Below are 72,089 nucleotides of genomic sequence, written 5' to 3' on the forward strand. Positions count from 1 at the left end.
TTTGGTTAACTTTGGTTAATGTGTACTAACTAAATAAAATTTACTTAATCTGTCGTCTAACCAGTCTAACCAATTTCAGTAAATGCATTATATTAGGGAGGTGTTAGAGGTGTGGTTTGCACTCTGAATTGGAAACTATAAAGGTTAGCAAAACAATGCCAACGTAAAAATAATAAGGCTTTCTAAATGTGAGGATACAATCAAATGATTTATTACATAGATAATACATGTGGGGCACGCAGAGACAAATGATTACATAGTAACTTATTTATATCCTTTTAACTCTAATAAAAATATCTGTTATAAATTGCTGACTGTTTTAACTTTATGTTTCCTAGAAAAAGTAACCAAAAACTTATTTTCTTTCACTTGATAGGAATGAACTGCATTAACAATCCAATGATATTAAGAATACAATGATTACATTTTTGGCTGGAAAACTCATTGTAAACTGATCCCCTCCATCTGTAAACTGTTTTACAAATAATTAATAATCTCTTATGTATTTTTCTCACATTTTCCATTTATTTTAAAAGGATGTACACATTTTATTAACTTTATTGTTTTTACCTACATGTAATTACTGTAGATAAAGGTATAAATTCTGTGACATTTCAGTAAAAATTTGCCTGATTATATGTTGAAAGGGCCATTTATTTAGCTTTAATCTAAATGTGAAATGTTAGAAACTTGACAAGGTGTAGGCATCTTGTAGAGCGAAAGGGCGGAGCTATCAGTGATTTAGAGAAATGCCTTGTTTTTGTGAAAAAAAAAATAATGTTGATCATTAAATAGGTTAATGTTTAATAATATGCATTAACAAAAATAATTGGTCGCCTGCCTGCGGCAGGCTTGACCAATTATTTTTGTTAATACATATTATTAAACACTAACCTATACTTAATTACGAATATCTGTTACATTTTCTGTATTCATAAGAGAAATAAGTTTAAAATTACTAGGGTGATTCCAATAATATCTCTTGATATATTTTTTACGAAGTTCTTTAAACATATTACATACAAGTACAAAATGGTATTCATCTTCTAATGTATTACATATATGACAAATTCGTTCATTAAAAGGAACACATTCTGGTTTTCTCCGCCTTCCAGATTCTACAGCTAATCTATGAGATGACATGCGTAAACGTGCTAGAGCTATTCTGTACCACGGATTTATATTACAATATAAATCCGTGTCTGTACTTACGTATATTTATAACATCTAGATATTTACTAAAATTAAAACTAACTATTGTTCTAAAAAACAGTGCTCTTGTCGAGTCTTCTAATCTATTATTAAAATCAATCAGCCATATATATTTTATCCTTTGTTTTAATATCAATAAAAATAGTTCTTTATTATATATCTCATATCTTAAAGGAACTCCACTGAGGTCCAATGACCAAGAGTCTTTCTATTTCTATTTGAAAGACCCTGAACAGCCTTAAACATAAATTTGAATTTTTTTACATAAATCAGCTGGACTACTTAAAACAGAAAGATATCCAACAGTTATTCAGAAAAATACTCAGAAATAGAATGAACATCATGTTTGTGATCTTCTTAGCCCGGATTGAGTGAAAAACTATTTGGGTGTATTTTTCGCAGTAAGACTATAATTATTCTGGAAAAAACGGAGAGAGCGAACGGTCCCCTCCGAAAGTGCATTGTTTTAAAAAGCCATAGCAATATCAATATATATTTTCTTGCATATTGTTCTGGGTGTAATATCTGCTCATACCTGGACTATTCAGTATTGAGGTTTGAGCCATTTGAACCAGGGCTATTCTATATGAAAGGTATTGGTCAAAGATAATGTTTATAAATTCTCTATATTAAGACTTGGGTTGGAAAATGTTTCTCAACAGTTCATAATTTATTATGCATAGTTATTTAGATCCCCCACGCACCCACCCCTACCCAGGATCTACATGATTGTATATGTCAAACTCTTCCAAATCTACATGTGTTTTACAAGGTGTACATGACAAGAATGAATGGGAATTTTAAAAATTAAACACCCCGGGAATTTTGTCCAAACTTGTACGGACGTCCGTGCAAATGTCACTCGATATTATCTTGAACCAATATATATATTTAAATAAATGAATTGATCCAGCCTATAGATCTGTCTGATTTTAACTCGATCTAGATCTGTAATTAGGCCAAATATTCCAGATATATAAGATCTAGATGGCTAGATTTATATCAGATGATCTGATAAATCAGCAACGTTTATCATACCCTGGATAAATGCGGTGCTCAATTTGACGTATGCAAAGAAATCGTGCACGTGTTTTCAATATTATCATACTTGTAATTATCGATTACCGCCCTTACAAGGATTTACACAATGCGAATCGAACTGTAGGCCAACAGTGTGTTATCTTTTATCAGGCAGACTCGCTTAATACTGTAGAGTACTATTAAACTGTAAAACCCATCAGCTGCAATCGGGTGTGTAAATAAATAGTGTACCACATTCTTCTGTGTGTAATCATTGTAATGGAATGATTTTAGAATGTGTAGGTAAGATTATTTTTAAAATTTGCAAAAATTATTGTCATATCAATAATCATTTGATTGCATTCTTTTGCAGCATGCCTATAATCATGATAATTGTACACGAGCAACAAATTTTTACCCTTACTGTTAAAGGGGGTTTTTCGTAATTGTGTTACAAATACAGTGTAAATAATAATTTAATTATAACGTACTGTATATATGTCATATTTCTACAGTGTTCTATAAGTTAAAATAATTTGAAATTTGTTATAGTTAGCTGTCACTTAGCCATTGTTCACTTATTTGAAGTGTCTTCTATATATCACGTGACATCCGTGAAGGATATTGTGAAAATGAGGGGGGTGGCAGGGTGAGGGCCGGACGGAGGTGCAAGACAGGGAAGTGAATAGTCAAAATATAGTGAGTTGCCAAAGCTATCACTACTGTACTACAGTACTACTACAATAAGTTTGTTCTGGGTCAGAATATTGCTGTACTGTAGACCTGATACATAAAATATGACAATACCTCATCGCATAGTACTAGGAATTGACTGCAGATGTGCATAATATGTATACCAGTTAAACTTTACTGAATTGTTGAGTGTTGATTTATTTTCACAAGATCTGTACTGTACCAATGCTGGCTATAATAACTCTAGATCTATGAAAAAAAATATTCATGCCCATGCCATTAAATATGGGAAGGTGTATATAATTTTAAAATATTGCAGTTGTTAAATTTGATATGGATAGAATTAGAATTCTATATGTTAAGTCTTTCGCATTTTCTTTTTTTTAAAGGTTTATGTTTACAGCAAAAGCGGATTTGACCATTGTAAAAAATAGCTTCAAATCTGTGGTTTTCGTCTAAATATTTGAACTAGTAAGTCTTCTTTTAATTGTGACTGAAATTTTTAATCTTAATAATAATTAAAGTAGGAAGTAAATATTTTTAGCTATACTGCAAGTGTTATGTGATAATGTAAAGGTATCAAATTTAAAAAGATATTTTAAGCATTATAGATCTTGTAGTGTAATGTGTCTGTATTGATTTTAAGTGTATAGAGTTTATACTCAATGAGGTGCACTATTACAGCAAATATCTGATATAAGATAGACTTGATAAAGAGTCTTTTATGAACTAAATGTCCTATAATCTAAATAAATCACATGAATATTTTGTACACAATGTCACAATGATCAACTTCATATACCCATAATGATATGGTTAAGTCTATTAAACTTGAATAATAGGAGAATTGAGGGAGAGCTATATTATGTACTCACCCAAGCATCAGTGTCACACTTTTGGTTAAGTTTAGAATGCAAGTTGGTATTTCTAAAACTAACTGAAGAAAATGTGTCACCCTTTTTTGAGTGGATAATAGGAGGTTACTGTCCAAGGCCAATAACTCAACCTAAATTTTGACAGAATTATCTCCCTTTTCAACTTAGAAAATTCTAAATTATCCAGGCTCTTGTTTTTACTATAGAGCACTGAGAAAAGTCAACCACACTGTCGTACTGACAGCTCTTGTTCAAAAGACTCATAATTTATAAAAATAATAAAACACATACGTGAATATGTATTACATAACAAAATGAATTACCTTTAATATATTTTATTTATTATACCGTGCAGTTAAATTGAACCACAAAAGGTAAAAATTCACTCTCTACAAGGTATCTCTACCTGCCACCCATTCCCCACCCCTCCAGAATACAGTCTATGATTCTCCCCAACTACCCCCCCCCCCCATTTTAATTATGCCATTAGAGCCTACTAGTACATGTACACATTTTACAAAGTGTGCATATATTGCTTTCTGAAAGTTACTTTTATGAGGAAGAAAACTTATTTTTGTGTCAAGGTATACAGTCAAAACTGATAAGTTTTCAACAAAAAGAAAAATAAATAAATAAATATATAGGTCATGTAAATGATTGTACAGTTATGCAAAAATCATAATATTTCCTCACAGTTGCTTTCTTTTTTTCTGAAAGCAGTGCGCCAGTGAGACTTTTACTTTTTTATATTCTATTATAATGAAACAGATAGCATTGTTTCACAAAAGACAATACTTAAAATGTAGATACTTAAAATGAAAATTATATAATCTGTGTGTAAAACATAAAGTATCAGCCCATCTGTACTGCTGTAATTTGACAGTACAATTACTAGTGTTCATTATTTTAATCACATTGTTCCCATTGTATAAAACCCCACATTGATCAGCTTACACATTTGTTTTGATTATAACTCGGTTCACCAAAAGCATGAAAGTTGGTGTGATGTGTTCCAGATGGACAACAAGATAACATTTTCTTAATATTCATTGCCATAGAAACAGGCAGTCCATAATGAATAATATGCACTGTAACTATTTCCTAGTAACTGACCTTCTTTGTAACAAGTTCTTCCTGTAGTATAAACCCACCGTTACTAAAAATAAACACTGCTGATAAGCTGGCCATAATGCTAGGCGCCAATGTGAACAAAGGACCTGAGTTTTTCTGTTTTAGAAAATAATTAACTTCATTTAATTTTAGAATGTGATAGGTTCTATAGTTTGTCATGGATTTATTTTATGGGAAAAAATAAGCAACTTTTTCTGCAGAGTGATATTAAATGCCATGTGCCTGAATTATTCAGGTTTAATGAACTGCTGCACATTCATCCAGAGTGATCTTAAGTTAAATTGTCATTAATGCATAGTGTTTAAGTGAAAATTATTCAAATTTAATGAAGTATAGAGGAGCAATGGATATAGGTATAATCATTTTTACTTTTTTTCTAATTAATTTAATTATCTATCTTATTAAAACATTACCACTTTGATAATTTCACTGTTTTGAATTTAAGCCCCTTACGTTGTTTCAGTGAAATACCAGCGTGCACTAGTACAGTACTGGGTACCAACTTAATGATGTGACGTCGTAAATGACGTCACGTTGTATTATTATTTGGCGCGCTTTTCATTCAGTATTAGGTTAAATGTCTTTTTAAAACGTTCCTTTGCATGTAATAAAAAGAAAATTTGTTTAGTTTAGTGTAAGATTGAAATATATTTCACCTTGTGAACACCAAAAGTTCATATTTCACTCGTGGCTGCGCCACTCGTGAAATATACCTTTTGGTGCTCACTCAGTGAAATATATTCCGATCTTACACTGAACTAAACAAATATCCTCTATATCAATTTGAGTCTAAAAAAGATTGTTTCTGTTCTTTAAGGAAAATTTTGATGCAGTTATTGGGGAAAAGTATGGGATTTTCTTTTAAAATTTGGAAAGCCATCCATAGTTAATATTAAAATAAAATGGTATTAATTAGGGTAAGTGAAAAAAGGCCCTAACTGAAGTATAGTACAATTAATTAGTTAGCTATTATCTGGGTTTGTCTGTCTAGCTGTCCGTTTATACATTTATAATTTCCCTAGAAGTGTTTACCAGTGATCTGTTTCAGGGTGAAAAATAAAAAGTACATTATTAAAATTACAGGCAGTTGGTGCATGGCTTGGATATTATATTGTGCATGACCATTCCCACTTTTTAAAAAAATAAAATAATTTTTTATTAAAAATGTTTTTAAAACATCATATTTTCAGTAAAACAACTAAAAATGTTGATCCATATAAATACTGAAAATAAATTTTATAAATACTTTAAATACTTTAATTATTTATAGTAACTACATGAATATAATTTTAGCCACACACCAACAATTCAAATGATACATATACATTACATATCTGTGCATATTCTAGTACATAATGATATACAATACCACATCATGTACATTGTATTTTGTAATACAGTGGCAGTAACCAGAGTGAGACTACATAATTGTAAGATATTAAAAAGTCAAATTATTATCCTTGCTAAATAACGACTCAAACCAAAGTAATAATTAAATTTTTAATGAATGAATGTGCGTCACTGTAAGACTATTACATTAACAAATAAATATACAAGCAATACAAGAAATACATGTAAGACTAATCAATTATCAGATAAGTAAGCAAACATGCAACACAAGAAGACAATTCAATTATCAGATAATTAAACAAACATGCAATACAGACAATGTAGAACATAAATGCAACAAGCATAAATACCCGCCTATAACACTGAACTTAAATGACATTGATTCATGACAGTAAACAAATTATGCAAAGCATAGGATGCACAACAATTGATTTTTAAACTATTAACAATAAATTAAATAAGGAAATAACTATTAAAACAAAATATGAAATGAAATAAAGATGAAAGACAAATAAACAACATGAACATATGAATGTAAAAACAAAACGAAAAAAAAAAATAAAATAAATAAATAATAATAATAATAAAACTACATAAATGGGCTTGTTGAAGGGCGGGCGGGCAAAAATGTTGTTCAAACAGTGACGCTTATAAACAAAAAATCAAGAAGTGGCGCGAATAACTGGCAGCGTCGTTAAATAAACTACTACGACCAATCAAAAAAACGAGATATGAATATCCAATAAGAAAGCTTGTTAAATATTAGGCTAGAAGAAAATACTGACGAATACATAACAGGGAAGCTGTCGTCAATAATTAAATATTTTAAAAATATTTAAAATAGTCCCAGTGACATTATGCACCTTTTTTAATTGTTAAGTTAAGCTGAATTAACTGTGTATATCAAAAAATATTTGAAATAATAATTGTCACTGTTATATAATGTTGATTGACCAACATTTAATATTGGAAAATGTTGAGGTTAAATACTGTTAATCTGTTTAAGATATAAAAATGGGAAGTAAATCATAAAATTGAAAGGAATTATGGCAAAATGTTAACATGATTTGACTTTTATATACCTAAGTGTTCACTATCTATATATAACTTAATGTCACTTTAATTTGTCATAAACTCACTTTGATAGGTATTATGAATTTATTTGTCTTTGACAGGTATTCAGAATTTATTCTTCTTAGAAATTTATATGCATGTAAAAGAACCAGCTATGGTCAGTCATATGATCATAATTATATACTTCTGTAATTTACATGTGTGTATATGTGTTTAGGTTTGTAAGACCCCGGGTCTTAACAAGAGTATACGGTATATACAATAGGCTCATTCCATATTTCATAATTTGTAGTATTATTACTATATAAAAAGGTCAAGGTCAAGTTCAGTGAAGACATGCTGTTTTTCGAGCTCCGTATAAAATGTTAAAATTTTATTGTTTACAAGAGGAATTAGTAGATATGAAGTGTTTTAAAACGTGTATAAACTGGAATACTAATGTCTGCGCAGAAAAATCCGCCATATTCAAAGGCAGAAACTAAGAAAAAGAAGAAAAATAAAAGGCAGGCGACTTCGCCATTGGAAAAAACTGACGCGCCATTACTCACTCAACGCTTGGGTGGAGATAGCCATGTGACTGATTTATCAAAAAAATATAAAACGGATTACACATCAGGTATCACAGGGGAGGAAGTGTTACACGAAGGATGGAGTTCTTATGATAACTTGTTTGGAGTTCTTATGATAACTGTTACGGAGTTCCTGGAAAACGTTACGGATTTCTGTGGAAAACTTTTCTATATACTTGGAGAACTCGCGTAAAAAATGGTTATTTTTAACTTTAAATGGGGAGTTTGAGGTGCTAAATTAAACTTTGATAATTAAGCTTGCCCTACATATTGTATTATGTTTCAGAAAAAATCTTTTAGTCCATATTTTGTCGCCGTTTAAAAAAAATCTGGTAGTTTTGAGAAAAATTACCAAATTACTTGCTAATTCGTACATATTGACCTTTTCATTTGTGATCTTCTTCGTTGCTATACATAATCACCTAATTATAGTGGAGTGTTGCAAACATAAAGCCCGGGCTAATAAATGTATACCGGATTTTTCAAATGTTACTGAGTTCTTGTGATAACTCAAAATATGTCCTGGAGTTCTTATGATAACTTTTGTTACTGCCAGTGTGTTTCTTGCGCTTAATTACGGCACGTTTAAGCGTAATTTATTAGTCAATAAGTGTGTAAATCATTATGAAGCACAGTACGCTTATCATTTGCACAAAAATTTGGTTATATAACGTTGGTTTTGATCGTGTTTTAGTTCCTAATTAAAGTTGTGCGAAATCATATTGACATTACAAAACCCAACGAATGCACTTAATGTTTCTGTGTATACTGTTCGTCAACAAAAGTTTTATGTCATAAGTTTCCGCAAATGCAACATTGAGGCCATGTGGCAAAATTAAAACACGATCATTCAATATATCTGGAGAAGACATGAAACTGCTTTGGTGTACAGTCTACATAGGATAAACAGGTGCTAAGCTATCTTCAGGAAGGACCGCCTCCGTGGTCGAGGGGTTTGAGTCGATGACTTCTAATCCAGTTACCTCTCTGGCGTGGTTTCGATCCCCGGGAGATGCTTTGGTAGTTTAGCACGGACGAAGGTAGTCTAGTACTGGTGTAACTCTCCAGGAACGATGGTTAGGAAACTACCCGCCTATATGACTGAAATACTGTTGGGAAAAGGCGTAAAATGAAACAAACAAGCAAACAAAAATCTTCAGGAAAACCTGAATCAGCGGACACCTGTATTCAGCAGTAACATGGCTTAAACCGCCAAGGAAAAATTGTTTAAAACTTACACTTTTTTCTCAGTTACATGGTTAAGCAACCGCCTTTCTAAAGCAGACAATAAGTAGTTGGGCTTCCCTCAAGAAGCGGCTAAGTAAATTTTATCATTATATACCATGTATCGTATATAACCGGGATACCCTTCACACCCATGCACCCGAAATGTATGATCTTTTTATGCATAAAAAAATCAACCGATTACTACCGATCTCTTCGACAGATTTGCACGTGCCCTACGGGTTCGAGCGAAAGAAGTTCGACAATATATTTTTGTAGTCTATTACAGCAAAAGTTGTTGCAAAATTTCCACAACTAGGATAAGAAAAATGTATGCAGTAATTTTCCGAAATATGGAGATTGCTGTACGTCACGTGATGCTACATTGGATTTAATAGAGAAAGAAACAAGGTCGATAAACGGCATGAACCTTACGGTGACTCACATATCTTATTGAAGACTTACTTTCTATCGTCATATCATTGTCATAGAACTTTATACGTTTCTATGACAAAAACTGATACCTTTTAGAATTGAAATACCCGTTGAATACATAAAGACGACACCCACCTCATTAAATTTAGATAAAGGTAGTGCATACTACCTCCTATTTTGCTGAAAACCATTTACATGCATACCGATAGCATAGTTACTTAATGTTCTCTAAAACTGCCAGGAATAATGTATATATGACGAAATCATGCTTGAGTATTAAATTCAAAGCGTATTTTTATCCTGTAAGTAAATGTTCTACATCAAGTATGTTTACAGCCATTCCAATAAAATAAAACAAAACGCACACACACAGACCAAAACAAACACAAAAAAAACACAAGAAACGGAGGTAAGAAAAATATCTCTTGAACTGAAAAACCAACGTTATATAACCAAATGTTTGTGCAAATGATAAGCGTACTATGCTTCATAATGATTTACACACTTATTGACTAATAAAATACGCTTAAACGTGCCGTGATTAGGCACAAAAAACACACTGGCAGTAACAAAAGTTATCATAAGAACTCCAGGACATATTTTGAGTTATCGCAAGAACTCCGTAACATTTGAAAAGTCGAGTATAAATTTATTAGCCCGGGCTTTATGTTTGCAACTCTCTATAATAATTAGGTAATTAAGTATAGCAACGAAGAAGATCACAAATGAAAAGGTCAATATGTACGAATTAGCAAGTAATTTGGTAATTTTTCTCAAAACTACCAGATTTTTTTTAAACGGCGACAAAATATGGACTAAAAGATTTTTTCTGAAACATAATACAATATGTAGGGCAAGCTTAATTATCAAAGTTTAATTTAGCACATCAAACTCCCCATTTAAAGTTAAAAATAACCATTTTGTACGCGAGTTCTCCAAGTATATAGAAAAGTTTTCCACAGAAATCCGTAACGTTTTCCAGGAACTCCGTAACAGTTATCATAAGAACTCCAAACAAGTTATCATAAGAACTCCATCCTTCGTGTAACACTTCCTCCCCCGTGGGTATTGTGCTAACAAATAGTGGACAGTGTAATTATTTATACTCAGATATGGCGTTTCCTGGACAATATGGGCAACCAGGTGGTTTTATACAACAATTGCAAGGTTCGCCCACGCAACAGACTTTTGGTCCTAGTTTTGGGTTTCCGTCGGCGGCCCCACCATGGGCAGTGGAATTAATGGACGAGGTTAAACAGATTAAACTCCAGTTGGAATCCATAAAAAACATTGAAAAACAGGTAACTTCTATTAATCAAAAATTGTCAGAAGTTGAAAGAAAGATGAAATCCATGGATTCCCGACTAGAGGAAAACGAGAAATCGTGTGATTTTATGTCGTCAGAATTGGATAAATCGAAATTAGATATGAAAAGAACAAAAGACGATTTGAAAAAAAAACAACACAAATCTATTAAAGGTTAAGACAAAAACTCGTGTAAGTTATTTGTTAAAACGGAGAAATTAGACGAAGAGTTAGTGGACCTAGAATCGCGATAAATGCGTAACAATTTATTATTCTGCGGAATACCAGAGGAGGGAACCGAAGAAAACCGTAAGCAGCTAGCAAAAGACTTCTGCAAAAATATATTGAAAATCTATTCCGCCAATGACTTTGTGTTCGACAACGCACATAGAATTGGGGAAAAAAAGGTTCGAAACCCAGACCCGTGGTGGTCAGATTTCATTACTTAGAGGAACGTGAAGCTGTCCGGAAATCGTCCTTTGAACGGGATATCGCCGACGCTATGAAATCAGCAAAAAGGGGCGTCGGGGCCCAACTACCTAGAAGTGTCAGGGAGGCACGAAAGCCACTGTATCCAGTCATGAAAACGCGCCAGGGATGAACACAAAAACGTAAAATTCATTGGGAAAAAAACTTTTCATTGAGGGAGAAGAGTACATACCAGACATTCCGATGGAATAGGGAAGTCGAGAAGAGTCTTCTTTGAATATCTTGTGTTGGAACATAAACGGTTTAAGAAGGAAATTATGTGATTCGGACTTTTTTAGAGTTCATTCAAATATATGATCTAGTGTTTTAAATGAAACGTGGTTTTTCAAAAAATGAAAATATTAACTTGGAAATAAATAATTATAGTTGTGAACATTTATTTGGAAATAAATCAGTGAATACAAAAAAAGGACGCTATAGTGGAGGTATTAGTTTTTTATTATAAGACTTATCTTAAACAATATATTAAGATTGTTGATAAAAATCAATATGGAATATTATGGATTAAGGTATCAGAACAGTTATTTCCCTTTAATGAAGATGTATATCTCTGTCATGTATATATATACCACCTGTTTTATTCTAAAGTATTGCCTTCTGTAGATTTTGATATTTTTGATCAATTAGAGTTAGATATTATTAAGTATAATAATTTAGGAAAAATATATGTTACTGGAGACTTAAATAGTCGAACGTCCGATTATTTAGACTATTTTTTCCTTTGATAGATATATTGATAATGATTTGTCTATGGTAAATACATGTGACATACCACCGCGTGTAAACAAAGATCACGTGCTCGATTTCAACGGTAGGCGATTATTAGATATATGTCAAATTACAGGACTACTTCTTGCAAATGGTCGTTTGTTAAATGATTATGGAAAAGGCGAATATACCTTTTGTTCAAAAAATGGTCAAAGTACTGTTGATTATTTATTACTTAATTTCAATGACTTCGATACTTTGTCGAATTTTGAGATTTTAGAACAAAATGAACATTCCGATCATAATCCGCTTTTGTTTAGCCTGTATAGGAAATCACATGATTGTAGGCAGACGCCCACTGCGCAAGAATACGATGATAGTTACACGAAGATAGTCTGGGACGACAGTAAACTGGACGAGTTTCGCGCACGGCTCATTAATATTCATGACGACTTAAATCGGTTAGCCAATCAGGCGTCGAGCGAGTCAGTCCAGCGTGTAGTTGACGAGTTTACCGATATAATGTATAGAACTACTTTCGATATCTTTGGAAGGGTCGTTGTAAACAAAACGCCAAACCATAATTATAAAGAAAATAAAAAATGGTTTGATCAAAGTTGTTATAATTCAAAAAGGAATTTAAAACAGCGCGAAATTTATTCAATAGAAGTAGAGATAATGAATCTCGGTGCAATTTCGTGCGTTGTAGGACACGATATAATAAAATTAAGAGAAGGGCTAAATATAATTTCAGGGTAAGGGAAGGTAAAAAATTAACGATTTAGCAAAAAAGGAACCTAGAAAATTCTGGAAAAAGATAAAAAAGAGTGTAAAGAAAATATCTCCACAGGCGGACACATTAACTACAGACAATCTGTATGATCATTTCAAGACTCTGTTTGGTGAAAGTCATTTAAATAATAACGATCAACCAGATTTCTCGCAAAATATATTATGTCATGATTTGGACAAGGACTTTTCCGAAAGTGAAATTCGGTCAGCTGTTTTCTCTCAAATAATAATAAAACCCCGGGAATTGATAACTTGCCCGGTGAGGTTTTTAAGGCGTCATATGAATATATTTCACCGTTTTTACTTGCACTTTACAACAGAATTTATAGTAGTGGTGAGTACCCTACATCTTGGGTGATGGAATAATAACACCCATTTTTAAAAAAGGTGATGCTAACGATGCATCAAATTATCGTGCTATAAATTTGATAAATATTGTAGCTAAAATCTATTCACAGTTATTACTTAATCGTATAACAGACTGGAGCAATAAGTATGATAAATTAGTACCAAATCAATTTGGGTTTCAAAAACAGAAATCTATAACTGATTGTATGTTTATTCTTCAATCTGTCATATCAAAGACGCTTAACGCTGGTCAAAAATTGTACACTATATTTATCGATTATGAGAAGGCTTTCGATAAAATTGATAGGTCCTATCTAATGCACAAACTTTTGGCTGAAAATGTTAGTTGTAAAATGGTTAAAGCAATTGAAGCGATGTACACCGTAGTGAGATCATGTGTAAGGTATAACTTTCAACTTTCGGGCTTTTTCGACTCGAACATAGGTCTGAAACAAGGTGACCCGAGTTCGCCTCTTTTGTTCATGCTCTTCGTAAACGATGTAGTCGAAAATATAAATGCAAATCTTGAAGGAATTTTTACTGTAAATGAACTTAAATTATTTATACTACTGTATGCTGATGACCAGGCCATTTTTGCGACGTCGCCGGAAACAATTCAATCCATTTTAAACGATATAGAAAATTATTGCACAACGTGGGGGTTAAAAATAAACACATCTAAAACAAAGGCTATGATATTTGAAAAGGGGAGACATACTACTTATAATTTTTATGTAAATAATGAAGTTATAGAAATAGTTAATTCTTTTAAATATCTTGGCTTAACTTTTTTTAAAAATGGAAATTGGTATCGATCACAGAAAAATATTGCGCAGCATGCTGGCTATGCGCTACACAATCTTTTTACAATATTAAATAACGTAGAACTGCCAATATATCAGAAATGTAAGCTATTTGATTCATTGGTATCGCCCATCTTAAATTTTGGATCGGAAATATGGGGTATGCACCCTGCTAACGATATTGAGCATGTTCACACGAAATTCCTGCGCCGTATGTTAAGTGTAAAAAAATCTACAAACTTAAATGCACTCTATGGAGAATTAGCTAGAATACCTATGTCCGTAATTCGTAAGATTAATATGATTAAATACTGGGTGAAAATATTAAATCAAGATGAGTCGTCACTTCAGAAAAAGGTTTACATTATGTTGAAAAACTGATTGCGAGCTAGGTAATGTTAACGACGGTAACTGGGCGTTTCAAATAAAGAGTATTTTGCAAGAACACGGGTTTCTCTATGTGTGGTTGCAACAATCCGATATATACACACAAATACCCTTTTTGGAGATTAAACAACGAATAATTGATAATTTTCTCCAAAGATGGTATTCAGAGGTGGTTAATTCTAGACGTTTAGAAACATATAGTTTATTTAAACACGCTTTCGAAAGAGAACGGTATTTGGAAGTTATAACTGACCAAAGGTTTAAGAACGCTTTAGCCCGCTTCAGAACCTCTTCTCATAAACTTAATATAGAAATCGGAAGATATAACAATGTGCCGCGAGATCAGAGGGTATGTTTATCATGCAACATGAATACATTAGAGAATGAATACCATTTTCTGTTAGTTTGCCCCAAATATAGAGAACTAAGGCGTAAATATTTGAAGAACTATTATTGTCACTGGCCTACGTTAACGAAATTTAAAAATCTTATGTCTTCTACATCAAACGCAACTATTATAAGTTTATCGAAATTTATATATTTTGCAACAAAATTACGTGTCTCCTAATCATAACTTTATGTATATGAAATGCTTTTTTTTAGGTAAACAGAGATATACATCAATACACATCATTATACTGTATAGTTTAAATTTTACACAGTGTCACCGTATAGTATTGTATTTGTTTATGTTATCACATAAAATCGTACTTCGTAAAATGTTTAGAAAAAATATTATGTATTTGTCTTTACAGTACTCTTCTGTAAATGATATAACATGCATGTCTTTCTATTGTCACTGAACTGGTTATATTTTGTATGGCTATAAACTTGTTATTTGTTTTATTGCAATAAAAATTTTTTGAGTTTATTTAAAAAAAAAATGGAAAAAACATAGGGGTTGTGTAGGGGGATTGGGTGTTTTTTCACCTTTCCAAAAGTTACACTTCAAAAAATTAGATGGGTATGTTTTTATTAACCTTAAAGTTGTATATTTGTCTGAGTTTTATAATATGCACACCATAATTATCCCATATAGCAAGGTAGGGCTGTCATTGAAAATCAAGACATTGATTTTTCCTTTATATGTTCAACAATTGATACAATATTGATTCACAATTTAGAATATGAATACAATTTAAAAGTAAATTCATGTCTTGTGAAAATATCATTGTTTGATAGTACCATTTTATAGCTTAATGAGATGCTAAATAGTTTAAACTTTACAGTAACAATTATTCTGAACTTGTTTGTTTAACTGGACCTGAGATTAGATTCTTTATATGTTACATGCTAAATAAATATTCATTATTTCTTTCCAATAATGGTACTCTCTTCTATTCGCGACACACAGTCTTAGTTAAAGGAGGACAACTCCAAAGCCTATATTACAGATATGTACTGCATGTTTATCTCCCCTATTTACATCCAGGTAGTAAACCTTATGTGGGCTCAAAATGTTTACCAAATTGAAAGTATTGAATTTATTTCAGTTTCATCTACATGTACTTAATAAAAATAGAATAATGCTGTATATGGGAGAGGGGGGGGGTGGTCATGTTAATGATAGTGGCAAGTATTGGTGAATTTATTAAGTAATAAATACAAGAAGGCTTAATATTTCCTATTAACCTTTTATAGTGAACTTTTTTTTCTTAATTCTAAGAATCCTTAGGAGCATATAAATAAAGATTTTATCAGCTGAAAGGAAAATTTAATAAAGTTCATAATTAAGAGAGATCAAATCAAATTAAAAATATGCAGAAATTGTTATAAGAATTCAGTTAAAATTAAATCAACATGCACAATTTAGAAGTCTGTAATACATGTAGCTATAATGAAACTAATTGGTACATGTATTCAAAATTTACATAGATGAATTTGATAATTTAAGAAAGATATACATGTATTTAAAACCACCATCTTTAACTCCTAAGTTATTTACCTGCTGCAACCAAAAATAAGCCTTTGCCACCTAAGTAGAGAGCCAGGGACATCATGGACTTCAAACCACTTGCCCCTTACCGTTTTGTGTTTAAATCTTGACAGGCACTTTGGATTATTTCATGTAAGATGCCATTTAGCTAGCTTGTAGGATGTCGGTAGTTGCACTCAGGTGCTAAATGTTTATGCCTGAAAGAATGCACTGAAGGGCACCTGAGGTCCTCCTCCACCAGTAAGGTCGGAAAGTCGACATGTTCTGTGTTGCTCTAATTTTAAAAAAAAAAAATGGCCAGTCTACATATTTGTCAACTTAAGATCTTGATATCCCCTAAATTGATGTGGGACAGTACCAAAAATAGAAGCTGAACAAGTCCATTTAAGAAGCTGAGGAGATTAAGGGGTAAAATTCACATTATTATGATTCATAACTGCAAGCTTGTGTTACAAAATTTATCTCTCATGATCATGAATATCATGGATCTTTTTTCTTTATTCAGGAGATGATTCTCACTGCTGTCTGGCAAATAGAAACAATTATCTACTACTGAAACACCAACATCATAGACATGGCGGGGAAGAGACATTGTTCATTGTTTTGTTCACCACAACCTATAGCTAGGCTGGTACAGATATTCCCAAAACTTGCGATAATTTTCTTTGTGATTCATTTCACTGTGATAATCTACTCATGTAAGTTCACTTTTTAATTTCTGTAACATTATGAATCATAGTTTTCTCTTATTCAAACAATCATGTTGTTTAACATGAAGACTGTCCTGTTTCACTGAATTTTCGTATTTTGAGCAGTAAGCACTGAATTAGATACATGATTCTGTATAAAACATTGGCATTGGCAATCCAAAATTGCAATGCCAATCCTTACTAAATTCTTTGTTTTTGTCATTTTTTGTGAAGCTGACTGGTTTAAGAATCACTGCTTTCATATGTTCTATTATTTACAGCTAATTATGTTTATATTTTGTCCAGTTTTGAGCCCCTCACCACATGCAATGAAGTCCAACGACGTCCCACCTGGAGTTGTTGATGATAAGATGCAGTCAGTTGGAAATCATATTAGAATTAATGCAAATATAAGTAAGTACATTTTATCACATAAGCCATGGCGCAGGAGTGTAATAAACCCATTTAATAATCAAAGCACAGAAGGCGCTGAATTTGTTTGGGTCTCAGAATGTCAGAAAGGTGAAGGTTGTGAGATTATGAAACCAATTTGTTTTTGTATAGTGCCACCAATGCTGTGTCCAGTGTTATAACTGTAGTAAATTAGCTATAAGGCTAATTGCAACACAGATATTCGATTCAATGTTTATTTGGCTTAAACAAATAAAAAAAAAAGTTACCTTAACTGGGATTAAAAAATTGGACTCCAGACTTCTCGCTTACTAACCGAGTGTGTAACCCCTTGACCACCGTGAAATTCTAAGATAAGAAAACCACATTATTCTAAATTAGGGTAACCCTTATTAATTTCACGGTAAACCTGTTGTTTAACACTGATGTAAATAATCAAGGAGCTTAATATAAACATGTTTATCTGTAAAGAATAACACAATATTAGAAATCTTCAACCAATCAGGAACTATTTTTTCTTCCCCGAGAATTAATGCAATCTTTATGCAGTGATTTCCCTTTAATTTTTCGGCTCTAGTGTACTTATAAAGGGAAGTAACCGCTTCGAGGAGTTTGGACTACATGTACTTTAACCAAGCAAGCTGAAGCAGCACATTGGAATGTGGTTCTGATGTCACTGTCATGCCACTAACTTAGATTTTATGAAAACATTGCTGACCAAATTAGCCTGGAAAATGTTATTCTTATAGCTACTGAGCCGCAAGCTTTTATGATCAGTTTTAAAGTGATAAAAATGTAGCTACTAAAATAAAGTTGGATATATATGTAGTTTATGTTTCTAAATATCTCATGCCTTTTTAATATATGAACTAATGCTATAAATAAGTCTGACAATTGAATTCTGGTTATTTTGCAGTACCATTGCCTTCTTGAAAATAAGATACAGGCACGCAATTTTTGCCACGAAAAATTGGCTCAAAGAAAAAATCTGCCAGTGCTAGCCCTGCATCAGGGTCTGAAATTTTGCTTAATAATATTAAAGCATGCTAATGTTACTTTTTAGCTCACCTGAGCTAGCTAAGGGTCAGATTTTAGGATCGTTAAATGTCCGTTGTCCGTCCACACATGTTCATTAACACTCTAGCGGTCAAATTTTTGACACGATCATCATCAAACTTTGCCAGGATGCTTTTCTTGGTATTAGCTTAGATGAGTTCAAACATGGGTCATGTCGGATGAAAAACTAGGTCACAGGAGCTAAAAATAGAAAAACCTTGTTAACACTCAAGTGGTAACATTTTTAATCATCATCAAACTTTGTCAGGATGCTTGTCTATGTAATAGCTCAGATGACTTAGAACATGGGTCATGTCGGATGAAAAACTAGGTCACAGAAGCTAAAAATAGAAAAACCTTGTTAACACTCTACTGGTCACATTTATGACTCAATCATCATCAAACTTGGTCAGGATGCTTGTCTAGGTAATTGCTCGGATGAGTTTGGTTATAGTCATCTTGAATGAAAAACTAGGTCACAGGAGCTAAAAATAGAAAAATATTGTTAACACTCTAGTGGCTACTGTTTTCATCCAAATATCCTGGAAATTGATCTGAAAGTTTGTTTTGATGATTTCTAAGTCAATTTTGAATATGGTTCACCTGAGGTCAAAAACTTAGTCACACTGCTCAAATATAGAAAATCCTTGGTACACTGTAGTGGTCACAATTTTGACTCACCTGTCATGAAACTTGGTCAGAATGCTTGTCTAGGTAATTGCTTGGATGAGTTTGATGGGTCAGGTGAGCGATCTAGGGCCATCTTGGCCCTCTTGTTACCATAGTCTTGTAAATGAAAAATTATTCTCTTTTGCCATAAACCACTTTAATTTTATATATGTAATAAACTGAATATTATGTTCATGTAGATTCAATATTGTATTTATTAAACTTATTGAATAAATTTCAATAAAACAATATTTATAATTATGTTGCAGGAGGCCCATATAATATGATATAAGTCAACTTGTTCAATAAATTTACAATGTAGTAATAAATATACAATATTCAATATCGTTTTCTTATTATATGATTCATGAATTTAAAATCAACAATTGCATTCTGAGAAAACTACTTTGTATTAACCTGACTTTAAACTGTTGGTAGATCAACTTTTATATTTTGATAATTTTTTAAAGAAAATCCCTTCTACTTTGATAAAAAAGTTTGATTTTTTTCAGATGCTAGTGATAATAATATATTGCATCAAAGACATAATGATGTCTCTTCAAGCAACAAGACCAAGTCTTTGTTACTTCAGAAACTCATCCCCAATGGTATCCATGGTAACAAAGGTAGAAAAGATTCCAACATAGAAGTTAATGTTCACAAGAGGAGTATAGAAAGATGAGAAGGATTACTACTAGTATGATTTATAGTTTATATGCATGCTGGATTTTTTTGTGATGTTACTATGGCAACAATTTCTGGTAACAATGAAATACAAAGAGCAAACACAAAGAGCAAATAGTGTTAGACCGGTGATAAAGATATGTACATACAAATGCATGATTAAAAGAAGATTTTGTATCAGAGCAACATTTTTGAAAGGAAGCTTCTTCAAGATGGTACATGTGATAAATACACATTATATATTGTTTAATTGAAATGTATTTGATGTGATGCTTTACTCCAAAATTATGTTTGTAGCTAGACTTATATTTTACAATTTTGATACATTCATGTTAGATAGATTATCAATATCATTACTATGCAAAGCATTAGTGCCATATTCGTATTTAGGCAACACTATGCCCATTTTCATTCTTGTTAAACTGAATTAAGTATTTTTAAAACAATGTCTTTTATAATGATGGTTTGTTTACCAAAAATTGATAATTACAAATATTTAAATAACTTCTTAAAAGACTGTACCACATATTTTACTGATCCATTCCAAGGAAATATACAGATCATGTTGGATATTGATAGTTAAAACAGAGCAATAAAACTGAAAACAATCAAAGTTAAATTTTGCAGATAATAACTGATTGATAGCTGGATGGGCATTATTTCATTTCGAGATCTCACTTCTTTACATTAATTAATCTTAAAATTTGATATTTGTTGTTATAAGAACAATTTGCCAGTTAGTCAAGTAAGATGATGTAACCTAATGTTAACCTTTTTTCTTGCAACTACAACATATGATGTAGCATCTAGACTTAGTCCGGCTGGTGTTCATCCTAAAAGAATGTATTGCATTATAATAACAATTAACTCTTACCATGCTAAATATCTGAACTGGACTTGTCCATCTTTCAACCAGGACAAAATCATTCATCATTTTGGGTGGAAATTTTCAAAAGACTTAATAACGAGTAGTGCAGACCATGATTGGAAGGCATGCACATCTCGGTCTGCACTGGTTACATTAAAGAATTTTTTGCTGATAGCAAGGTAAGAGTTAAAGAATCATAAAAAATGGCATTTTCAGAAGATATCAAATATACCAATGATTATAGTGATATGAATTTTGCATTTAAGTATTTTTTTATGAAAAAAAACAAAAAACAAAAACAAACAACAACAGCAAGTGTTAAAGAATTATAACTGGAGCAGTGCGGCTTGCCTTCCAAAACTAACCAGTCTTCTCAAGATTTGTGATTCTTCTGATGTAATCAGAGGAGGATACAAGTATAGTTAGGTACTTTCCATAGAAGGTGAACACAATGAGTATACTAATGATGGTGTTCAATTTGCCTTTTCTCAATCAAGTTTTGGGTTTTATATAGTGTAGTTATGTTTTTAGCTCACCTGAGCTTGCTCAGGGTGGGCTTTTAGGATCATTGAATGTCCGTCATCCATTGTCTGCCACATTTGTTCTTTAACACTCTAGTGGTCACATCTTTGCCTCAATCATCATCAAACTTTGTCAGGATGCTTGTCTAGGTAATTGCTCGGATGAGTTAGAACATGGGTCATCTCGGATGAAAAACTAGGTCACAGTAGCTAAAAATAGAAAAATCTTGTTAACACTCTAGTGGCTACTGTTTTCATCCAGATATCCTGGAAATTGGTCTGAAAGTTTGTTTTGATGATTTCTAGGTCAAGTTTAAAAATGGGTCATCTGGAGTCAAAAACCAGATCACACTGCTCAAATATAGAAAAACCTTGTTAACACTCTAGAGGCCACATGTTTTACTAAACTGTCATGAAACTTGGTCAGGATGCTTATCAGGGTTATTGCTCAGATGAGTTTGATGGGTCAGGTGAGTGATTTAGGGCCATCTTGGCCCTCTTGTTTCTTTGTATGTGTCATTTGACAGCTCATTTAATGAGTTAACAATCAGTGAAGTTATAATAGTTGAAATAATAGATAAGTTACCATGATTAACATGATCTGTTTTATTTGCTTGTCATGTAGTTTCCAAATCAATTACATTCCAATAAGATTATATCAGTTTTATTGTATCTTTTTACTACCATCTTACTTGTGTAGGAAAATGCTGATTAATAGGGCTTATTAACCTTTTGTGCACTTCTTATATTACATTTTAAGCATTTTATACATTGCTCTCTATTGTTTGTGGATGGTATTATGAGTAGATGAACTCTCAATTGTTTAGAGAGGATAAAATTGCAAGTTATGCCTACTTAATATTGTTACTGTTGAACACCCAGTTCACATAATTTCTGTTTTATGTGATTGGTAATGTTATGTAATTTCATAGTTAATTACACTCATTACGATTATATTATTCTTTAAATTACTGCCTAACTTGCATTGGACTATGATGATTCTTACTGCTAAGTAACCGTTCGTACACTTCTCTGATTAAGCGAGACTTACCTGTAAGTTGAAGGTTGATCATAATTTCATCCAGCACAAATCTCTCTTAGGGCTTACACAGATTACCGATGCAGCATCAACACCCAAGCTTGGTCATACTTAAGAATGATTTCTAGCGTGCAAGAAATCTTAAGGTATTTAAGCAGGGTGGGTGGGCGTGTGAGCCCTAAGGGAAATTTATGACCAACCTTCAACATAAGGTCAGTCTCGTAGATCAATCAATTTCATACAACACTTTATCTCTCTTAAGGGCCCCCAGATTTGTTTAGAAACAGATTCCTATTTTAATATAATTGAAGTTGTACAATAAAACTATAATTCTTCTTTATGCATAATATATTTTAATTTAATTTGTATGTTTTTAATCTGACAAAACAATAGAAATTTATGAATTATTAACATTTTTTGCGTAAATAAAAGGCATCAATTGACGTCTTGGTTCTGGAAAATTTCCATGGGCTCACAGATTGCAGCTCTGGTGCCGCCCTTTTCAAATTAGCCACATCCTGCTGATTTTGATTAATGCTGGTCAAAAGGGCATAAAAGGGTTGGTCAAACTTTGATTTACAACATTACATGACATGGTAGCTTGGTTTCCCATACGAGCAATCGTCTCGAAAATATTTGAGACATGCGTATCACTACTTTCTTCCCTTCCGCCCTGGCTTGATGTCAAACGGGCTTGTCAAACATAAGCGTCGTTACTTTTTGTAACTTTTAAAAAAAATCATTATCTTAATAACGCTGTTGCCAAGAAACCTGGCATGTGCCTTTTGACAATGAAATCTAGTCAGTATTATTTGTTAAGGCATATACTTCGTTGGCATGAAATCTGCCTGATCGATGTATATTTGTACGTATATTTCCTGTATAGGTCGTGAAATATTACTGATTACTTGAGTGTCTTAGAATTTGCATTATCAGTATCAATAAGTGAAGATTTATGCACATGACTTAATGTCAGTATTAAAATTTCATGTAATTTGGTCGTTTCGTCATTCTTGTTTCTTTAAATTTTTACCAGCTCAGGATTTTTAAAGTTGAAGGCATGGAAATTGCCTTCATAGTCTCTTGAATTCCAATTCAAGTATTGATACATATGACAACTTTTACCATTGATATGATTTATGAATTTCTTTCCCTCAATTTTCCCTCAAAATTGGCCCCGCCCCGGGGGGTCATTGATTTTCCCTATATGCATATAGTAAAAACTTAAAAAATATTCGTTTAAAGAACTCGAAGAGCTATGGCTAAGATATTTAGCATCAAACATGTTCTAATAGGTGTCTACCAAGTTTGTTCAAATAAAAGCCCTGGGGTCAAAATAAGCACCGCCCCGGGGGTCATTGATTTTCCTTATATGTGTATAGCAAAATTTAAAAAAAATCTTCTTTGAGAAAACCCAAATAGCTAGAGTTAAGATATTAAGCATGAAACATCTTTTAGTGAGTGTCTACAAAGTTTGTTCAAATAAAAGACCTGGGGTCAAAATTGGCCCCGCCCACAGGGGTCATTGATTTTCTTTATATGTGTATAGCAAAAACTTAAAATCTTCTTTGAAAAAACCCAAATAGCTAGAGTTTAGATATTAAGCGTGAAACATCTTCTAGTAAGTGTCTACAAAGTTTGTTCAAATAAAAGCCCTGGGGTCAAAACTGGCCCGGCCCCTGGGGTGTCATTGTTTTTAACTATATGTGTATCGTAAAAACTTTAAAAAAATCTTCTTTTAAAAAGCCCAGTGAGCTAGGGCTTAGATGTTTAGCATGAAACATCTTCTTATGGGTGTCTACCAAGTTTGTGCAAATAAAAGCCCTTGGGTTAAATTGGCCCTGCAACGTTGGGGGGGGGGTTGGGGGGCCTATATACAGGTGAGCGACCTCAGGGCCATCATGGCCCTCTTGTTATTGTTTTGACTTCTTCTCTTTTCCTTTTGTGAAAAAGTAAAAAAAATTCTATGACATAAGTAAAAATTAAGCTAGAGATAACATTCACTAAAACAAATTATGATATGATTTGATATTATTATGTAAATTTGTGAAATGAATGTATGTGAAATTTATGTACATGTATGTCATAAAGGTATAATAAATAAAAAAAAATATTTGGCATGAAACATCATCTAGTCAGTGTCTACCAAGTTTATACAAATAAATGCCCTGGGGTCAAAATTGGCTCCGCCCGAGGGGTCATTGATTTTACTTATTTGTATATAGTAAAACTTAAAAAGTCTTCTTTTAAAAAACACAAATAGCTAGACCTTAGATATTAAGCATGAACATTTTCTAGTGGGTGTCTACCAAGTTTGCTCAAATAAAAGTCATAGGGTAAAATTTAGCCCGCCCCAGGGGGTCATTGATTTTCCTTATTTGTATATAGTAAACACTTTAAAAACTTCTTTCAAAACCCAAAATAGCTGAAGTTTAGATATAAAGCATGAAACATCTTCTAGTTTGTGTCTACCAAGTGTGTTCAAATAAAAGCCCTGGGGTAAAAATTGGCCCCGCCCAGGGGTGGGGTCATTGTTTTTCCCCTTATGTGTATAGTAAAACCTTTAAAAAAACCCAAAGAGCTAAGATATTTAGCATGAAACATCTGCTAATGGGTGTCTACCAAATTAGTTCAAATAAGGGCCCTTGGGTTAAAATTGTCCCTGCCCCAGGGGGGTCATTGTTTTTCCCTATATGTATATAGAAAAAGACTTGAAAAATCTTCTTATAAAAACCCCAAAGAGCTAGAGCTTAGATACTTATCATGAAACATTTTCTAATGGATGTCTACCAAGTTTGTTCAAATAAAAGCCCCTGGTTTAAACATCGGCCTTGGCCCAGGGGCCTATATACAGGTGAGCGATTTCAGGAGTATCATGGCCCTCTTGTTTATCCTTCCTGTTGTACTTGTTGAAGAAGGGTTTTATAACAATAACAACAACAATAATAATAATAAAGACTTTATTTATCGAAACAACTCATTTGATCAAGATATCAATCTTCCATGAGGCCCTCGACAAGGAACAATGTAAAAGTTTTCACTTTTAATATTTCTAGATCCTTTACATAATTCCCTATAAGGACGTCAGTTGCTGGGCGTCCGGTAATGATAACGAGCAGCACCTCCTCTCCCTCCAACTCAGCCAGTTCTAGTTCGTGCCGGGCTGACTAAAGGTCGAGCTCCCAGCGAACCTGCTCACTTCTTAGTAATGCTGCTTGCTTTTCTTTTAACTGGCGGAATGGGCAGCTTCACTAAGTTTTTGGGCAAACAGAAAGATGTAACATACGCGCTATATTTCCAATTTTATTCCAGAATCATATCTATTTTACAACACAAAGCCATAGGAGTATAGTATAAAGCGTATAGCGGTTATTTGAAATTTAAACATTTATACTTTCAATAATAACATAAATACAAACAACATACAAACAATTCATACATACTTACAAATTAACAAATTACAATAGAAATCATCTTTAACAATTACTGTGGGAATCCTGCTGCTAGTAATATTAAAAATATTAATTGATAGAAATACAGATTATCAACTTTTACAGAAAAATCTTAACATAAAATTGTAAATGTATTTTACCTTAACAATAATAAATGTAATAATTTAGAACAAAATTATTAGAACAATTATTTTTCTGAATGAAGACCAAAACAAAAATAAAGTTACTGAACAATGGTGTCTGTGCCCATAACGTAGTAAATTGAAGCACACACGATTCGTACTTTACATTCCGAAAGCGTAACTTCAACTGCGCTTTGGGAAGCCAAATTGCAGGAAGCGCCCTCCATTTTTTCAATCTTTTACAGATTGTTTCCAAACACTTTGGCTGTAAACTGTACCGGCAATCTGGACACCATCCAACAAATCAACAGATCATCTGATCTTTCTTCTTTTGTACCAAACAATTTTTCAAGATTGTTCTGGAACAATGCTACTTCTTTCTTAAGATCTTCCCCCTTTTAATGCAGACTTTTGCTTTATAAGTCCATGTATGTATGTCACCTTGAAATGTTGTACATACTTCATCAACAAGCTTCTTCTTATGGCAGGCTGAAATGATATGTGACATGATACAGTAGTTGGAAAATTGCAGTAAAGAACAAAGATCTCTACTTTGAAGTAGCTTTAAATACTTCTCATAAACATTACTGTAATAAGACTATCAAACAATTCTTTAATAAGTACTTCTATAATCTGAATATTAAAGAACTATAACTATAATAGACATGAGAACACACTTAACTATGTGATATCACACGTCTACTACGAACATTGAGAAGAAAAGGTTTTGAAGGAAGATAATTTTGTTTAAGTATAGTGTTTCAAAGGACTTGATCTTAATTATACATAATCTTACTTATATATATATAATCATTATTAACATTAACTTCATTGGAACATGCATCATAATTATGATGTCACTTGATATATGCTATTTAAGACCAATGTCTTGACGGCCTTTTTATATGCCCGAAAGAATTCCGGGCATATTATATTATACCCGTCCGTCTGTCTGTCCGTCCGGACCAACGATAGGGGGTTAAAGAGGTAACCAGTTTATGAGCTTCTTTTACATGGACTTTATGGGGAAATCAAAAAATATCCAACATACGGTGTTTAAGTTGTTAGCTAAATTTTCGATTCTTTAGGGGCTTAAATGTCAGAAGTGTTATTCTGTTGTCCGATTTAAGGGACTGGCATTTCAGCGCGAAACCATCATCTTGAGTAAATCTAAATGATCTTTCATTTGGGTTAAATTCACATATTATTCAATAATTTATTTTTAGTTATGGCTTATTTTCATTAGCAAACAGTTCATTTCATCGAACAGTCCTTTCTGAAATCATCTATCTCCTTCTTACAGCAAGCTGTTTGTTTCCATTAACAACCAGGACCGGGTTGTTCAAAACATTGGTTAAAATTAGCCAATGGATAGCTTATCCACTGGTTAAATCCTTAACCAGCGGCCAGTTATCCAGTGGATAAAATTTCATTGTTCGACAGTTGGATAGTACACTGGCTACCTAACCAGTGGATAGCGTGTTTATCCACTGGTTAAGTACCACAATGCAACAGGGTTGGTTAGTGATTCTGGAAACAAAATGGCTGATTTTTTGATGAATAATAAATTTATTAGAATCAAAAAGCTCCCAAAAAATAATTTTGCATGTTTTGTGCTTTCTTGTTTTTGGAATTAAACAAAAAGTATATCAGAGGCCTTAAAGTATTGATAGATTTATTTTTAGCTCACCTGTCACAAAGTGACAGGGCGAGCTTTTGTGATCGCTTTTCGTCCGGCGTCCGTCCGTCCGTCCGTCGTCCGTCCGTCCGTAAACTTTTGCTTTAAATGACATCTCCTTATAAACCACTGAGCCAATTTCATCCAAACTTCACAGGAATGTTCCTTTGGTGGTCACCTTTAAAAATTGTTCAAAGAATTTAATTCCATGCAGAACTCTGGTTGCCATGGCAACCGAAAGAAAAATCTTTAAATATCTTCTTTTAAACAACCCTAAGAGCTAGAGCTTAGATATTTGGCATGAAACATCTTCTAGTGAGTGTCTACCAAGTTTGTTCAAATAAAAGCCCTGGGGTCAAAATTGGCCCCGCCCCAGGGGGTCATTGATTTTCCCTATATGCATATAGTAAAAACTTAAAAAATCTTCTTTTAAAGAACCCAAAGAGCTAGAGCTAAGATATTTAACATGAAACATCTTCTAGTGAGTGTCTACCAAGTTTGTTCAAATAAAAGCCCTGGGGTCAAAATTGGCCCCGCCCCGGGGGGTCATTGATTTTCCCTATATGCATATAGTAAAAACTTAAAAAATCTTCTTTTAAAGAACCGTAAAAGCTAGAGCTTAGATATTAAGCATGAAACATCTTCTAGTGAATGTCTACCAAGTTTGTTCAAATATAAGCCATGGGGTCAAAATTGGCCCCGCCCCAGGGGGTCATTGATTTTCCCTTTATGCATATAGTAAAAACTTAAAAAATCTTCTTTTAAAGAACCCAAAGAGCTAGAGCTAAGATATTTAACATGAAACATCTTCTAGTGAGTGTCTACCAAGTTTGTTCAAATTAAAGCCCTGGGGTCAAAATTGGCCCCGCCCCGGGGGGTCATTGATTTTCCCTATATGCATATAGTAAAAACTTAAAAAATCTTCTTTTAAAGAACCGTAAGAGCTAGAGCTTAGATATTTAGCATGAAACATCTTCTAGTGAATGTCTACCAAGTTTGTTCAAATAAAAGCCCTGGGGTCAAAATTGGCCCCGCCCCAGGGGGTCATTGATTTTCCCTATATGCATATAGTAAAAACTTGAAAAAATCTTCTTTTAAAGAACACAAAGAGCTAGAGCTAAGATATTAAGCATGAAACATCTTCGAGTGAGTGTCTACCAAGTTTGTTCAAATTAAAGCCCTGGGGTCAAAATTGGCCCCGCCCCGGGGGGTCATTGATTTTCCCTATATGCATATAGTAAAAACTTAAAAAATCTTCTTTTAAAAAACCATAAGAGCTAGAGCTTAGATATTTGGCATGAAACATCTTCTAGTGAATGTCTACCAAGTTTGTTCAAATAAAAGCCCTGGGGTCATAATTGACCCGCCCCAGGGGGTCATAGATTTTCCCTATATGCATATAGTAAAAACTTAAAAATTCTTCTTTTAAAGAACCCAAAGAGCTAGAGTTAAGATATTTAGCATGAAACATCTTCTAATGAGTGTTTACTAAGTTTGTTCAAATAAAAGCCCTGGGGTCAAAATTGGCCCCGCCCCAGGGGGTCATTGATTTTCCCTATATGCATATAGTAAAAACTTAAAAAATCTTCTTTTAAAGAACTCAAAGAGCTAGAGCTAAGATATTTAGCATGAAATATGTTCTAATGGGTGTCTACCAAGTATGTTAAAATAAAAGCTCTGGGGTCAAAACTGGCCCCGCCCGGGGGGTCATTGATTTTCCTTATATGTGTATAGCAAAAACTTAAAAATCTTCTTTGAAAAAACCCAAATAGCTAGAGTTTAGATATTAAGCATGAAACATCTTTAAGTAAATATCTACAAAGTTTGTTCAAATAAAAGCCCGGGGGTCAAAACTGGCCCTGCCCCAGGGGTGTCATTGTTTTTAACTATATGTGTATAGTAAAAACCTTAAAAAATCTTTTTTTAAAAAATCCAATGAGCTAGAACTTAGATGTTTAGCATGAAACATCTTCTTATGGGTGTCTACCAAGTCTGTTCAAATAAACAAATAAAAGCCCTTGGGTAAAAATTGGCCCGGGGTGGGGGGGCTATATACAGGTGAGCGACCTCAGGGCCATCATGGCCCTCTTGTTCCCTTAGACACACAAAAGAAAAAAAATCAAAAACAATTTTTTTTCAAATTTTGAATTGAAATTACTTCCATTAGATGAGAAAATGAGTACCGACACTTGAATGTTTTATTAAAGAATAAGAAAGTTATGACTGTTTAACTGAATTTTCTGAACTACAACAACAACAAATTTAGTCTGAAAAAGGGTTCTAAAAGCACTTTTTTCAGAAATGTTTCAATTTAATCCTATGCATTTTATATGAAATGTTCTAGTTAAGAAAAATAAACATATATTTTTAAGAAAAATCTGGTTTTAAACAAGTTTTAATGATTTTTACTGTTTTAATGATGATGACTAACCACTGGTTAAGGGCATTATCCGGTGGTCATAGGACTGGTTAAAGTTAACCGCTGGATAACGCATTTTATCCGTTGGATAAGTTTTGAGCAACAGAATTTATCCAACAGACAAAATTTAATCAGCGGATAATGAATTTAACCACTGGTTAACACTAACCAATGTTTTGAACAACCAGATTCAGATAGTTACCTGCAACTGCCCTCCTCTTTCATCACGCTGCTTTCCCAAAAACTTCTTATTTGTGTGTTAATTTAACAGTGACTGGTTTGTGAGGTAATGTTTGTGTACGTGGTTAAACTGAGAACAGTATTAGACATTCCATACTTTTATCCAAGTTCGTCTGAAACATTTTCAGAATGTCATTGTATAAGTTTCTACTGATAATTAAATTATGAATATTTTGTATGACCTAATTTCTTTATAAGGCAGCTCCCTTCTCTATTACAGCAAACTGTATACCTGTATGCCCACTAATGGTCAGTTGTATGCCCACTTAAAGTCACCTGTATGATCACATGAATTAACAATATATTGCATTGACCTTTCCAGCAACAGTCATATCTCTAAAACAACCTTAGTTCCGTCCTACAAATGTTGTACTGTAACAAAAACATATTTCCGCTGATTCACATATCTACATTTAATTTCTCGATCACATATTAACAAAGACATAAGACAGACAAAAGACGCGAAACATCACTTCTATGATACATTTTTGTGCCCCCACTTTAGCGGCGGGCATTCATATTTATCCTTGTCCGTCCTTCCGTCCGTCCGTTCTCTTTTGTGTCGCACGTAACTCAAAAAGTATTTGACCTAGAGTCATGAAACTTTACAGGAATGTTGATCAGCATGTGTAGTTGTGCACCTGGGTATTTTCGTCTGGATATTTTTAGTATTTTTAGAGTTTTTTCCCTTGACTTAGTAAAATTTTGCAATTTTCAACTTGTGTCGCATGTAACTCAAAAAGGATTTGACATAGAGTCCTGAAACTTTATAGGAATGATGTTGATCAGCATGTGTAGTTGTGCACCTGGGTATTTTCGTCTGGATTTATTTAGTATTTTTAGAGTTATTGCCCTTAACTTAGAAATTTTTTGCAATTTTCAACTTGTGTCGCATGTAACTCAAAAAGGATTTGACATAGAGTCATTAAACCTTACGGGAAGGTTGCTCAGCATATTTAGTTTTGCACCTTGGGTTTCGCTTGTGGATTTATCCGGTATTTGTAGAGTTATTGCCCTTGACTTAGTAAAAACTGTTTCATTATGTTGTTATTTGTTCCTTGAGTGCTCGAGTTAGAATCAACCAACTTTACAGGAATAATGATCAACATCACTAAATTACAGGAATAATGATTCACATCACTGTGAAGCTATGCACCTGGGACTTTGCATGTGGATTTTTTATTCAATTTTGTTACAGTTATTGCCCTTGACTTACAGTAGTTTAAATTTGCAATTTTCAATTTGTTCATGCATAGCTTAAAAAGTATTTCACTTGTAGACCTGAAAGTTTACAAGAATGTTGGTCAGCATGTGTACTTATGCACCTTGGGGTTTGCTCGTGGATTTATTCAGTATTTGTAAAGTTCTTACCCTTTACTTAGTAAAAGATATTTGACCTAGAGTCATAAGATTGGCAGAACAGTGGCGCGGTGGGGGCACCTGTGTCCTATGGACACATTTCTAGTTATTTAAAAAAAATCCTTTAAAGACAGTCATATGCAAAAATGTGTTAATTAGCTGCATGATGCAGAGTTATTTCACTTTTTTGTGGTAATTCAACAGTGACTTGTTTTTCAGGTAATATTTGTTTATGTGGTTAACAATCTTGGTAGAGGTCCACTATGCAATGTTTCATGCCAAATCTAACCTCTAGCCTTAGTCAATTCAGAGAAGATTTTTTTCAGTTTTTATTATATCCATAAAAGGAAATGCTCTAACCTCCAGGGTGGAGCCAATTTTGACACTAGGGGCAAAATTTCAAAAACTTTGGTAGAGGACCTATAGATGATATTATATACCAAATATCAAAGGCCAATTTTGACGCAAGGGCTATAATTTGAACATTCTTGGTAGAGGTCCAATAGAAAATGCCTTATGCAAAATATCTAAGCACTAGGTCTTGTGGGTCTTTAGAACAAGACTTTTAAAAAAATTCCTACAATTCATTTTGTTTACCGTGGCAACCAGATTTCTGCATGGAATCAAATTCTTTGAGCAACTATGGAAGCCCTTCACCCAAGGAACAATCCAGCCAAGTTTGGTTGAAATTGGACAAACTGCTTCTTAGAAGATATTTTAAGTTCACTATATAACACACATACACATACACACACAGGTGAATCGCTATATGCCATCGCATCGCAGATGCTGCGGTGGCATTAAAACGATCTCTTATTTCAAACTGTCATAATTAACAACCAATACCAATTTCATTTAGTCAAAATATGTATTCCAATATAACATGATATAGTTTGCACAGCATACTTTTTATCAGCGTCATGCCACATAACATTATAATGTAAATTGTATATCAGAGTATATTGAAATTCTAAAACAAGCACTGCTTTTTACATTGTTATTCTGGTTAGTGTCCATCCTTATGGCTACTGTCGTTTCGTTTTGCCTTTTGCACTAGGTATGAATCTTTCTTTTTAATCAGTTCCCATTTCCTTTTCCAGATCTTTCCCCCATTGGCCTTACTTTTTGCACAGGCTTGTAATATTTCCTTCATCCCTGGACAAGGACGTCTCGATTCAAAAGAAATATACGTCTTAAAGTACTTTTCTTTTTCTTTTATTTTTTCTTTCGACCTGGGCACTCTTGTTCCTGTAAAGAATCACAAGACAGTGATGACTTTACATTATTTGTCAAGAACAGATCACTCAAAGAACAAATAAACAAATAAATAAAAAACAAACAAAAACAAAACAAAACATTTAAAAATATTAATCAGTACTTAAAACTAGATAAAATAGTAAAATGGTACCTTGGCTTTTCCAATTTCGACCCGAAGGTCCTCTTCCTTTGTCATTTTAATTGTTGCTTTTCGGCAGACATCCTTAGCTTTCGGATCCAAATGAATGTATGCGGGTTTTAAAAAACGTCCGTGAACACGTGGTATATGTTAAACACTTGCAAGATATGACCTTTGACGTTTTCATAGATATTTTAACAGTCCTGTTAATTGGATGTTTGGGTGGTATTGTGCGTTGTAAAATGTATCAGACCGCAATCTCGTGATATATAACATTCCCATCCTATCGGCCAAAGCAAAAAAAAAAATAGTTACTATAACAATCATCATTTTAGTGATGGTTTCGTCTCGTACATGTAACTGCGCATTCGACCAATTTTTATGAAGACTAAAACATTGGGAATTTGTTTCACCTTAGCCTTCACTAGTGTACATATCTTCTGATATTTCGTGCTGTTGCCTATAGTTAAATTATGCCTTAACTAGACTCAATTTCGGTAATTCTTGAAATTGGTGATTACCAACTCACGTTTGAGAAAATATTGAATTCTGTGGGTCCACTACTGTAATACTGTAATACTGTCTTACTTGCAAACACGCCAAAGTACTGCGTACAAAAAATGAAGACCCTAAATTTATTGAAATGTCCATCTTTTTCTGCACGCGATAAAGATAAGAAGAAGCTATTGCACTATGTTCGCATATTGCATTGTCGTTTATGAATTTATGCATTCGTACCTTAATTATACCCAACATAAGTTTTTGTCTGACAAGAAATAATCATGCTGAATAATGAAACCACTTGCACTTTGACAGCATTTAAAGTATCACACGTGATGAGTTTGGACAATGTGATATTACAGGTAGCTTCAAGAAACAGCTAGTTCAAATAGATAAATTCTTTTACAATGCCAGAAAGCAAACGTGTGCTTGCATATCAAGTAAAGGGAATTCGATTTGCAGCCCACCAATTAATGTTTTATCTATCTTAAGAGGGCAAATTATTTTTAAATTCAACAATGCATATATCTCATATTTGCCATGTAAAATTGTTTATTAATTTTTATCGTTTGTCTTATGAGCCGCCCATTGTAAACAATAATTGAATGATTTACAACATAGGTACAAGAAGACGCATTTTGTAAGGTAACTTTTAAAGTTGCAAGTTTATTGTATACTATGCTAGGTCACAGAAGTTTGGAGTCAATTACTTTCTTTGCAATGGCAGAGATTTTCGGCAGTTAACACAATAATTGTGTACTTTACTAAGGGTATAGGGTATTCCAGAGTGAAATTAGTCTTGCAATTCAGTCCGAAATTGGACGCGTTTTTTTTCTCGTATCTAGACTCTACTCGGTAGTCTTTTAAAAATGTCCTTTTGTAATTATACGGAAGTTTTGAACTTGATCTTATCGCTCTTTATTGTTTTTCTACACTTCTAAGTTTATGAATGTAGCAAATGTAATAATTGAGTTTCATTTTTTCTCAGTTTTTAAGTCAAGTTGCACGCTTGCATCTGTTGAAATAGACTTTTTTCCATTTTTTTATTTTCTTATCTTGTCCAAATTTCTTTTTGAATAATTTATTTTCACTAGCTGCAATAGATTCATTCTGCGGGTATGTTTTTGAACATTTCAAATGATTGCAGTCTCTCTTTTTGCAAAATTTATTAACTTTAGCTTGTGGGAGTACGAGCCCCCTGAATGTATAATGCTCTACATGTATCATTGTACAAAAGTTTTATTTAGCTTTCTCCCGAAAAGTATAGGCGCTGTCGGATTGAACATCTGCATCCTTTTTTCTCGACATTGACATTACACGGTCAAGGTAGTCCTGATTGACCTGTAATTTGGCCTGCCCAACCTCTTCGACCCTGTCGCATGCATTGTTCACTTCCTTTCAAATGAGTGATGAAGAAGGTGCCTTGATGTTTAAACAGGCGAGAATCTGTGACCAATGCAATATTTCGTCACCGGGAGAGCAAGTCTTCCATTCAGCTCAGCAGCTGCAAGCCTTCTTTTGCTCGAAATTCGCTCGACATTTCCATGGTATCACTTTGAAAGTGGCAGCTCTGGCAATGGACAGAAAGATTCAATATATAGTCCATGCTGTCTTACTATTCTTAGGATAAATGGACGCGTTCTGGCAGTGCTGCTGATGAACCAGTGACACTAATTATTTTATGTTTTCTAAATGTACAATAATACACTCATCAATTTCTACAACTTGATCATTTATAACCTCATTTTCAGATTTTGGTCTGAATTAAATAATTCAATCTTTATTTATTATCACTTACACAAGCTTCAATGTTCGTTTTGAAGTTGCTGTTAAATTTAAAATAATCGGCAGGATTCCCATTAAATTAAATTAATTCCGGTTTTGGTAAACCATAAATGTTCTTAGAACAAATGAAGTCAGTTGCTGGGGCTTCCGGTAATGATAACGCGCATCTGTCGTTGTAAATCACCTCCTCTTCCTCCAGCTCAACCTGTTCTATTTCGTGCCGGGCTGAATGGAGTTCGAGCTCCAAGCGAACCCTCTCGCTTCTTCGTCCTGCTGCTTGCTTTTCATTTAACGGGCAGATGTGCATTTCTGCCCTTCGCTTACGCGTGAGGCTGTAGAGCTACATGGAATTTTCGCGGTTTGTATCCCCTCGACTCGGATCACCGACAGGCATCTTTTGATGATCCGAAATATAAATTAACGAATATAATCCAGATAATTGTGCTATTATCCGATTAAGTGTCACTTTTTCCTTAACAGATTAGCTCAATAAGTTTAATGAACTATTGTTCAATAACTGTAGATTACGTGGCTGGGAGGGAACACGTTAATACTGGTGTTCACTTCAACTGTTCAATAACTGTAGATTGTGTCGATGGAGAACAAACACGTTTGCATTAGGTTCGCTTCAAACATTCACCAACTTACATGGACACTGCGACACAGCCGTAGTGGGCTTCACTTAGTGTTTCGGCAAACAAAAATATATATAATGCACGCGCCATATATTTCCACGTTTATTCCAAATCATACCTATCTTAGAGCTCAAAACGTTGTGTATAGCTTATAGCGGTTTTCTGAAATATAAACATTTATCCTTTCAATAATAACATAAAAACAAACAACATACAAATAATTCATATTTACTTACAAAGTAACAGATTACAATAGAAATCATCCTTAACAATTACTGTGGGAATCCTCCTGCTAGTATTAGGCCGATTTTTTGGGTAGTTTGTTAGGTTTGATTGTATTAACAACGTACTCTATATTGTTCAGCTGGTTCTTTTTAATATGCGTTCATTTAATAATCGACCTGGGGAATAACTCGGGATCTGATCCTTAAAGAAGACTGACATATATTCTGAAATAAGAACAAAATTTGGAACTCCGCTTTCCAAAACTTTATTTTCATATCATGTTATCATGTAGTACAAAACATGTTATAATTATTATTATTTAGTACGAAATACCTTAACATGTTAAAACATGTTCTTATCAATATAACACAAATTGTAATGTAAAATCAATATTCTTATTAAACATATAAAGTCAGTATTCATTTTAAATATACGAACGTAAATTGTAAGTACAGTATGTTTTATCATATATGGAATTAAAATAAGAATTCACTAGCAGAATAATTTTAAATAAATCATAACTATCCAAAATACTAAAAGAATTTTAGCCTAACAATTTGCGGGGGGATGCGGGCTCAATTTATACAGTTTTCCGAATCTTGGTGAAACATGAATTCTTATTTGGGGGAAGCGTTTGTATTACATGACCAATGGTCAGGTACTTCATGCTGTTAGAAATGTATACAATATCTTGGTTATTATGTCCAGTTTGTATGTCGATTTATTATTAGTAATAGGATACTTTGTGGAGTCAGTGTGTAAAAGAAACATTATTTACTTCTGCGGGTTAAGTATAGATAAGCTTGAGTTTCTGCCAATCATTTCTTATGATAAAAGAGAGGAAAGAACAATATGTTTATCAGAAAATCAGTCTGATAAAATTTTCCCACCCGGAGGGCTATAACCGAGACCTCGAGGTTATATAAATATAAATATTTTTAAATTATCTTATTATATTTAAAGCTCATCTTTTATGTATTTTATTTCGAAATGTAGATTTGGGTTGCATGTATTTATTAAAAGTGCTTCTCTATTAGGATTATTTTTAATGTGCTGTGCAATAGCATGCAGGGCTTTGTTTTTAAGGGTTAAAGAGTGTAAGTAAGAAGGGAAATATGAAGAAGATATTAAATAGTCGTAATTTGTTAAGTAAAAATTCTGCAATTCTGTCCTTATTTCAGTTTCTATGATGAAATTATAAATTGTTTGTTTTTGAAAATTGAATAGGAATTGTAATAATGAAAAGAAGTCATTTCCATTTATGCCCCAAAGATTGTATGAAGCATTTTGCTTTTTACATTCATTAATCCAAACTAAACAAAAGTGTATTCTTTCTCTTTCACCTAGGGAAAGGTTTGAAATACCAACATTTGCATCAGAAAAATTAAGAGGAATTATAAATCTGTCCATGTTTACAAAACACTATATAAAAATAATAATAAAATATGAATATTGCAACACTTAATAAAATACTTCTAAAATATAAATAAAAAAATTGGTACAAAAAAAATCTGTACCAATGGTGCCTTGACGCCGGGAGGTTAGGCACCGATTACCCCTGGCTTACAAAGTAACGTTAGCTCGTAAGAATTGAAAAATGCAATTCTGTAATAATAGTATGCAATAATGCAAATATGCTAGCTTTTGAATCAAGAAGATATGAGCTGAATATACTTTGTATGCCGTCTGCCGGCTCGACAAAACGCATGACTATATCAATATTTTATTTGGTATTAGTTTGATGTTTGATTAAAGATTGTACGTCAGAAGGGAAAGATATTAAATAGTCGTAATTTGTTGAGTAAAAATTCTGCAATTCTGTCCTTATTTCCGTTTCTATGATGAAATTATTAATTGTTTGTTTTTGAAAATTGAATAGGAATTGTAATAATGAAAAGAAGTCATTTCCATTTATGCCCTAAAGTTTGTATATGAAGCATTTTGCTTTTAACATTCATTAATCCAAACTAAACAAAAGTGTATTCTTTCTCTTTCACCTTGGGAAAGGTTTGAAATGCCAACGTTTGCTTAAGATATATTAAGAGGAATTATAAATATGTCCATGTTTACAAAACACTATATGTAAAATAATAATAAAATATGAATATTGCAACACTTAATAAAATACTTCTAAAATATAAATTAAAAACAATGGTACGAAAACAAATCTGTACCAATGGTGCCTTGACGCCGGGAGGTTAGGCACCGATTACCCCTGGCTTACAAAGTAACGTTAGCTCGTTAGAATTGAAAATGCAATTCTGTAATAATAGTATGAAATAATGCAAATATGCTAGCTTTTGAATCAAGAAGATATGAGCTGAATATACTTTGTATGCCGTCTGCCGGCTCGACAAACCGCATGACTATATCAATATTTTATTTGGTATTAGTTTGATGTTTGATTAAAGATTGTACGTAAGAAGGGAAAGATATTAAATAGTCGTAATTTGTTGAGTAAAATTCTGCAATTCTGTCCTTATTTCTGTTTCTATGATGAAATTATAAATTGTTTGTTTTTGAAAATTGAATAGGAATTGTATTAATGAAAAGAAGTCATTTCCATTTATGCCCCAAAGATTGTATGAAGCAGTTTGCTTTTTACATTCATTAATCCAAACTAAACAAAAGTGTATTCTTTCTCTTTCACCTTGGGAAAGGTTTGAAATGCCAACGTTTGCATAAGAAATATTAAGAGGAATTATAAATCTGTCCATGTTTACAAAACACTATATATAAAATAATAATAAAATATGAATATTGCAACACTTAATAAAATACTTCTAAAATATAAATAAAAAAAATTGGTACAAAAAAAAATCTGAACCAATGGTGCCTTGACGCCGTGAGGTTAGGCACCGATTACCCCTGGCTTACAAAGTAACGTTAACGCGTAAGAATTGAAAAATGCAATTCTGTAATAATAGTATGCAATAATGCAAATATGCTAGCTGTTGAATCAAGAAGATATGAGCTGAATATACTTTGTATGCCGTCTGCCGGCTCGACAAAACGCATGACTATATCAATATTTTATTTGGTATTAGTTTGATGTTTGATTAAAGATTTACGTCAGAAGGGAAAGATATTAAATAGTCGTAATTTGTTGAGTAAAAATTCTCCAATTCTGTCCTTTTTTCCGTTTCTATGATTAAATTATAAATTGTTTGTTTTTGAAAATTGAATAGGAATTGTAATAATGAAAAGAAGTCATTTCCATTTATGCCCTAAAGTTTGTATATGAAGAATTTTGCTTTTTACATTCATTAATCCAAACTAAACAAAGGTGTATTCTTTCTCTTTCACCTTGGGAAAGGTTTGAAATGCCAACGTTTGCATAAGATATATTAAGAGGAATTATAAATCTGTCCGTGTTTACAAAACACTATATATAAAAATAATAATAAAATATGAATATTGCAACACTTAATAAAATACTTCTAAAATATAAATAAAAAAGATTGGTACAAAAAAAAAATCTGAACCAATGGTGCCTTGACGCCGGGAGGTTAGGCACCGATTACCCCTGACTTACAAAGAAACGTAAGCTCGTAAGAATTGAAAATGCAATGGGGGACAGTAGTGGATTATCTTCCCTTGATAAAAACCGAGGTTAACCAAAATGAAAGTAGGTCCAAATATTTGGAATCCTTTGCTTTTATCCTGAAATTCTGTGCACTATTGTTCGTGTTTGATAAATTCCGCTGTTCACTGTTTATTGTTTGTACAAACTGTGAATTATTAGTAGAATTGTCGAAATCCTCTCCCGTCGCCGTCGAAATTGTCTTCTTCGGTATAGTTCCTGTTAAATTTGCAGCTGGTGGTTGTGACGAAGAGGTTGTAACCGTAATTGTTCCTCTTGTCTCTGGAATTGATGTATGAATTGAATGCTGGCTGGATCTGCTTGAAGTTACTTGTTCGGGATTCAGCCTCTCAGCTCCGGCGGTCGCCGTTGTAGAAGTTGTTGTTGAAGTGGAGACGTTTGTTACACTTCCTGATGTATTGTTAAAGAGGGGCTTGAAACCAATATCTGTACTTCTGGGTAGACTTTTTGGTGTAGTAAAAACTTCTAATGTCGGATTAAATACTCCCCTTGGCGGAAACGTCGAGTTGCCGGCCGAATGTAACCCTGGCGGAGGTATTGTTCTGTTTTCGCAGTGTGTAACATAACTGTTTGTTACTATTCTAATTATTACTATAATAAGTATAACGAAAAGTTTAGATTTTCTACATCATTTTATTTTCCTATCTACTAAACTATTCTCTAACTCTTAACTTTCCCTGACTCCTTCCCCGGCTGTTTACCTGACCATATATTTAACCATCATGTGACGTAACATTATATCACGTGGTACTCAGCATGCAATGATCATGAAAGTTACTCATGGTCATTAGTACAACCACATAGGTGAATGTATATTGGTCTTGATAATGTTACATTCGCCCCTTTCAAAAAGAAATTTACTGGGTTTAAATTTCTCGGGCAATTCGCTCTTAACAATAACAAAGTGGTACCCCAGTAGCGCCAAAGATATATAAATATTATATATTTTATGACTTTTTTTAAATACCACAATCTAAATATATTCTATTAAATACTGTTGAAAATTATTGTTGGATCATAAAAGATTCTTCTCAGAAAAGTTTATCAATTTTATTACTATTTAATATACAGGTGATCTAAAGGTTATCTTCAATTACGCGTCTAGATTTTCACACAGGTAAATGGTTACTGCACTGCATATTTCCAGGTAAACACGACAGTACGAGAACAATAAATACAGTAAAGAACAATAGATAAAAACCATAGCAAGAATCATAACATGAATTTATAAATACACTTTAAAATTTTAAGCTTTATAATTCCACTTCGAATTTATTCACCATTTTCATTACGTCCTCGTCCCCGCCCGATACCTCTCAAAATACCACGGCAACGTCCTATTCCTCGAAGAAGGGTAGCCATGGCTTCCGGTGTCCGCGGTTGGGGCATAACTGGCACAACAGGCACGGGAGGACTAGCATCGTTCCGCACCCCTGTTGGTAAAGGCGCCATTGTATTGTCATGCAATTGCGTTGCTACTTCCGCCGCCACACCTGCTGCAAAATGTGTGATTTTCCTATCATCCATTTCAGTATGTGCCAAGTCCCGTTTTGTTAGCTCACCTGTCACAAAGTGACAGGGTGAGCTTTTGTGATCGCTTTTCGTCCGGCGTCCGTCCGTCCGTCGTCCGTCCGTAAACTTTTGCTTTAAATGACATCTCCTCATAAATCACTGAGCCAATTTCATCCAAACTTCACAGGAATGTTCCTTTGGTGGTCACCTTTAAAAATTGTTCAAAGAATTTAATTCCATTCAGAACTCTGGTTGCCATGGCAACCGAAAGAAAAATCTTTAAATATCTTCTTTTAAACAACCCTAAGAGCTAGAGCTTAGATATTTGGCATGAAACATCTTCTAGTGAGTGTCTACCAAGTTTGTTCAAATAAAAGCCCTGGGGTCAAAATTGGCCCCGCCCCAGGGGGTCATTGATTTTCCCTATATGCATATAGTAAAAACTTAAAAAATCTTCTTTCAAAGAACCCAAAGAGCTAGAGCTAAGATATTCAGCATGAAACATCTTCTAGTGAGTGTCTACCAAGTTTGTTCAAATAAAAGCCCTGGGGTCAAAATTGGCCCCGCCCCGGGTGGTCATTGATTTTCCCTATGTGCATATAGTAAAAACTTAAAAAATCTTCTTTTAAAGAACCGTAAGAGCTAGAGCTTAGATATTAAGCATGAAACATCTTCTAGTGAATGTCTACCAAGTTTGTTCAAATTAAAGCCCTGGGGTCAAAATTGGCCCCGCCCCTGGGGGTCATTTATTTTCCCTATATGCATATAGTAAAAACATAAAAAATCTTCTTTTAAAGAACCATAAGAGCTAGAGCTTAGATATTTGGCATGAAACATCTTCTAGTAAATGTCTACCAAGTTTGTTCAAATAAAGCCCTGGGGTCAAAATTGACCCCGCCCCAGGGGATCATAGATTTTCCCTATATGCATATAGTAAAAACTTAAAAAATCTTCTTTTAAAGAACCCAAAGAGCTAGAGCTAAGATATTTAGCATGAAACATCTTCTAATGAGTGTCTACCAAGTTTGTTCAAATAAAAGCCCTGAGGTCAAAATTGGCCCCGCCCCAGGGGGTCATAGATTTTCCCTATATGCATATAGTAAAAACTTAAAAAATCTTCTTTTAAAGAACCCAAAGAGCTAGAGCTAAGATATTTAGCATGAAACATCTTCTAATGAGTGTCTACCAAGTTTGTTCAAATAAAAGCCCTGGGGTCAAAATTGGCTCTGCCCCAGGGGGTCATTGATTTTCCCTATATGCATATAGTAAAAACTTAAAAATCTTCTTTTAAAGAACCCAAAGAGCTAGAGCTTAGATATTTAGCATGAAACATGTTCTAATGGATGTCTACCAAGTTTGTTCCAATAAGAGCCCTGGGGTCAAAATTTGACCGGCTCAGGGGGTCATTGATTTTCCAAATTTCCTTATATGTGTATAGCAAAAACTTAAAAAATCTTCTTTGGAAAAAAACAAATAGATAATGTTTAGATATTAAGCAGAAAGATCTTCTAGTGAGTGTCTACAAAGTTTGTTCAAATAAAAGCCCTGGGGTCAAAATTGGCCCCACCCTGGAGGTCATTCATTTTCCCTATATGTGTAAAACTATAGCAAAAATTAAAAAAACTTCTTTGAAAAAACTAAAATAGTTAGAGTTTAGATATTAAACACGAAGCATCTTCTAGTGAGTGTCTTCAAAGTTTGGTCAAATAAAAGCCCTGGAGTCAAAATTGGCCCCGCCCTAAGGGACATTAGTTTTCCTTATATGAGTATAGCAAAAACTTAAAAATCTTCTTTGAAAAAACCTGAATAGCTAGAGTTTAGATATTAAGCATGAAACATTTTTTAGTAAGTGTCTACAAATATTGTTCAAATAAAAGCCCTGGGGTCAAAACTGGCCCTGCCCCAGGTGTGTCATTGTTTTTAACTATATGTGTAAAGAAAAAACTTTAAAAAATCTTTTTTTAAAAATCCCAACAAGCCAGACCTTAGATGTTTAGCATGAAACATTTTCTAATGGTTGTCTACCAAGTTTGTTCAAATAAAAGCCCCGGGGTTTAAACTGGCCACGCTCCGGGGGCCTATGTACAGGTGAGCGACTTCAGGGCCATCATGGCCCTCTTGTTAGGTAATAAACAGTTCTAAACACTACTTCAAAAGTGTTGACCAAATTGCCAGGCATTTTTATCACTTTTTAATAAATACTATCCAATTAAATAAATCCAAATCTATAATTCGTCACTTTCCACAAGAAACACACCATTTACTTTTTTTGGCCTAAGAAAATTTTGTATGATAGCCATTTCACTTGCTATTTAATATTTTAACTGAGTTATAGATTTTATAACTTAAAACAGTTACTTCTGTTAACATTAAAAACCACATAATTCTTTGGTTTACCATATTTACACTTTTAGCCATAACAACATGAACAATGGCTTCTCTCAACACTTTGAGAATGGCACTGGTCTACCAACTGAACGTCGGAAAAAAATAAGTGATTTTGTTCCAATTCCAATTTTGAAGATTTGTTGATGAAAAATTATGATGATAATCTACAGAGTGATGTAACAGTTACAACACTGTGTACCATTTATTTTTCCACGATGTCAACATTGCAAAGCTCAAGTTCGGAGGAGACTTGCCTAAAAATTGAAAAAACTTTTCCATCTAATGTTTAAGAATAGCATGTATGGTATAAACAACCACCCAGCAACACAAACTAGTTTTCGCATTGTTCACCATTTACGCTACTCTTATTACAAACATGGCAATCTGGGAGTTGTTTCTGGCAATCGGTACTTGTGATAAAAGAGAGGAAAGAACAATATAATAATCAGGAAATTCGTCTGATACATGTATAACAACTCTATATATAGATATTAAATGTAGATATGTATAGAAAAAAAATTGTAGCACATATGATTAATGTAATCAGCTAACTGATTATAAAGCAATTAATTAACATAAAAGTGTGGTGTACAAGTTGACTTTATTACTGTATGAGTCCGCTGGATATATTATCCTCTGATATTGTACAAAAACTTTGTTTGGCTTTCTCGCCACCCCGCTGTGGCCGACAAGCCTAGGCGCTGTCCATTTGAATATATGCACTCTTTTGTCACCGACATAGACAGGACACGGCCAATGTACTCGTGATTGGTCTGTAATTGGGCCTATCCAACCTCTTCGATCCTTATTTTCTTCTCAATGAGTGACGAAGGAAAAGCTTTGATGTTAAATCAGGTTGGAATCAGTGATACTTCATCCATTCCAATGCGAGATTTTGTCACAGGTAGAGCAAGTCTCTCATTCTGCTCAGCAGCTCCAATTCTTCTTTTTCTCGGAATTCGTCTCGACATTTCCATGGCATCACTTTGAAAGTGGCAGCTTTGGCAATGAACAGATAGATTTAATACAAAGTCCATGCCGCTATTCGAGACATTATTTTCATATCATGTTGTACAAAACATGTTATATATTTTGTAGTACAAAATTCCTAAACATGTTAATACTTAACAATATAGCACACATTGTAATGTAGAATCTATATTCTTATTAAATATATAAAGGCAATATTCTTTTCAAATATACGAACGTAAATTATAAGTACAGTTTGTTGTATCATATATGAAATTTTAAAAAAAATCATTAGCAGAACAATATTGAATAAATTATATAACCATACAAATTCTAATACTCATTGTATTTCTACGAAAATATGAATACAAAAAATAAATGAAAATATGAACAATATAATCAATATGAACAGATTTTTAATTTTCCTTTATGGATTTTGAAAAAGAAATGAATTTTCGCTTAACAAATCATTGAACTCCGCTATCCGAAACTGCGATTCTGTATTTATCTATTTTATTTATACAGTTTTTCGAATCTTGGTGAAATATGAATTTTCATTTTTTGAGAAGCTTTTGTATTACATGACCAATGGTCAGGTACTTCATGCTGTTAGAAAAGTTTACACTATCTTGGTTATTATGTCCAGTTTGTATGTCGATTTATTATTAGTAATAGGAGAATTGTGGAGTCAGTATGTATAAGAACATTATTTATGAAAGAAACTTCTGATAAGCTTGAACTTCTGCCAATCATTACTTATGATAAAAGAGAGGAAAGAACAATATGTTTATCAGGAAATTGGTCTGATACCTGTATAGCAACTCTTAATATTTAGATATTACATGTTTGTATCTATAGAAAAAATAATTGAAACACATATGATTAAAGGAATCAACTAACTGATTAAAGTAATTAATTAACATAAAAGTGTGGTGTATAAGTTGACTATGTTGCTTTATGAGACCGCTGGATATATAATTCTCTATTATTGAACAAAAACTTTGTTTGGCTTTCTCGCCACCCACTGTGGCCGACAAGCATAGGCGCTGTCCGTTTGAATATCTGCACCCTTTTGTCCCCGTCACTGTCACAGTACACGGCCAAGGTACTCCTGATTGGTCTGTAATTAGGCCTGTCCAGCCTCTTCGATCTTTCTTTCCATCTCAATGAGTGACGAAGAAGATGCCTTGATGTTTTAACAGGTGAGAATCAATGATACGTCATCCATTCCAATTCGAGATTTCGTCACTTGGAGAGCAAGTCTTCCATTCAGCTCAGCAGTTCCAAGCCTTCTTTTGCTGGGAATTTGCCTCGACATTTCCATACCATCACATTGAAATTGGCAGCTCTGGCAATAAACAGATAGTTTAAGACAAAGTCCATGCCGTCTAACTATTTTTAGGGAAATGGACGAGTTTTGGCAGTGCTGCTGAGCAACCAGTGACACTAATTGATTTAAGTTTTCTAAATGTACAATAATACATTCATCACTTTCTTCAACTTTTATCATTTATTACCTAATTTAATTTTTAGATTTTGGTCTGACATTTGTATGAAAGAGTTACACTGTCGTCATCATAACTTTTGCTGTTTATGGTTATGTGATTTACATCAGTTGCTTTTGACTGACTCACTATTTGTCTTCACAGGCGGTTCCAGTTTAAGAAGTTTATATTTTAGTGAACACGTTTATTAACCCCCCTGTTGTACTTGTTGGAGAAGGACTTGATAGCAAAGCTCTATGTGTGAATTTTTTCTTGGTGTAGTAATCATTTCTGTTGTTGGATTGAATACTCTCCTTTGCGAAAACGTCAAATAGCCATTTGGTAGTAACTTGGCTTATGTACAATTCCTTTTCTAAGTGTCATTTTCTGATAAGTAGTTAACTTGGCGTTTGCATAGAAAATGTCACATAGCGATAAAAAGTACTATCCTTAAGAATTTTTCGGCACAACCTATTTAGGCCGCTTTGTATGTGTGTATGTATGAGTGGAGTCTATATATTGTTAAGTATCTGGGGAATTACTCGGTATCGGATTCTTGAAGGAGACTCATTATACATCTGAAATAAGAACAAATCCCTTAACACTCCGCTTTTCGATAAATATGTTATAATTTATAGTAATGGGAAAGCGGTTATGGTCGAAAATCGAAGTAACTGGGTTTTTTTTTATCACAGAGTAAAATTTTGTAATTTTAATATTCAATAGTGATTGCTTAAATATAATAAGAGCTTATGCATTAGTTAAGTTTACCAATGTGTCTACATAATGTGTCTGCATTTACAGGTATAACAAATATTGCATTCTATATTTTTTGTAGAAACAACACTTATCATAATGCCACTTTCGCAAATTGTAACATTAATATTTTTACTTCATTGTGACATCCGGATATAAATGGAAGACTGTTTTAAAGCTTTAAACGCTCACCACATTTAACATGATTGTTCATCACAGTGGTAATTAAGAAACATTTTAACATTTTATATTGTTATGACTTAAATGCTTTTCTATGTGGGGCATTTTTGTTTCTATCTATTGAAATCCATTGTATAATTAAAACACACAATTTTACTTCCAACAAGATTTTATGTACAAAAAATGAATAAAAGATACAGCAGCTAGTTATTGTTATTTTGCTGGATAATAAATTCACTTTTAACTGCCGCTCTCGGGATTTTACTTCACGATATATATTTACATATTATGATTTTTCTCGAGCATTTTGTTCTTACCAATAACAAATTGTTACCATAGTCACGACAAAAAAGCAATGTTAAAACGAATTAAAGTAAACGATCAAACACCGGGGTAAACCTATTAAAAAGCCTGGGTGTTGGAAAAATTAATGTCTTCTTTTTCACACTTAAGAAGTTAAAAAGGCCCAACTGGACTACAAAAGCGAGCAGATCGCTCTAGGGCATGTTTCTTATTAATTTTATGTGCGTGCTTCACTTCAGGGACCCTTTTTCAAAGTTTTAAGATTAATTGCCAAATGCATTAAATCTACACTTGGCATGTACTGCGAATTCACTTATATTCGTGGGCATGAAATTTCGTGGTTTTATCAAAACGGGCATTTTCTTGGTTTCTTAAATTTGTGGATTTTCGTTTTCTTGTTAAAAATAAAATTCAGTAACCTAATGCAAAGTAATCTTAACTTAATCGCTTACAACATGTACATATCTTTACTTGTCACTCAGCGCTTGTCAATAAATTTAATCCTTGCCTCTGGGCATAACTCTTATATAGCACAGTTACTGCCGATAATTGACTGCAATTAATACGTTTATGTGACATGTGATATGCACCTCCATTGGACACGCAGTAATTCGCCGATGTAAACATCGCATAATTTATACGACACCTGACAGGTTTTAAAAGTTTACATCCTGAATTTTGGTCTTAACATATTTGACAGTAACTACACGCAACGTCACAACGACTGTGTGAATTTTACATGCATATTAATTAATCTCGATACATAACACGAGTATATATGGATCTTGTAAAAGTCGGTGGCGTCTGTGATGTTTACGGAATAGCATTCGCACACATACAGATTAAAATTCATATAAACTGGATCATTTAAAAACGACAAAAGAATGTACAATAAATATGTTTAATCGATAGTATTTTTTTATAGTTCTGTGTACTTACAACATAAATATCAAAGACTGTTTTTAAATTAATAAGAGCAAACTGACAATTTTTATTAGCGCTTATTATTGCACTGCCCGGGTTCCCATATTTACTCGATTATGTCAAGGATTCTTGTTAACACAATCAAGTCCTAGTAGACTACAACGATCAAGTATGTATATGCGACATTTGTGATTGTAAATTGAGTACATATGATCGAATTTTCTTTCAAGTTTCTTAAATATTGCAAACGGATTTAATGTGTCACTTACCTGATTATCTGTCTGTATTTGCATCCGTTTCACGTAATATCGGTCGGAAAAGAGCCTACGCATGTTTTTAATATATAAAATAGAGACTGGGTGGGATAAAAGTTCGTCGGATCTTAAATTCTTGGATTGGCCTAGCCACGAAATCCACAAAAATTCGTGCCCCAGGAATAATAATGATTTTACAGTATGTAGGCATAAACATTCTTGATAAAGATTAACCAAAAATATTCAAAATATAACTTTGTTAAGTGTGTTTCTGGAAAAAAATGGCTGTCATATTTGAAATTTCAATTTCCTTGGTAGGAGCCATGTGATAATTACAGGTCATGAACATTCAGTAGTAAACAAAAGCACGTGGCAGTGTTTATTTCTGCGAGAGAGATTTGCAGCAGCCGATATATAATTCAGGGAGGGAGATTTTTAGCAGTCGACACATTGAAATGCTGAATACATGATAAGAAAAAACAATAACTTTTATTGACCTTGTTTTATCAAATAACATTTATATCAAACAAACTAAAAATAATCCACTAATTTATGATTGTTTTAAATTTCAAAGTTCTGATTAAACTTGTACTTGAATAGTCTAAACTTCATGAAAACAGTAAAAGTAACTTCCAAGTATATTTGTTTCCACTATGTTTTGTTGTAATTATCTTGTAGTCAAAAGTTACATTTCACAAATGTTAATCAAACTAAATGTTGCGTATGTTCAAAAAATTAAACATAAAAAAATATTTTAAATTTCTGTCACATTTCTGTCACCAACATTTTTAGCAGGTTGTTGCTAAAAGAAATGTCCCATGTAAGGCACATCCTTTGGGTTTGGATACAATTGTCTGACTTGATGAAGGACACAGTCAGGCATAACCTCTCTTACAGTTCAACCTGTGTTGCAAGCATAAGTCTTTTCGTTCTTTCTAAATAAAGACTATAGTCCATTGTCCTCTTCTGTCGAGCATCGTCAAGTACTTCCTATAAAAATAATTTGTATTAAGTTATTTCCTGGTCTTGCATAGCGATCATTCTTAACCAGGGTTGAGGACTGGCAGTCACACGGGGGGAATTAAGACAGTGGTGACAAACATCTGTAGTAGCCAGTTCAGATGATCCATTTTGTTCATCTCATGATAAGTTTGCATTTTCTTCAGGAATTCCTTTTTTGCAAACATCTGAGTTTGCTGACTTAGTCTCAGTGGATATTTGTGTTTTGATACTGAGTACATGTTTCTTCAGTGTCGTCATCACTTGATATGTGACATAACTGTTTATAATAGTCTAAAGCTAACTTAAATAAATATAAAGAAAAGTTTAAACTTTCTACATCATTTTATTTTCACATCTACTAGTTTTTCTAACACTCTCTGACTGCCTCTCTCGGCTGTTTACCTGACCATATATTTAACCATCATGTGACTTAACATTATATCAAGTGGTACTCAGCATGCAATGATCATGACAGTTACACATGATCATTAGTGCAACCACATAGGTGAATGTATATTGGTCTTGATAATGTTACATTTGCCCCTTTCAAAAAGAAATTTACTGGGAGCAATTGGCTCTTAACAATAACAAAGTATTACCCCAGAAGCTCCAAAGATATATAATATTATATATTTTATTACTTTTTAAGCACCATAATCTAAACGTCCAACTACAATATGTTCTATTTAGTACTGTTGAAAATTATTGTTGGATCATAAAAGATTCTTCTCAGAAAATTTTATCAATTTTATTACAATTTAATCTACAGGTGATCTAAAAGTTATCTTCAATTACGCGTTTTGAGTTTCACATAGGTGAATGGTTACTGCACTGTATATATCCAAGTAAACACAATAAATACAGTATAGAATAACAAAAAACTACAGCAATAATTATAACATTAATTTATAAGTACACTTCGAAATTTAAAACTTTATAAATCTACTACGAATTTATTCACCACGTTCACTACATCATCGTCCCCGCCCGATATTTCTCATAATACCATGGCCACGTCCTATCCCTTGTAGTGAAGTAGCCATGGCTTCCGGTGTCCGCGGTGTGGGCATTACTTGTGTAACAGGCACTGGAGGACTAGCACCTTTCCTTACCTCCATTCGTAAAGGCGTCACTGTATTATCGTGTATTTGCGTGACCACATCCGCCGCCACACCTGCTGCAAAATGTGTTAAAGTCCTATCGTCCATTTCAGTATGTGGCCAGTCTCTTTTAGTTATGTAAAATACAGTTCTAAATACTATTTCAAAAGTGTTGATCCAGTTGCGAGTCATTTTTATCACTTTCATTATAGATAATATCCAATTAAAATTAAATCCAATCTGTAATTTGTCACTTTAAAATAACTATGAAATCTTTCTGAGAATTCAATGTGGATGATTCTTGACGTTAGGTATAAAATGAACAGACACTAGTTCGAATCTTATTCTCTCTGCTTGCATAAGGCTTAAATCATTATCAAAAAATAACAAATTATTCTTATCATTATGCATTATTTTGTCCTTTGTTATAGATATTGTATCCTCAGATTTAATGCTGTTTAGAAAAGATAACTAGCTTGACATACTTGAGGAAGAACAACTTTTTTCTTTTTGGTTTTCTGACTGCTGGTGGCGGAGACGGAAGATGAATTAAACCAATCCCCAATTTCACATTCACTGACATCCAAATCATAGGTTAGATTCACTCTCCTGTGGCAGAATGTTATTATCTGTTGAGCATTAATTTTATTCTTCCTCAGACCAACCTTACTACTTTTTTTGTAATTCATATCTCTTTCATTCTTGTTAGTTTTGATGAGCGTTCTTCCTGTTTCCTGTCATATCTATTAATTGCAAGTCACATATCCTAACATTTCATCATGGGGGAGTGACGCAGCACTTGGTTTGTAAAGCCTTTTTTACATAACATGCATTGATATCGAAAGCCTGAATGCCATTCTAATGCGTGTCTTTCTGCAGAGTAGTATTTGCTGTTTCTTGAACACAGTGATACTGAAAGAAACATAAAAAACATATTTTGAATTAAAACAATATTTAACCAAAAAAACGCAACGGTAATGATGTACGACTTGAGGTTTTGAACATCTGAATTATATATAAAACAACATAAAGTTAAGTAAGAACTTTTTAAGGTCCATTCCAATGTCTATCGAATTTACTACAAACACTAGGTTTCATTTGAGGGCAATATAACCATACTGGACACCTTCACTGTATTTTCCACATCCCTATGGTCATATATTCTCTTGCGTTACACTAACAAAATCAATATTTTTACGAACCGAGTTGTTCACAATTTTAATTTTCCTAAAATTACTATGCGATAGATTTAAAGATTCGGAATTCCTAACATTCCATCTGCATTTGAATGAAATGTGCTCTATACGTGTTCATCATATAAACATCATATGTCGACCAGCCATCATGGTACTCCTAAAGTTAGTTAACCACCTTAAAGCAACATTATCACTTCTCTCAGTGAAGTGATTAAAAAAATAATTAATGGTGAGTACTTCAACGCATTCACAACAGCCTAAAGCTCCCTCTGTTTATACAATACTTCTTTTACATTTCGAAAAACATTTACTGTAATCTTTTTACCATTTTTAAGTTGTGACAAGACGGACCCTGACGCATCCTGACTTGCCTTGCAATCAATTATAAACGTTTCATTTCACATTAGATATGTTAATAATGGAGCATTTATTAACTTCACCTTCAATTTCATAAAAGAATTTCACATACATCTGTCCAACAATAGTTATTTCCATTTTCTGTCCATTTATGCAAAGGTTTAACTATAGTGACAAATTGATTTTAAACTTACTCTTAAATGAGCATAAACTTAAAAAGCTTTTAACATCGCGCACGAACCGCGGGGTTGGAAGATTTAACACAGTTTTTACTTATTTTTATCCGTAGATATACCTTTTTCACTAATATCATGCCCTAGAAACTCAACTTCAGGCTGACACAAAAAACACCTTTCAGGATTCAGTTTTATATTAGAGGTTCTCATATGGACACACACCTCTTCAGATGATTTGATATGCTGCGAGAATGCACAATTATATCATCAAGATATTTTAAACATTCTTCTTTCCAAGTAAATCCAACTAAAACTCTTTCAATGAGTCTTAAAAGTGGCTGGTGAATTACATAATCCAAAAGGCATTACTGTAAACTGCCACAAACCACTTCCTTGAATGGAAAATGCTGTCTTTACAGTCATTCTCTGTCATGCCGACTTGTGAAAATCCAGATCGACAGTCTTAACTGGAAAACCAAGCTGACCTGACAATTCGAGAGTTGAAGTACATGGGAGTATACATGATTTAAATCTAATAATTACAAGAAAAGTTACTTATATATTTCCAGAAATGAAAAGTACTAAGATATTTCTAGATAAACAAGAAATAACTAGGGGCGTCGCATATGATAACAATGTAAAAAGGATAGTTCGCCGAGGACATGTAGCAGTTATTTAAATGAAATGTGCCAATACATGTGACAAACTACTAAGTGTTATATGATATTATGTAGAATAAACATAAGCAAAACTAAACTAATTAACACATAAGCATTATGGATTATTAGCATAAAATATAGAACATAAGTATGCTACCGTCCAATTAGATAAAATCCCATAACAGTTTCCCCTCTCTATATGCAATTAAATTCACAATCTCCAACACGCTTTTGTTTAGTTCGGTAAGACATTTAAGAAGGTCACTCAGAGTTTGTTTCTTTTCTGTTTGAATATGTCTGATTTCTTTTTGTATGTGTGAAGTTAAAGTCTTGAATGCTAGCTGCACTATTGTTTATTTCTTCTTGTAAAATTATTTTTGTTTTATTGACTTCTGATGTTAATATGTCAGTTTTCTTTTCAATGCTTTCCAACCGTTTTTCCGCTGATATTTCGCTACATCTAGTGTGATTAATTTTCTGACGCTTTGTCGGATGTGTAATGTCTCTATCATTTGATACTATTTCATAATTGTTCATGTCACCAACAGCACAATTATTACTCAAAGTTGTTATTCCAGAAATGCTGGTGCTGTTATTTGTGCAAGTTGACACACTTATAGGTGTTGGTGAATGGTTAATCATTGGGCTAGATAGAGCACTAGTACTGGTACTGGTAGTATCACTTTGGCACATGCGTTCAAAGAAATTGTCACTTTGTCTTACATCCATACTTTTATCCAAGTTTATTTTTGAAATAGATTTGCAGTTACAATTTATTATATGCCTTCGTAATGATGATTTTACTGTATAAAAACGACCACAGTGTTCACACTTTAACCTAATAACATAACTGTTTCAACTGTTTCTAATAGTTTTCTCAAGCCACTTTTTTACGTCTTTTCTCCTTTTGTCTTGTGACAAAAAATAATATTCAAATATATTAGAACACAGCATATAAAAATTACTCTTAACTGTTTTAGCAAATAACAGATAAAAGCTGCACAACTTAATTTTTAAAGAATTCAAACAACATAATTAAAATGGAACCAAAGCACATTTGCAAATACTTCGGTGGGCTGCCATTACCTTTTTATATAAGCAGAACAAACATGTTACTCTATTCCAGGGTTGCAAATTCTATGTCATTCTTCTTTAGGTCGTCATAACAAAGCCTATCTGGATGTCTCCTGCTTCTTTCTCCTCTCCGGGGAGCGACATACTCCACGAGTTTTTCCCTTGAGTGAAGCTTAACATTTTCGAGCTCCATCAGATAAGAGGCGATAGAACGTCTTTCTACAAATCTTGCTGCTAGACATTGCTTAAGCTGTTTATAAGATTGTTGAGTTTCAGGACTGACCTGGGTGAATACCAACTCTGCTGCATCATTCCTCAGGCTATTGAGCAAGCGAAATGCCCTCCCTTTGTCACCATCACTCCATTGGCATGCTTCAGCCAACACAGCAAATGACATATGAATGCGGTGTATGATGTTTAACCATCAAAAAGAACCTGATTTTGTTGTCGAACATTATAATCCTGAGAATGTCTATGGTAACTTTCTCGTAATGCAATGTTTTGAAGGCGACTAAGTTCAACATCTCTTGATTGTAAAATATTTTGTAATTCATCAATTTCATTTGACAATCTCTGGATTTGTCTGTCTCTATTCATCTGAGATGTCTTATAAAGACTGTTCATATTTTCCTTATATCTCCGAAATTGTTCATTTTCACTTTCAATATCTTCTTGTAATTCAGCTTTTTCAGTATGTAAAATTTTCACAGTTTCATTTAATTTCTCAATATTTGCCAATGCATCGGTAAAATTAGCTTGTAGATCCTCATTTTCATCAATTTTTCTTGAAAGTTGTTGACGTAAATCCATTGTAAGTTCTGAATTTTCAAGACGCGATGCTGATGCAGATCTAGCAGATTTCTTAGGCCCCATTTTACGGACTTTCTTCTAAAACCTGAGTGTCATCGTCTAACAGAGAAGCACGTAAATTGGCATTGTACGATTTTGATTCACTGACTTCATTATTTTTCATTTCTAAAATTTTATTCACTTTGTTGCAAAAATCAGTAAATGCACTTGTAAGATTTTCACTATGACAAACTAGTTCTTTAGAGATATTTCATATTTCTAAACATAACAAAAAACAGTTTGACGCAATGATTCCAATGTCTTTTCCATCTTTAGTCCATTTAACTCAAAAGTAGAAAAAAATCAAAGTCTTTATCTCGACGCTGAAGCATGTTAAAGTATTTATCCCACCGCTGCCAACAGTGTTATGAAAATTCTCTGTTGTGTTTGTGCTGTTTCGTTTTCATCTCACCACTGTCGCCAATGTTATGAAATTTTTTGTGTATTTACTCTTTTTGCTTAAAAGGTAAACCATTTTTATGCTGGTAAAATAAATAAGTCAAGTCCTAAAAATGGCCTCAGGTCGATCTTAGGGTAACTAGTAACCGACGCTGTAAAACCTTTTACTCTATCTCAATTCATTGAGAAGTTCCAGAAATCAGTATTGATGGAAAATAAACAATGCAAACTTGTGATTTTTTCGCAATTTGGAGACATTCCCCCGTTGCCATGGTAACAGGAAATTTATGATTGAGCATGATGGTACAGAGGCTATGGTCCAGTCAACATTTGTGCCAAGTTTTATCAGTATTGAAGCATTTTTCATAGTTTCATAACAGTTTTAACTTGTAACAGGAGGCTTTTCACTGAAAACGGCAATTTTTCACAATAAGCTCATGGGGTAAAAGGTTATGTTCTACAATTTTGACAATTCCTAATTTTAATAATTCCAAAATTATTGACTACAATTGTGCGACGTTTACTATATGCATATTCCTTAACAAGGAGGGACTGTTTTTGTCTAGTTCTACAAAATCGCTTAATACGGCCTTCCTTGCCACAAGAACAACAATCTATGTCCAGTTAATTTGAGTCCGTCATATTTGGTTTTTGCACAGTTAACAAGCTGACCCTCGTACTCTTAATGTTCGGCATTATGCTCATATCTCCTACATTTTTGTCCCCCGCCTTTTCGAAGAAAAAGGGGGATATAGAAATAGTCTCCGTCCGTCCGTCCATCACATTTTCGTGTTCGGTCCCTAACTATGTTATTTATCAAGGGAATTTGAAATAACTTGGCACAAATGTTTGATATAATAAGACGATGTGTCGTGCGCAACAACCGGACCCCTATCTATTTGGTCACGGTCACACTTGATTAAAGGTCAACATTACCCATTTAAGGGTATGTCGTATCCGGTCCATAACTTTCTTATCCATGAAGAGATTTGGATTATACTTAGCACAAATGTTCACAATAATGAGACGATGTGTCATACGCAAAAAAAACCCGGCACCTACCTCCAAAGTCAAGGTCACTCTCACAGGTAAAGCTTATTATGGTCTTTTTAAGGGTATTTGTTGTGTGCAGTCCATACTTTTTTATTGTTCATGGGATTTTAAAATAACTTGGCACAAATGAAAGACAACATGTCATGCGCAACACCTAAACCCCTACCTCAAAGGTCAAGGTCACACTTGGAGGTCAATGCCTCAAATAGTCTGTTATAGGGCATGATGCCAAGTCAGGCCCATGCAAATAAAATGTCATTGGTGAATTGCCCACATACCTTGATTTGTGACTAGGTATGAAATGTATCCTGTAACAGACCATATCCTGTAATGATTTTGTTTTTGTCACATGCCTTGTCTATGAAAAAGTGATAACAAGTATACAAATTTATTTCTGTTGACACATACACAGGAGTTATTTCATTATATTTCTTTAATGAATTTATTGTTACTGGCATGTTCAGATCTAGCATTGATGGAAATTTTGCACTGAAAGTCCAGATTCATACCTAAATCTTTTGAAATAGCACAGTGTTGTGTTTCATGTAAAACTTTCCTTAGGCGGGGGACGTTGACAACTCTTTTACAAATTCTTGTTGACATTTCTTATGCCTGTAATAACCAACTTCCATTAGATCCGGCATATAAGAAAAATTCTGGAAACAAAGTGATCCCTCGGAAGCATTAATCACAACAAAATTACATACGAAATGCAGGCTCGGTTTGATTGAGTCTGTACATGAGAGATCATGAATAACTGCAACATCCCTCACGCCCCCTAGCACCGGCTTGAGCGGTACTCAATTCTCAACACGAAATAGTGCTGGCATCAATGATCTCGAAGGACCAGAAAATATAACAACATAAGAACCATGTATCGCCCTGTCATTGAGATACACTTCTGAGATTTTCTTCTTTTGTAGCATTATTATTGTTGTATTTAATTTATCCAGCTGCTTATTTCGATGACAGCGTTAATTGTTCCATTATATGCTTATTCGGAAAGGGTTAATAATCTTTGCAACATTTAGCACGACATGAAACATGTCTGGCAGCAGATCAAGACTCTTATCATTATGGCGACTTCAGCACGTTCTTAGCTCATTTTATTTATTTGAATATTTATATAAAGTACCATCCACATTGCTAATTAATACGACACTGTAAAAAAAATGCAAGCCTACTGTTCCGTAAAAATAATTCAGATATATTATTTCATGTTTTTTTCTTTGGTTTGTACAATTATAAGGTAAGAAATATTTAGCTAGATTATTTATGAAAAATAAAAGTAGATATAAATAATGCTTGCTTATTTTTATACATTTAGCTTCGTTTTAGTATGTTTAGAAAATATGTTTATAAAACGTAAGGAACATGTGTGTGCTATATAAAAACGAAATTGAGAAATATTGGGGGAAGGCAAGAATAGTCATATATACTTCTGTTGATTGAATTTTTATTTTTGTTGATACATATGTATGTTTAATATACTTGTTGATGCATAAATTAATGGCAATTGTTAAATCTTTTGGCTTGTGTCATCGGTTATATTTTCCCATGCTTCACATGAATGATGAAGCCTGATTATAGTTATTTTTTTCCTTATTATTGTCTAATTGTCATTCACAATATTTACAATAGTTTAAATATAGAAAATACTTATCAAGATTGCGACTCTCCCTCCTTTATAGTCTCATTGTAATCAGTAATTCCATTTCATTTAGGCATTGCAATGTTGACAACGTGTTTATGTACTGCTCACTTTCATGTTCTGTTTTTATTACAACCTTAATATGTATTGTTCAATCTATAATATCGTATATTATTAGCTCGACTAAGACGTCAGCGTAGGTGTCACACTTTGGTTTAGTTGTTGTTTTTTTTGCAAGTTGGTATCTCCAAAAGTACTGAAGGAAATTGGTTTAAATTTGAGAACATAATAGGAGGTCACTGATCAAGTTTATAACTCTTACATGGAGTTTGACAGGATAATAGCCCTTTTTGAACTTAGAAATTTCTACATAATCCAGGCTCTTGGTTTACTTCCAAGCACTGAAAAAGTTGAGCATGCTGCCCTACCGACAGCTCTTGTTAATTAAGATTTATTTACTCTGCGTTAGAAAATGTGTCATAGTTTATTTTTGGAAAGAGCATTAAAGACACATTATGCTTCAGAAACGAAAAAAGTTTTCCTTCTTATGATAGCGCACAAATGAGTTTAAACATTTAATTGCTATAAAGCAAGAAAAAACAAAAACGTTCAGATAATTGACCAATGAGTATTTTTTGGAAACTATAACATGGCTAAAATCAAGGCTTTTTAGAAATAAGAATAAAGGCATTTTGAAGCATAATGGGCCTTCAAGTCATCAGTGTGATCCGCAATTGAAAAGTTTGCTCAATTACTTAATTATTTGACTGACCAGTTAATGAAATTTTGATATTGATGTATCTTAACAATCGGTCGATTGTGCCTGTGTTAATTTGTTGCAAAGTGAGATGTTTATTTTGATTATAGTATAATATAATATAATATTATATAAAATACATGTAATGTGATATAATATAATGTAATATAGTACAATAATATATCATCTGAGAGCTTTCATTGATCTTTACTTGAATATTTATGAAAATTAAACATGTATTCTATGTTATGTTAATTTGACTTTGTTCCTTTTAGAAGTACAGTCTGGTAATTTGTTAATGTAAAAATATTAAATGTTAACCTAACGTTATTATGTTGTTCAGTATGATTGCAATGGATATTGTCAGAATGCATCAATTTATATTTTTATATTTGGATGTTAGTATGTCAGCACATGTAACATCGATCAGCATTAGCAAAATTTAGATGTGGAGTTACACCCCTTCGTCTGGAAACAGGAAGATATGAGAATTTAGATGTTAATAACAGGATTTGTCCAATTTGTAAACAAAATGTTGAAACAGAAATACATGTGTTAACACAATGTCCTGCTTACCAACTTCTTAGAAATGTCTTATTTGTAGGCAAGGATATCAATGCTGATTTTATTAATATGAATGATGAACAAAAAAGTATGTTTGTACTCTCAAATCCCGAAATTGCCAAATTAACTGCCAAAACCTGCTATAATATATACTTCTCTAACGTTTTGATACTTTGTATCATTAATAAGGTTACGCTTACTTAAATATATATTATCTAAATGTAGAATTCTTTTAAAAATGTACATAAAATGTTGTATCATTTTATTATCTTTTAAAAGGAAATTTCTTATATGTTTGTAGCTAAATGTTGATAACCATTTAGTCATTGCTAATCAGTTCATCTCTGGTCTGATCAGGGTTGATATAGGTCTTTATAGGTGTATTTGATTTTTTTTTTTTTTTTTAAACAGTTGTATTAATCTTCATGATTATAGGCCAGATCTTAAAGTATGGATTAGCAATGGTAATCTAAATTTTATTTTATTTATTTATTTTTTTTAAACAAGTAAAGGTAAAGAAATGTTACTGTCTCACACATCATTTATTACAACATCATATTTTATCTATGTTTATATGTCAGGATGGAATACAAAATGTATATCATTAGAGTTTTGAAGATATAAATAAGAAAATAATATACTCAGTAACAATAAAAAATGTTTAATCATTTTTATTTTTGATTTTATCTAGTATTTTTAAAGTTGTATAACGATAGTCTCCTATAAATCTGCGATAGATTGGCCATGCTTTTTATATATGTATTATGTAAATGTTTTGTACTATGTAAATATGCATGGATGAGACGTAAATAAACACATAAACTGTAACATTCTATATCTGCCCGGGATATCACCCGGTAAGTCATCTAGGGGGCGCTGGTTTGGTCCTTGGGCGTGACTAACGTTCACCATGACTATTAATCTCAGTCATATATCTCTCGCCGCTGATTGAGAATTCATGTTGGATTAGCTGTTGGTCAATTGCTTTAAAATCGGTAATTACTGGTTTGATTTGACTTGTTTTTGCATGTACATGTACTTTACAAGCTTTTAAAAATTTGGTTTTTTATTAAGGACAAAATAATTGTGAAAAGACACCTTGTATATTTCACTGTCTCAAGAGATATATGTTAAAAAAAAATTTCGAAACAAATGAAAATATATGACATATATATATATGAATATATATAATAATAAAAAAATAAGATTTGTCATTTGTTTTGTTTTTACTCATTGTGTCCAGCAGAATCATGGTGTTCAGTCTTTTTTTATCGCCACATGTAGGTTCTGCTTTCAACGATATGTTCTTTAGTTGTACTTTCAAATTTGTGTTCATTTGCAAAACTTTGTATTTGTTTGATTGATTTGGTTTTACGCTACACCGATACAGTATATGTCATATGGCGACGTTCCAGATTTACTGGTGGAGGAAGGCCTAAGGTGCCTTTCCGTGCACTATTTCAGGCACGAACGGGCACCTGAGTAGAACCAACAACATAAATTTATATTTGTATTTAAATAAATCCGATCGCCGAAAAAAATGAAGAAAGAAATCATTTTTAATTGACTGTCCTCTCTTACGTAATGCTTTCATAAACTTTTTCCAACTGATTAAAGGGTAGCATTGCGGAAGGATATATTTCCAGCAGATTGGACAATACAGCCGCCACAGTTTAAAATAGAAATAAAGCTATCAAATGGCATCTCCCTTTAAAGCAACGGTTTTTTTTTTATTATTATTATCTCATTTGGTTTTACGAACACTGTACAGTAAAGGTTGGTTATATGATGACCTTCCAGCTTTACTTGTGGAGGTATACCTTAGGTGCACCTCCGTGCATTATATCAGGCATGGTCGGGCAACTGGGTTAACCCACAGGCGTTCCGTAATCTAGTTGGATAGCTTCCTCACGTGAAAAAAAACACGTTTTCTCGCGGGATTCAAACCTTCAGCGCTGGGGAGCAATTACAAAATGGTTAAGAATGTTAAGTTAATTGCTCTATTAATTAGTTAATTGCACGAACAAACTGCTTAGCAGATTTTAATTCAACTAAATGTGAGTTGGTTCGCTGTACAAGTGAACCGCTAGTGCAAAATGTATTGAAATCGTCTGGACAGTTTCACAGAATTCGTTGAAGACCTAATATGCATTATTCTTTGGTCATACAAAAATGGTCATATCCTTGACAGATGTAAAGAAGAAATAGGTCAGAACAGTCGTCAATCTTCTTTTTTCGGACTGCATTACAAAAATAACAAATATCGGTCCAGTTCACTGAAAAAGGATTGTTGAGCAAACCTCACTTCCTTGCTGATCAATGCCTGTCTCCATCTAGCTCCAATTCTGTCAGTTGTCTGTAGTTTTTAACATTTTAACACTTTTAACACATTTTAACATTTCCTCCGCTGAAAAGCCTGCAAAAATATGGTTATAATCTCCGTCCGTGTGTGACATTTTTATCCGGAGCGTAACTTAAACTTGCTTGTTTTTTCTTGCAATATATTTTTCAAGACCATAACTGTAATTAATCTTCAGAGATATTAATTCGTAACTTAATTCCAAAATAAAAAAGGTCAGAAGGAATACAGATGACAACTCTCCACATCATTATTTCTGTTATTTTCATTTTTAATTTGTAATTTTACCAGGCTATAACTTAAATTTTTTGACAGATATCAGTTTGAAACTTCATGGAATATTATACACCTCATTTTTTTGGTCGGATAAATCTATTATAATGAAAGAAAATCCGTTATGAATTCGGTCTTTTACACGTGCACATGTCTGGTTTTGACTGACAGACCCGGTCGTGTAAAGCAATTTTTCAACGTTTTCAATAAAAAAGAAACATGGACATGTCTCCAGACTACTGCTATTTTTTAAAACAATTTTGATGTCAAAATATGCAAAGTCACACAGAAGACATTTGATTATAAATACTCCAAAATCAGTCGCACTTAGCTCGACTCTTGAATCGTTTTACTTTTCCAATTCTTAAAATTTTATCGACTTTTATTTTCTTGAAACATTTTGCAAATATGGAGTAAGAAGCTTCAAGACACATTTTAGATGTATTTAATCGCGTTAATGTGTAATCTTAAGGTTTTTTTCGACATTAAATACGTTCATAATATGATGATATCATAATAATAATATATAATTATGTTGACACTTGAAGTTTACTTTTATAAAACTTTATTAGCATTTTTGATTTCATTTAAAATAAAATGAACCTTAGCTGCCCGGGAGTTATAGCCATTTTCATGAAGCATTATTGATGAATAAAAAGCAGACTTTAAGATATTATTATTTGAATGAAGAATATGTAACCAGAATCTTATCATTTGAACATATCTTTGAACATAAAGAGGATATCGGCCTAACTCTGAATAAACTGCTGCAGTACATGTACTGTGTTTTACGCCTAACAATGACTTGCAGAATTTCAAGTGAATCCTTTCTATATCCTTAGATTTTGTAAAACCCCATATTGCACAAGAATATTTTAATGTTCAGGCAACAAATACATTAAATAGTTGGAGTGAAACGGAAGGGATCACATCTTATTTGTTAATATTAAGAAGTAAAACATTTTGGGCTTTCATAGCTTTTCCTATAGCATACTGATTATGAAGTAGAAAAGACCCCGTATAATTAATAATTATTAATAATTAATTAATAATCTTATACATGAACGCGATTACTATCATAAAGTAGGGAAACATGAACAATACAAATTGCTCAGAAATAAAATAACATCAATGATTAAAAAAGTAAAAGAGATTTCTTTAACAATGCTATTAAAAATAACAAAGGCCCGGCATTTTTATGGAAAAATTTAAAGGACGTTTCAAATCTAAATAAAAAAGGTTGTATTACAATGCCAGACAGACTAGTGACAGGTAATAAAGAATTTTACGGAACTGTAAATATTATAAATGAATTAAACAAGTATTTTGTCAATATCTCGAATGTCATACATAAAACAAAGTTTTCAAATACATTTTTTTCCAAATTAAAAGAAACTTTAGACCAAAAGCTAATATATCATGAATTTAATATTGAATTAATTACACCGTTTGAAGTAAAACTTATTATTGAAAAACTGAATATTAAAAAATCTACAGGATTAGATGGAATTGGACCAAACATCATCAAATATTGTGGAGATTATATTACACCAATAATTGCATCAAGTATCAATAATAGTATTAAATCTAATATTTTCCCAGATGATTTAAAAAGAGCTCGAGTTATACCTATTTTTAAATCGGGGGATAAGAATGAAGCAAATAACTATCGACCGATATCAATTTTGTCAACTATATCCAAAATATTTGAGCGCCATATTGCCAAACAAATACACTCATTCTTTGAAAAAACGAAACATAATTCATAATAAACATCAGGATTTCGTAAAAATCAATTCATGTAATACTGCACTCATTAGTTTAATAGATACTTGGTTAAAAGACGTTGACAGTGGAAAAAATATCGGAACTGTATTCTTAGACTTAAAGAAAGCCTTTGATTTGGTTGACCATGAAATACTTTTGCATAAACTTAAACTTTATCATTTTTCTGAAAATGCTGTTAATTTTTTTAAATCATATCTTTCTAACAGAATACAACTGGTTAAGATAGGTAATCTTCAATCTCAGCCAATGAAAATAATTTCCGGTGTTCCACAAGGCTCAATATTAGGACCTTTATTATTTCTAATATACATAAATGACATAGCTTTCATAGGTAATGATATAAAAATTGATTTATACGCAGATGATTCTACTCTTTATGAGTCCGGAGAAAATATATCAAAAGTAGAAATAAAACTTCAAGATCATTTAAATAACATTGACAAATGGTGCAAAATAAATAATATGGCCTTAAATCCAGATAAATCAAAATGTATGGTAATAGGAACAAGACAAAAAGTAAATATTATGAGAAAATTAATTCTTAAGATAAATGAAATAGCTCTTGAAAATGTAACTGATCAAAAAGTCTTGGGTATTTGCATAGATAACAACTTAAAATGGCACTTGCAAATTGACAATGTTTGTAAAAAACTTAACGGAAAAATTGCCTTATTGAAAAAAATATCGTATTTTTTGCACTTTGATATGAAATTATTGTTTTACAATCCATATATATTGCCCATTATGGACTATTGTTGTATTATATGGGGTAAAGGAAACACAAACTACATAAATAATGTTTGTAAGTTACAAAAACGAATTGCTAAAATCATTTTACAGCAACCTCAAAGATCTCCGTCAATAAATCTATTCGAAACTCTTAATTGGTTACCGTTCCTTGACAGATGTAAATACCACACGGCGGTGCTTGTTTTTAAAACTTTAAATAACATGGCACCGACTTATATGACAGAACTGATGACTTTATCCGACAACAAATATATAACTTAAAGATCTAGGTCACGAAAAGATATTGTATTATGGACAAGACCTAAAACAAATTATATTAAAGACACATTTTTTTATTATGGCATGAACATTTGAACAATATACCTTTAAATATTCGTAATGTTAATAACCTTAAATGTTTTAAAGAAAAATACAAAGCATATCTTGATGTTCATATGAGTGAATGAATGAGTGAATGAATGAATGAATAAATATATACGAACGAACGAATGATGCAATATACGTATATGTTTAAACAAATTGTTGAGTGTCTGTCGAAAGTATATGAGTTGTATTATTCTAAAAATTACATATTATACACTCATTTTTCTACCTATGCATATCCTGTTGTTGTTGTTGTTGTTGTTGTTTTCTATTTCAGAAGGCCACATTGGAAATAAGATATATATGATTGTTATTATATGTTCTTAATGTGTAACCTTCTTTAAATAAAGATATTATTATTATTATTATTATTATTATTATTATTATTATTAAAGACTACACCCAAATGGTTGAAGTTATCCTGAACAATTTATCATCTAGTCCAAGAATAAAACGTTTATACCAAAGAGCATTACGATAGATTTAATCGAAAGCTTTTTAATGTCTATAAAACAATATTAAAGACGTGAATTTTGGGATAGTATTCGTTCCACTAAAGAGTGCAAAACAAAAATTGCATCAACGGTGCTTCCACCTGAACGAAAACCGAATTGTGCGTCAGACTGTATATTGTTATCACGCGTTCAATTTTCAACCCGTTTTGTTAATACCTTTGTAAATAATTTGCCAAAATTACTTATTAATGTTATACCTCTATAATTATTAGGTACCCTCTTATTTTCCTATTTATATAAAGTTACGAATCGGAAAAATATGTCCAGTCCCATATGTGAAAAAAAACCTCAATGGAGTCACTTTAAATGGAAAACTGACATTTTGTAATCTCTTGCAGAACGTATACATTTGCATATTAGTTTTATGATTTTAAAATCTTGAGAAACATATCAGTTTGACCTAAATTTGAACAAGTATTGTAATGAGACAGTTCTAAATGAATGGCCGAATTAAAGAATCATTACACATCAGCATGTTTTCCTTTCCTTAAATTGGAAATGAAACCTAAATATACTGAACACTATGTTCATATACATGTAACATTTGTAATTAACATGTGCTTTTGTTTCATAAACCGAATAGTTTACTTTGCCATATATTAATATTTATCATGTCAAATCATTAATTTCTGATGATACTGTGCATGCCTGATCAATTAAGCTTTATCAGTCACCCTCAGCTTTATCAGACACCTCAACAATAACATTGAAATAAAATGAATAGGATGTAATATTTATACCTTTTACTCATTTGAAAATATAAAACTGATAAACTTTGAATCGCATAGATGTTTTGAATATTAAAGTCTCTCTTACATTTGACTAAAATATTGGGACTACGTGTATTTTGTTTGGATATTTCCTTTGGCATAATACTGCGAGCGGCATGAACTCGAGAGGTTCTCTACAGGCTTTTGTTTAATTTGCAATTTAAAGAAAGAAACGTATATTAAAATTGAAAACATGTTAAATAGAATACCAAACAAGTATCTGATAATCTGCACGTTAAAAAAATGAAGAGCTCGACAGAGCCTTCGCCGTTCTTTTTTTTAGCACTGCCTGATAAATTTTGTAATATCAGATGCTAGCATGCTGTTCTCTATGAATACGTTCCATAAAATTAACTACTATGCTTAACATTTATTAAATGTTCAATATTATTTCAACAGGATTTATCTTGTTATAAACAATAAAAGAATGTAATGAATGACTTCTATCAGAAGTACTGAATTCCCTTAGATTGTTTTAAATCAATTAAATAGATGCTCCTTGGGGACCCGTTAGTTTCATAATAAATTCTTATGCTATCATTTATCAATTACATGTTTTATAATGAAAATGAAATGTGAGAAAGGAGTAGAGATAATTTCCTGCTTAGTTATAAATATTCACACACTTACAAAACTGTAGTCATTAATCATGGAACTAATCAATACCATATTTGTTTTTCAAAAAGTTATAACAGAATAAATATGGTTGACACTTTATTGTATGTAAGCCCAAGGGAACTGTATAAAAATGACTATATGAATGTTTAACTGGGCACCGCTCTTTTTGCATTTATCATACACTGTTAAACCTTTGAAATTGATTGAAACCTTTTTGAATGAATAACTAGCACATTTACAACTTAAATATAAAATTTATAATTCGCCATTTGGTAACAAACCATGCGCGTTTATCAGTCAGACATTTATAATTTGTTTATGTAAGCCATGGGGGATTTTGCAAAACAAATAAATATTTTATTGTAAACTCTCCTATTTGTTATCGTTTCATTATCAATTTTCAATTAAATCATTTGCAATAATTTGCACAATTCATAGGCGCTCTGTTGTATATTGTGTATATACAAATAAATCAGTTGATTTGAATTTGAGTTGATTCACGGTGGCACATCTGATGAAAAAAGTATATAGAAAGCTTTCTTGTTCAAAAGAAACTATGAGAAAAACAACAACACATTTTGATATTACGTGGTCATGAGTTAACTGACCAATCAAATCGTTTGATAAACTTGTGGCCACGTGGTAAGGTTTTAAATCAACATATGCAAATTCATTTTGGGCATTAACATGATTAACTGATATTTTTTTAAGTTATAATCTCGTTGCCACGAATCCGCAAGATTCGTTGTTTTTCATAGCCACGAGGTACAATGTAATATAAAAGCTGTTAAAAACTGTAGGTCCGAAAGCCGTGTTTTTATTGGCAATCTAAATGAACTTCATGAACATAACTTTGACCTTATTAGTAAAATAAAAGATTCGTCATAATTACATAATATCATTCCTCAATTTCTTATTACGTGACAGTGTTTCCTAATCAAGCAATAGATATCATATGTCCTATAAGGGTATAGGTACCTTTTAATTATAGGACAGTATCGCTTAATAGGGAGAGAGTGAGTAGGTTGACATATCCTTTTATATTATATATATATTATATTATTTGTTTATCATTGTTGTTGTTATTGTTTGACGTAGATACATGTAGTAAACCGAGAAAAGAAGACACAACGCTGTAGTACTTTATCAACTAATATACGATATACATAAAGGTGAAATAAAGCTCCTAATTGGCTGGTAGTATTTTCTAATAAGAACAAGAGCCATGTTATCATGGCCATCCCCCGTCGAATGCTTTTGCTCATTTGAAGAATAAATATGTAGTAGAGCAGAATAATTCAATTTTAAGGGGTCTTTTGGTAATGAAAACTTATGGCTGAAGTGATAAAGCTATTGAAACCTATATGAATACTGATGGCTGAAAATAACAAAGGGCAATAACTCAAAAATAATGCAGGGTAGGCTATCATTCTTGTCAGCTGCACTCCTCCTCAATGAGATCTATCCACCTATGAAGTTTCAAGTTGATACCTCTAAGACTTTTTGAGATAAGCTCCGGACAAAAAGTATGAAAACAAACAAAGGGCAATAACTCAATGTCATAAAGGGAAGAGTTATTGTTCTTGCACACAGCATTCCTCCTCAATAAGATATATCCACCTATGAAGGTTCATGTTGACATCTCAAAGACTTTTTGAGTTATGCTCCACTCAGGTGAAAAATAATCGAGTATGAAAAATATCAAAGGGCAATTACTTCAAAAATATGAAGGGTAGAGTTATCATTTTTGTGCAATGCACACATCCTGAGTGATATCTATCCACCTATGAAGTTTCATATTGATATCTCAAAGGCTTTTTGAGTAATGCTCTGGACAAAAATTAAGTTTGAATTTAACAAGGGGCAATAACTCAAAAATTATGCAACATTCTTGTGCACTGCACTCCGCCTCAATATGATCTATCCACCTATGAAGTTTCAAGTTGATACCTCAAATACTTTTTGAGATATGCTCCGGACAAAAATGTCGGACGGAAGGACGGACGGACGAAAGGTCGGATGGACGGACGAAGACTATTTCTATACCCCCGCCGCCTATCGGCGGGGGATAAATAAAAACCAGACATTGTCATTAGGACGTGAAAATATGATGCACTTATATCGAGTCAAATTAATTCAGCATATCAATATTGTTCTTCCCGTTTCGCGTTGCCAGGTCATTTGATAAGCATTAAATTGGTATTATATTAGATTGGTGTCATTTAACGCCTTCTGGTTTGCGTTCAACGCCTTTGTTTTTGTGTTAAAAAGCGGTTTAACGCATTTGTTTCCCATTATTAAGCCTTTATTTCCAAGTAAATCTCTTGTTTAAAACCTGGTTCTATTCAGCTTTCGTGAAAAGGGAGAGCACTTTACACCCTTTTCTCCGTTTGTATTAGTAGTGGGCATCAATGTTCTTGCAGTTTATTAAAAGTTGCATACACAACTATTTGGTTAGATGCATATACATGTTTATATCCTTAGATAATTAAGTGACCTTATATTGACCGGCCAGTAAAACAAACGTTTTTTTTATCTCCTGGCAATCAAAAGCTATCATGTATGAAGATCTGTCGACCACAGTTTCGTCAGATAAAACGCAAAAGAAATATTTTCATGTTGAATGTCATTGCAACATGGACCTTTAATTTTTCACAAAGTCTACAGGAGTCATCTACTGGCCAAGCAAAACCTCATCACTAACTATGAAGACATTACAACGAAGAGTTATCAAGTTATTGATCGGACATGATATTACTTATGTGTAAGAACAGATGTTCAAAAATTAATGTTTTATATATACTTTTTGTATTATTTCTCATACACAAGGGAAATTTACTAGCAAAACGACGGTTTCTGTATTTTCATCCTATTTCAATCTAAAACCATAGGCATATTTTACACAGACAGACGTACGGACGGACGGATACAAGCCATAACCATAACGTGACTGACATTACTTCAGGGGACTAATATAAATCGAACAAGTACCGCACATTAGTTTAAATAGTTTAAATTACTACAACGGCGAACATATTTCGAGTTTCATTTTTTACACATACCCCTTTTTTTAAAGAAATAACACAATACATTTTGAAGATGATTATATATTTGATATATTTAGTATGATTACAATCAAAATTTTCATAGATGTTATATTTTGATACAGGTAGTTTACATGTTATACAATTGTTATATATAAATTGATGTTTAAATTACATGTAAATATATCAGCGAAGATGCACAAAATAATTATGTTGTTCCTTTTTTCCAAATATTTGTTCTGTAAAATAATGCAAAATGTAATATATCTTATAATCAAAGTTTTTTTTTATTTCAATCAATTACAACACCGTGAATGCGATAAATAAAAGTTAAAGTAACAACACTTTGAAGCTGATAAGCTTAAAGGCCCATTATACCTCATAATTGCTATCAAATTATTTCACAAAAACTTTTAATCTTTGGTATCTTGTTACAGTTTCCAAAAAATCCTTATTTGCCATAAATATGAACTATCTTTGCATTTTTTTGCTTTGTAGGCAAATGATACAATAATTGTGAATAAGTACTTTGTATGAAAGCCAAAATACTACTTTATTTACATTTTGCCACCTTTACGACACGTGACTGCACATTCAGTGCTACTTTCTTCAGTTAGCATCTTACATTCTCAAATCCATTTGTAAAGACGCGTTTGAGATTTAGAAATAATGTAATGGAGGTGGATTTCTGAGGCATAATGTATCTTTAAATAACAATAATATAAATCTGAATAGACACTGACAACACTATGAATGTGATGAGCTTAAATAACAAATATAGACATCTGAATAGAAAATGACAACACTATGAATGTGATGAGCTTAAATAACAAATATAGACATCTGGATAGACACTGACAACACTATGAATGTGATGTGCTAAAATAACAAATACAGACATCTGGATAGACACTGACAACACTATGAATGTGATGTGCTAAAATAACAAATATAGACATCTGGATAGACACTGACAACACTATGAATGTGATGTGCTAAAATAACAAATATAGACATCTGGATAGACACTGACAACACTATGAATGTGATGTGCTAAAATAACAAATATAGACATCTGGATAGACACTGACAACACTATGAATGTGATGTGCTTAAATAACAAATATAGACATCTGGATAGACACTGACAACACTATGAATGTTGATGTGCTAAAATAACAAATAAAGACATCTGGATAGACACTGACAACACTATGAATGTGATGTGCTAAAATAACAAATATAGACATCTGGATAGACACTGATAACACTATGAATATGATGAGCTTAAATAACAAATACACATCTAAATAGAAAATGACAACACTATGAATATGATGAGCTTAAATAACAAATACACATCTAAATAGAAAAAGACAACACTATGAATGTGATGAGCTTAAATAACAAGTACACATCTAAATAGAAAATGACAACACTATGAACGTGATGAGCTTAAATAACAAATACACATCTAAATAGAAAATGACAACACTATGAATGTGATGAGCTTAAATAACAAATACACATCTAAATAGAAAATGACATCACTATGAATGTGATGAGCTTAAATAACAAATACACATCTAAATAGAAAATGACAACACTATGAACGTGATGAGCTTAAATAACAAGTACACATCTAAATAGAAAATGACATCACTATGAATGTGATGAGCTTAAATAACAAATGCACATCTAAATAGAAAATGACAACACTATGAACGTGATGAGCTTAAATAACAAATACACATCTAAATAGAAAAAGACAACACTATGAACGTGATGAGCTTAAATAACAAGTACACATCTAAATAGAAAATGACATCACTATGAATGTGATGAGCTTAAATAACAAATACACATCTAAATAGAAAATGACATCACTATGAATGTGATGAGCTTAAATAAAATAAAAACATCTGAATAGACACTGACAACACTATGAATGTGATGAGCTTAAATAATAAATACAGACATCTGAATAGAAAGTGATAACACTTTGAATGTGATGAGCTTAAATAACAAATACAGACATCTGAATAGAAAATGGCAACTTTTTGAATGTAATAAGCTTAAATAACAAGTACAGACATCTGAATAGACACTGACAACACTATGAATGTGATGAGCTAAAATAACAAATACAGACATCTGAAAAGACACTGATAACACTATAATTGTGATGAGCCTAAAAACAATAAAAACATCTGAATAGATACTGACAACACTATGAATGTGATGAGCTTAAATAACAAATACAGACATCTGAATAGACACTGATAACACTATGAATGT

General features: G+C 32.8%; 1 protein-coding gene across 2 annotated transcripts; it reads left to right on the forward strand.

The window, feature by feature from the left end:
- The first annotated feature begins 2,339 nt into the window (after positions 1-2,339).
- LOC132737457 (uncharacterized) lies at positions 2,340-21,905 on the forward strand. 2 transcript variants are annotated; one of them, XM_060724747.1, is made up of 4 exons: positions 2,340-2,535; positions 16,857-17,049; positions 17,347-17,454; positions 19,689-21,905. In XM_060724747.1, exons 2-4 carry the CDS (start codon positions 16,926-16,928, stop codon positions 19,856-19,858), a joined length of 402 nt encoding a protein of 133 aa, XP_060580730.1. In that variant the 5' UTR covers positions 2,340-2,535; positions 16,857-16,925; the 3' UTR covers positions 19,859-21,905. The 2 variants fall into 2 exon arrangements, with proteins under 2 accessions (XP_060580730.1, XP_060580731.1); XM_060724748.1 differs by having other exon boundaries at positions 2,340-2,531.
- Positions 21,906-72,089: the final 50,184 nt, after the last annotated feature.

This window comes from Ruditapes philippinarum, unplaced genomic scaffold (genome assembly GCF_026571515.1).
Source record: "Ruditapes philippinarum isolate M1 unplaced genomic scaffold, ASM2657151v2 ctg1568_1_1_1_1, whole genome shotgun sequence".
Lineage (NCBI taxonomy): Eukaryota > Metazoa > Mollusca > Bivalvia > Venerida > Veneridae > Ruditapes > Ruditapes philippinarum.

Coding starts and splice junctions, on each gene's coding strand:
- LOC132737457 (XM_060724747.1), top strand. CDS start 16,926: ATGGCGGGGAAGAGACATTGTTCATTGTTTTGTTCACCACAACCTATA. Junction 17,050..17,346: donor CACTGTGATAATCTACTCAT/GTAAGTTCACTT, acceptor TATTTTGTCCAG/TTTTGAGCCCCTCACCACAT. Junction 17,455..19,688: donor TAGAATTAATGCAAATATAA/GTAAGTACATTT, acceptor GATTTTTTTCAG/ATGCTAGTGATAATAATATA.